Source organism: Physcomitrium patens, chromosome 14, assembly GCF_059467195.1.
Source record: "Physcomitrium patens ecotype Gransden chromosome 14, ASM5946719v1, whole genome shotgun sequence".
Taxonomy (NCBI): Eukaryota; Viridiplantae; Streptophyta; class Bryopsida; order Funariales; family Funariaceae; genus Physcomitrium; species Physcomitrium patens.
The window spans coordinates 1963479-2034795 of record NC_143423.1 but is presented as its reverse complement, the minus strand read 5'-3'; the positions used below and the strand labels follow the sequence as shown (position 1 = coordinate 2034795).

The 71317-nt window shown below is 36.9% G+C and overlaps 5 protein-coding genes and 2 long non-coding RNA genes across 17 annotated transcripts; 1 reads left to right on the top strand and 6 right to left on the bottom strand.

Annotated features, from left to right (window-relative positions):
• Positions 1-26916: 26916 nt before the first annotated feature.
• Positions 26917-28552, bottom strand: LOC112291882 (uncharacterized protein At2g27730, mitochondrial). Its single transcript, XM_024539834.3, has 3 exons — positions 28287-28552; positions 27540-27578; positions 26917-27424 (listed from the first exon to the last, which is right to left on the bottom strand). The coding sequence occupies exons 1-3, from the start codon at positions 28425-28427 to the stop codon at positions 27209-27211; spliced, it is 396 nt and encodes a 131-aa protein (XP_024395602.1). The 5' UTR covers positions 28428-28552; the 3' UTR covers positions 26917-27208.
• Positions 28553-31168: 2616 nt separating this feature from the next.
• Positions 31169-37089, bottom strand: LOC112291377 (uncharacterized). Of its 2 annotated transcripts, none has more exons than XM_024538683.3 (5): positions 36307-37089; positions 35953-36022; positions 33990-35729; positions 33188-33862; positions 31169-33081 (listed from the first exon to the last, which is right to left on the bottom strand). In XM_024538683.3, exons 1-5 carry the CDS (start codon positions 36495-36497, stop codon positions 31771-31773), a joined length of 3987 nt encoding a protein of 1328 aa, XP_024394451.1. In that variant the 5' UTR covers positions 36498-37089; the 3' UTR covers positions 31169-31770. The 2 variants fall into 2 exon arrangements, with proteins under 2 accessions (XP_024394451.1, XP_024394450.1); XM_024538682.3 differs by having other exon boundaries at positions 33176-33862; positions 36307-36924.
• Positions 37090-38525: 1436 nt separating this feature from the next.
• LOC149987791 (uncharacterized) lies at positions 38526-38942 on the bottom strand. Its single transcript, XR_016506211.1, has 2 exons — positions 38884-38942; positions 38526-38684 (listed from the first exon to the last, which is right to left on the bottom strand). It is a non-coding gene; the product is annotated as an uncharacterized LOC149987791 (long non-coding RNA).
• Position 38943: 1 nt separating this feature from the next.
• LOC112291378 (uncharacterized) lies at positions 38944-44985 on the bottom strand. Of its 10 annotated transcripts, none has more exons than XR_002972413.3 (18): positions 44154-44687; positions 43880-43960; positions 43412-43752; positions 43005-43082; positions 42530-42753; positions 42315-42407; positions 42067-42150; positions 41777-41893; positions 41537-41642; positions 41331-41402; positions 41085-41138; positions 40701-40758; positions 40437-40513; positions 40207-40294; positions 39914-39974; positions 39620-39679; positions 39439-39501; positions 38944-39225 (listed from the first exon to the last, which is right to left on the bottom strand). XR_002972413.3 is itself a non-coding variant. In XM_024538684.3 (18 exons), exons 1-18 carry the CDS (start codon positions 44470-44472, stop codon positions 39103-39105), a joined length of 2082 nt encoding a protein of 693 aa, XP_024394452.1. In that variant the 5' UTR covers positions 44473-44687; the 3' UTR covers positions 38944-39102. The 10 variants fall into 10 exon arrangements, 6 of the variants coding, with proteins under 6 accessions (XP_024394452.1, XP_024394453.1, XP_024394457.1 ...); XR_016506207.1 differs by having other exon boundaries at positions 43412-43737; XM_024538684.3 differs by having other exon boundaries at positions 40207-40277.
• Positions 44986-45352: 367 nt separating this feature from the next.
• LOC149987790 (uncharacterized) lies at positions 45353-46376 on the bottom strand. The gene is made up of 2 exons (XR_016506210.1): positions 46215-46376; positions 45353-46045 (listed from the first exon to the last, which is right to left on the bottom strand). It is a non-coding gene; the product is annotated as an uncharacterized LOC149987790 (long non-coding RNA).
• A 240-nt stretch (positions 46377-46616) lies between these two features.
• LOC112291379 (UBP1-associated protein 2C) lies at positions 46617-52497 on the bottom strand. Its single transcript, XM_024538702.2, has 7 exons — positions 52349-52497; positions 50536-50783; positions 49162-49282; positions 48225-48368; positions 47802-47998; positions 47405-47480; positions 46617-47203 (listed from the first exon to the last, which is right to left on the bottom strand). Exons 2-7 carry the CDS (start codon positions 50748-50750, stop codon positions 46802-46804), a joined length of 1155 nt encoding a protein of 384 aa, XP_024394470.1. The 5' UTR covers positions 50751-50783; positions 52349-52497; the 3' UTR covers positions 46617-46801.
• Positions 52498-52678: 181 nt separating this feature from the next.
• On the top strand, positions 52679-63551 carry LOC112291376 (DNA-directed RNA polymerase I subunit 1). The gene is made up of 24 exons (XM_024538681.2): positions 52679-52821; positions 53188-53357; positions 53545-53704; positions 53896-54210; positions 54323-54604; positions 54814-55002; positions 55290-55473; positions 55743-55936; positions 56142-56411; positions 56612-56700; positions 56876-57023; positions 57153-57371; positions 57693-57959; positions 58235-58373; positions 58620-58831; positions 59066-59268; positions 59523-59721; positions 59957-60303; positions 60563-60703; positions 60864-61207; positions 61433-61656; positions 61789-62064; positions 62245-62442; positions 62621-63551. Exons 1-24 carry the CDS (start codon positions 52795-52797, stop codon positions 62972-62974), a joined length of 5151 nt encoding a protein of 1716 aa, XP_024394449.1. The 5' UTR covers positions 52679-52794; the 3' UTR covers positions 62975-63551.
• The last annotated feature ends 7766 nt before the right edge of the window (positions 63552-71317 follow it).

Genomic DNA, 71317 nt, shown 5'->3' with positions numbered 1-71317 from the left:
CAGAGAATTGGGTTTTTTTTCTTCATAGGGTTTTGGGAAGACTGAGGCAATTGTTGCTGAAGTCAATGTTGTAATGGTGAATCGGAATTTTTAATGAAGTGGGTTTGATTATTCTTCACTGTTTTGTGAAATCAAGTTACGTCTGTCATGAAGATTTAAAAGGGTGTCTATAAGATTGAGTATGCGGAGTGAATGAAATTTATTGGGTTAATCTAACAAGACAGTCAGTGGATACAAGATCGTGGGTATAAAGTGGTATCGAAGATTAGCAGTTTGGATTGTTCGGGGTTCTCTGTAACGTCTAGAGACCTACCGGCTGGGACAAAAAGGACTTCAGCGAGTAGTCAAAGGGCATCTGTATAGATTTACGATGTATTCTTGTAGTCGTTTATATTCCAATAGTCAAAAATTGATAGACTGCTTGACTATTGGCAAATCTCCATACTACCTTCTACAGCTAGACGCCCGGCGCGTTCTCGAGCAAGAAAGCACGTAATACGACAGCGACAGCCCGTATTTCATCCAATTCCTCTAATTTCATGAATCGAGTATGTCATACCCAATGCCTCTCGTTCAGTAGTAGTATAGTTGCGTTCGGCAGCCACCAATTGTCAACTGACATATTATATGGGATGATCTAATCCCTTATCATCCTTCTAGCTTAACACTGAGCCAATAGCAGCATTGGATGCATCAACATACACATGAAATGGCTTTGTCCAACAAGGAGCCACCAATATTGGTGCAGAGACCAATTTTGACTTTAAGACCTCGAAGGCTACGGTACATTCCTTGGTCCAAAGGAGACTAGTACCATCGGACGGAAGTTTCTGCAGTAAGTTCGTTAAAAGTTGACAAATAACTGCAAACGAACTTATAAATCGTCGATAATAACTGACATGACCAACGAACCCTCGAACATTGGAGACTGTCCCCGGTCTGGGTAAGTTCATGATATGCTGCACTTTGTCAAGATCCGTAGCAATACCACGACTGAAAACAATATGGCCCAATAATTTTCCAAACGGAATACCAAATTGGCACTTCTCCAAATTCAACGATATCCCAAATTTGGCACACTGAGCCAAACATTTGCCTAAACAATGAAGATGATCTTGTTTGATACTGAATGTACAAAAGTCATCTAAAAAGATCTCTATAAACATCCGGAGATAGTCTTCAAAAGCCTGAGTCATCACGCATTGGAACGTGGCTGGGACGTTACATAACCCAAAAGGCATCACGCGATAAGCAAATGTGTCCCAATCCGTAGTAAAGGTTGTCTTGAGCTGGTCTTCTTTTGCAATTTGAACTTGATTATACCCGAAGAAACCATCGAGAAACAAATAGCATTCGTGACCGACGACGGCGTCCAATATACTGTCCGTGAATGGTAACAGAAAGTAATCTTTCTTGGTGGCTGCATTAAGTTTTCGGAAATCTTGACAAATTCAGATTTTTCCGTTCTTTTTCAACACCATCACAATTGGAGAAATCCACTCACTATTCGGTACCGAGTAAATGAAACCCACCGCAAGAAGCTTGTCCAATTCTTCCTTCACCATAAGAGAATATTTAGGATTAAGATGATGTTGCCTTTGGCGTACCGGTTTAGCGTTTTCTTCCAATATGATACGATGTTCACAGACATCAGCGGGGATACCTTGTAGATCATCATAAGTCCAAGCAAAAGCGGATTTATGATATAAGAAAAAGTCTGTCCAACAAGTCAACTCTTGTTCCTTAATACCTTCGTAGACCTTAATTAGCCGAGGTTTGGCCGTGGTTGCTAAGTTAATAGTTTGACATATAGGTTCAGCAACAATACTCTCTTTCAATTCCCGCAGTGATTTAAAGTTACTCGGTATGTCCGACATATGTAAAGTAACAAATCCCGTCTCGAGGACACTAACATGGTGCACATCGTACCGAGGTTTCCAGTCAATACTAACATAATCAGAGTTTTCCGAATCCTTCGGGTATATCAAGTACTCCCCCGGACCTCCACATTGGTACACCACCTCAGGGTGCTCTACTGCCTCCACATTGGCCTCTGTACTCGATACTTCTATGTCATCCTCGGAGCTAAGCTCTTCGTCCGACGTCAATTCAGATACTAGCAACTGAGACTCCCCGTGATAGCGTACTGGGTACATTTGTAACACCATTTTATCTACGCCCTTATCAATTGTCAAAGTACCCCGACCTCAATCGTTCTTGACCTTTGTTTGATACAACCAAGGTCATCCCAATAAAATAGAGTACGATAAAGTCGAACGTTGTAAGCGAAAGACAATGTAGTCAATTTCATATGCAATACCTACAATTATAGTTTGAACACTCCGTAAAATATCCATTGGCTTAACTCGGCTATGATCTGCCATCCGTAATACCAATGTCGTGGGGACTAATTGTTCCAGATCTAAAGCATCCATTGTATCAGCGTTCATTAAATTGATGCTGGAACCTCTATCTACCTGGACGCCACAGATCCGAATACCGTCAATCGAAACATCAATGGTTGGTGCACCTGGATCAAGGTTCAAACTAACTTTACAAACTTCCATATTACGATGCCGATGTCTTGTTAGGGATGAATTCAAGGTGAAACGACACTCTGGTGCGACTGTTAGAAGTTGCTTCATAGAAATTGAAGGCCGAATAGCATCCAAATCTTTTAAAATATCGTAGGGTTCCATATTTAGGATAATTTCCAATGCCTTCTTCTGTTTCATGGATTTGAGTTTAACTCCGTGAGGTAAATTATTCTGCTGCCCTGGACTTGGAATTGGAACAGCAGCTTGAGCTTCCTTGGGACTTCCTTTCCCAAGGAGATCTTTCAATGGGTATGATGCTTCTTGGAACTGCGGTGGGAACAGACCGGCTCGAGACGGAACTAAAAACTCCGTAATTGGGACCTCATTGGGCTTCGCAACCAAATCAGGGCTCAAGACTTTTCCAGTGTCAGGACTTGAATGGGATGGATCCATAATTGGGTGTGATTGGCCCTTCCCTTTTTACTGACTCCTAGTAAGAACGGTATGGACACATTCCACCCAATTTACTGAAGAGTCTTGAGGACCTCGATTTATCCCCTCCATTTTTCCTAGACTTTGGATCTGCTGATCTCGATTATTGAAATTGAATGGAGCATTACATTGCTGATACGTATGCCCTGACTGCTTGCAATTTCCACAAACTGGCGCATAATCATCACTGGCTCTTGGATCGGGACATTCATTGGTGTAATGACCAATCTGTCTACAACGGAAACAACATAATGGCCTTTTTGTACCTCCATCAGGCATATTGGGTGTCTCCACCACTGTATACCTACTAGGTTTGTTCCATGTAGGTTGAGAAAACGATCCTGGTTGTCCCGGTTGTACTTGGTTCAATGGCATCGATGAAACATATGGCTGATACCTATGCTGCTCCTTACCATAGTTGTGAGGATTTGATACAAACCCCTGATTATAAGTGGAATTCTGAAAATGATTGACTGCTCGATTTTATCGGTTAGATCAATTTCCATGCCATCCAAACGTATTTCTTGTTTGAACTTGATTGACATCCCATAGAGTTGGTGGAATCATGGTCGGATTACTGAATTATTATTGTCTTTGCAAATTCTAATAATTAGTGGTTAAATGCTTGCTTCTACAAAATGTACATTTATCCAACACTTGTGAAGGTGAAGGGCATTCCGTTACCAAATGACCATGGCTCTAACAATTACTGCACCATACATTAGTTCTAGTATTGGTTGGCTTTTGCCTCTTCTCCTTATCTTTGGCCATATTAACGACCATTTCTTCCATTTTCTTCTTCAAGTTCAATAACAAGGCTTCATTGGAATCTTTTGAAGCTGGTATTATTTGTTTTTCTGCCAAAGTTGACTCTTGTGTTTGATATGGAAAATATGGAGCATATGCTGTTGTGACTTGCGGTGGTAAAGCTTGTAATGGGGTAACATTAACTGGCCCCTGAGTATTGGCACTTGAATGGGCCACTGTTTTGATCATCTGTGGATAACTATCCACTGATCAGTTCAAAGCCAGATATTAATAATTACTTTGAACTAGTATCATTGTGGCACTTGTAGTTAAAAATTGATCATAATGGCATTCCTCCCAAACCTTGGCTCTATCAAGGGATGCAGATACCGTAACTGGTTGAGCTTCTTTTAAAAACATTTTTAGCTCTAATGGGTGCAAACCATTTATTAATATAGATAATACAAATGCCTTCGGCATTTGGTGGTTCGGCCACTTACTAAGTATATCAGCCACTCGGCCATAGTACGATTCCACCGCCTCTCCTAGGATCATTTTGCTGTTCATTAACCTTCCTCGAAGACGGTCTTTAAAACCAATTGGTCGAAAATGGGTCAAAAATATATTCTTCAATGCTTCCCAGTTCGAAAATTGACCAACTGGTTGACGGTTATACCATTCAAACATCGTATCCTTTAAGATTGTTGACAACCATCGTAACCAAATATCCTCGATTCTCCCATTATTGGCGACACATGCTGTCAAAAACTGTGACAAATGTTGATCTGGATCTGCTCCCGGAAAGCCCCTAAAGGTAGGTAATGGAGCCATGCTAGTTGTGCGATCACTCACAGTACCCATTTGTATTGCTATGGGAACCGCTGGACCTCCCGTTGTCATTGAATTTGACAATGTGACACTTAATCGTTTGTTAATATAGTCTGCGTCTCTTCCAAATATATTTTCTAAACTTTCTACCTTGCTCAATTTGCTATTATTATCCTTGAACAAGTTTATTGGTTGAATAGGAGGTGAGAATGACGGATTTTGAAACACACTGAATTGGCCCTTATTGACCAATAATTTATGCCACTCTATGGAACCAGTTTTGACGAAATCGGTAATTTCTGCTTTTGAAAACGTACCCAATGGAGTACCCAACTCTTCTGTGATTCCCCCACTCTTAGTTAATGATCTCAGAAGAAACCCTGGCCTATTGATCAAATTTTCCGCAAGTGCTCTTGGCAATTTCTCTAACGATATATACTTCTGAAATATTAGATGTCAATTAGCTTCTGGGTATGCTCGAATATGACGACAGGCATGCAACCATGGCTTAATCCAGCTTTGTTTATGATTCCTTTTTAACTTTCTTTGTTGCTCATTTTGCAACAAATTTCTTGCTTGCGATCTCTCTATTCTTTCTCTTGACTGCCGTATTTTTTTTACTGTTACGTTCTCATTCTTAATAACCATACTCTTTCATTATATTCTTCTACGACTGCTACTTATTTTCCATCTACTTCAATCGGCAGTTAATACCTAACACTCCATGCTATTATCAATTTCCCCGACAGCGGCGCCAAAATGTGATTGTCGTTTTACTTACTCTAACTAATCTAATCAGAGTAAACCTGTATAGGGGAATTCGAACACAGGAAAAGAATACCGCATGAGCTTACACGTTAGGGTCACACAATTAACTGTATTTTGCACTACTTAAAACACCCAGGAAACACTACAATGTTTTTCACTTCCTAATAATACTCCACCATCACTGATAACAGCAACATGTAATCCCGCACTATCCTAAATGACAGGACATAATCATACTATAATCCAAACTCTGGAGTTCTTCACCATTAACTACCTTCACATTACAATGTTTCACACAAACACAGACTCATTCTCTCTGCTGAACTACAATCAGATTTCAGCATTCAATCTTTCTTCTTCCCATTTAATAACAATCATACTTCCATTCCATAATTCACTTTCACAATATTCAGAAACTCTTAATCTTCTTATTCAAAGAAAATAACAAACAAAAGAAAAGAGGTAGCACCAAGCTTACCTCGGCTCACACTATCACAGTTTGGCCCTCGGCTCATAACTCTCACAGCGATGGCCCTCGACTTACGACTCTCACAGTCTAGCCCTTACTTCCTCTCTCCCATCCTCCTTATGCTACCACGAGATATCAACTGCTACATCTCTAATGAAAACTACTTTTCCTAACTATTCATCCATTTTACCTACTGAACTACAGTCATCTATCCCTGTTTACACTATAAACTAAGTATCTACAATTCAGCAAATAACTACTTATTCTACAGTTACCAACTAAACTGCCTAACCATATGTTTAATTCTCAAGGTTGTGAATAACCAACCAGTAACTTACCACAAAGTTTATTTACCTATTCTACATCTATATGCAACATTTCAATGATATTATAAAATATACAACCTTTCATAAATGATGTTTTCTATTACACTTGTATATTAAATATTATATATATGTTTTTTTCATTCTTAAAGAATACCTTCTAAATTTATTGTTTCTATGCCAAAGTACATAAAAGTTTTATCTTTGTATCTTCTTGTAATATTTAAAGTTCAAATATCAAATCAAACTTTATATGTATTATATTTTTAATTTATTTTTATTAAATTTTTTCTTTACTACAACTATTATACTAAAAGTCTTCTATACAAGTATAATATAATTGTACAAGGTTAATTTTTTTTTAAATATACATATATATATATATATATATATATATATATATATATATATATAAAGAAATAAACTCATTCTAGGTGCGTCTTTGATTTACCACAAAGACATTATATTGCTTGTACCATTGTTTAAATTTTTTTAATCTTTATGGTGACTTTTTTAATATACATAATTTTTTTTTATAAGTCTTCAAGAGCCTTTAATATCATACAAATTCTTCTTTAAGATTTTCACATAAAATAATAATATTAATATTTAATTATTTTAATTTTAAATTATATTATTTAATTGCTATTAATAACATATAAATAGGGATAATCTTGAATATAAGAAAGAAGATTTTATTGAATCCAATTTCTTATTTCTTATCTAATTTTTACTTAGATTCTAAATTTTGTGTTATTTTAAAAAATCAATTATAAAAATCTTAAAAAAGTAAAAATATATCTTTGAAATGTATATTTAATTTTTTTTATTTAATTTTTTTAAATGTATATATATTTGGCATGTTTATTTCTAAATCTAAAGAAATTTGTAAGTATATGGCTTCAAATTTCTTTAAGTATCTTGCACTTATACTAATAGACAATAAAAATATATTAAAATATCAGCAATATTAAGAGCTTTACTTCAATAATTCTTTTTAAATCTAATAATAAATAATATATTTTTATTTTTTAAACTAATATTAAATACCATCTTTTTAGTACTATATATAATAAATAAGTATATGATGTAATAAAATAATAAAAAAATCTTTAATTTTACTGAATTCATTATTCAAAATAATTATATTATCTACTATTGTTAAATTTTAAATATTTTATCTTTTATCTAGCTATTTATTTTTATTATTATTTTTATAATTCAATTTTTTAATCTATTAATCACTTACAAATACATATAAAGGCAAAGCCATATCTATGAAGCTTCTAGGAAGCTAGTCTATAAGATAATATCAAATTTATTTATTTTTATTTACTTCTACCTACTTATATTATTTAGGTGATTGTTAGAATAAATATGGATGTCCATCACAAACATCTCTTCATATCTAAGATTGACATTAACTTTTGCAATATACACTTTATGAATATCAATGATATAATTATTTAATATATATATATATATATATATATATATGATTTTTTTTCTTTTCTTATCTTTTAGTAATTTTTTTATGTTTATTTTTAATATTAATAAATTAAAAATATATATCTATAAATACAAATATATTTTTTAAATAAAAATTTATTTCCTAGTAGATTTTTTTTTTCTACTATTTAGCTATATAAGAATTTTTATTCTTTAAGTCTTAAAAATACAATATCCAATACTATTCACAAGAAAAAATTAAAAATTATATTGACATATTAAAGAATAACTTTTAAATTCTTTGAGGTGTATGTATCTAACTTCAAAATTAAAAGAATAATGTGGATATGGTGAGTGATTGTTGTTTTACTTACTCTAGACTAATCTAATTGGAATAAACATGTATAGGGGGATTCAAACACGAGAAAAGACTACCTGCATGAATTTTCACATTAGGATCACATAATTAATTGTTTCCTGATCAACTAAAACACCTAAGAAAGCTATAATGCCTCTGACATTCTATCAAATAAAATATTGCAATCCATAATCTATATTATGCATTCACTATCTCTTCTTCTTTCCTAACTTATGACAACAATAGGTAATATTACACTATCTTAAAAGATTATAGAAAACATTTCCTATCCAATCACTGAAATTTTCCAAAACTAACTGTCAATTGCAGTAATCTGCTTCACACAATTCCAAACTCCACAGTCTTTTTCTTGGTACACTCTCAACTCTCAAAAATTAATGCATTATAATTCTTCTAAGTATATAAATACTTCACAAACATCTTCTATTATCAACTTTCTAATCTTCCACTTATAATTTAGCGCACAATAAATTCAATTTTTATTTGACATCATGTAAATCAAATCTTTCTTTCATTCTAAAATTTCACTTCACATTATTCAAATTATATCCATTACTCTTCTTCTACAAAAAAAAACAAAGAAACAAGGCGGTAGCACCAAACTTACCCTGGCTCATGACTATCACAATTTGACCCCGTCTACTTCTTCTTCAAATTACTTATATTTTTCTTGAAATGCCAAATATTATATAATTAATAATAATTACTTTTTCTGACTATATCATCAATCATGTCTTCTAAACTATCTATTCATTAGTCCATTAGCTTTGCTTTATCCTACATACTATGTATTAAAAAACTAAAAATATCCTATCCATTATACATAGCTCTACTCTTAATTGTGCAGCATCCTCGCAAACACGAAATTCATAAAAATAAACTTCTTCAATGAAATCCATACAAAGTTTCTAATCCTTTGGTTCGTTGGATTGATCAATCCCAATATTCTCCATAGGTGGTTTGACTGATTTTGGTTCTAATGATAAGTCTTTATCCTCTTCAGATACTTCCATCAAGTCTCTCTTCAAATGGATTGATAAGTCTTCATTACATGCGCCCAATTCATGAACTTGAGCCTCCAACTGCAAAATCTTGACATCTTTTACTTCCAAATGGTATTGCTATTGTCTCATCTTTTCCTTTAATTCATCAATTGTTGAAACAAGTAGAGTAGACATTTATAATTGACCAATATTGGCTAAATTACCTTCCAATTTTATCACTATAGCTTTCAAGATTTCAATTTCTATTTGTAATTTTTTTGTTTCAATTCTATACTGGTCATCCAATGTTTGCTTTTTTTATTCCAATAATGTTATCTCTTCTTATTTCATTTCCAATTGATACTTTTCATTTTTTTTATTTCAACATTGATGTATTCCAAATGTGAATTAAATCTTGTCTTTGGCCTTCCACAATATGTAGAATGCATTTTTTTTTTTTTTTTTTTTTTTTTTTTTTCCTAAGCTTCTTATTTCTCTCCAAATTTATACTCCAATAGTAACTTGGATTTCGTATTTTTCTAGATAATTTGATCATGTTGTTTAATTTGATTGCTTTGTTCTAATATCTCTTTCTTGCTTACCTCTAATTGTTGCCTTAAATTTCCTTTTCCATCTAGTTTACTCACTGTGAGCTATAATTGAGAAATCTGAGCCAATATGATATCCTTGAGATTCACTCTTTCTAATGTTCTACTCTATAGAAATGCTTACTAGTTTATGTCTATCAAAATTGAAACTTTAGCCTCCACCTCGATCGCTAAATGAATTGGAACCTGCTCTAGTGTAATCTTTGGTATAGTCTCCTATCCCAATGAATTACTTGATTCTCCAATTTCATGCACCATGACCCTTGGACTAGGTGTTAGTACGATTAAACTTTGAATACTTTGTTGAGGCACTAGAGAGGGCATATTTCTCTCTCTTACTGGTAGTGTTTGACTCAACATATATGCAATCACAGAGTGCATATAAATGGAGCAGAGCAAAGATGCAAATTTTTTTGTCTTTTGCTTGACTTCCATCTCTACATGGATTCTATTTGTTTTAAAAGCTATCCAATTAAACACCATACCTTCAAGCATTCCTATCGCAGCAAATAGTAGTTGTTTGGATATGTACGTGGTATGTTGATTTAAGCCTAACCACTTGTTAATGAAATGCATCCACTCCGTAAGCTCTAATTTAAGTGCTTCTACCGTTTGCCAACCTTGACTCTTCTCAAATGACGACATGTCACCTTTGAAATAACTTCATGATTTGAAATCATTAAACATTTCAATACCCATTGCAAGCTCATTAACTAGGAGGTGTAATATTTTTTGTAAGATAGTCTCATTGATCCCAATAATACTCTCCTTGACAATACTCAAACCATCCTCTATATCATAATTTACTATATACTCTTCCATCAATTCCACATCAATTGGTAGGAAGTTATCTAATCCTCGCAAAAACTAATATAACTACGCATTTCTAAAATCTCTTTGCTTTTTTGGAGACCAGCAGATTTCCTACTTTATTGGTTTGATATTGATAAAAACCACTAGGGACTGCGACCTCAAATTGCTCTTAGCTCTCACATTCTGGCAGCTTTTCTCTTTGTCCATACCTCTCTTCACTCTTTTCATTGATATTGTGGAATACTTGCTTTTCACTCCTTGTTTATATTATCACTATTTTCTTGCTTATTGAAGTAAATCCTACAGTCCAATAGTTACACCTCAAACAACAATATTTGAAATGCTGAAGAAAACTTCGACTAAGTGCCTTGCTTCTAACTTTTACTTGGGGTATGGATCAAGAATCTCTAATCTTATTAATCATAATCTAACTTCTAATTTTCCTAACTAATTGGTATTAAGACCTACAACCAACCACCATCCATCTTTAATATCCATCATATATATATGAGTATAAACAACATGTCATTAATAGGTAAATCCTCTTCTTTCCAATTTCTTTTGAAATCCGTCTCAAGTTTATATATAATAAAGTCATAATCGATTTTTGTTGATACATGTGGTAAATTAGGTACCAAGAAAATCTTTCAATTGAACTAAACCATTAAAAAAACCTTCTACTATGCAATACGATCCATGCCAATGGACTTGTAATTTTTTCAAATTTTTTAAAATCGGCTATCACAAAGAAGTACTAGATCATCGGTTAGAAGTGATTTGGGAAGTAATTTGTTATCACAATAACTTTTATATTGATGTTGTATAGCTTCTATAGTCAGAATAGTCATAGTCCTAACTTCATCTAAATTTTCTAATTTTGTGAACTGATATTGGAAGGATTCTTAATCGCCAAGTTATTCATCCAATGCAATTCTCAAACTCTAAACTTCGAATTCAATTAGTAATATTGCCTCTTGATTATACATCAATTAGAATAGTGTGGAATTGGTAGTAATTTTTTACATAGTATGATAAGCCTACAAAGCTATGAATAATTGAATATTCCAATCTATTCTCGCACCAGACACTATCTTAATTAAAAATTTGCACAGAATACCATTGGTCTTTTTAGTCTATCCATTGGCCCAAAGATGATATGGGATTGTTTTTCAATTTTTGATCTGATATTTATCCGTCAAGGCTACAATTGTAGAATTAATAAAATGGGTTCTTCGATTACTAACCAATTCTTTGAGATACTCAAATCTAGTGATAATATTCTCATATAAAAATGTAGCTATTGTATTGATATTATCAGTTTTTGTTACTACCGCCTCAATCCATTTTGTTACATAATCAGTAGCTACCAAAATATATCTTTTTTGTCCATTACGTGAGGCTAGAGCGATCGGTCTTACAAGATCAATACTCCATTTTTCAAATGATGCTTATGCCAAAATTGATACCAATGACATGGCAAAAGTTCCAATAGGTTGACCAATTTGTTGACAAGGATCACAACGTCGGATATATTGGTGTGCATCCAAAAATATTGTTGGCCACCAATATCCATCCATTAAAGCTTTATGAGCAATACTATCACTAGCAAAATTTCCACCACAAATATCCAAATAGCAACCTTCCAATATGATATGCACTTCATTTTGAAAGATACATCGGCATAAAATTCCATCGCATCCTTGTTTATATAAGGCACTACCAATCATTGTATATGGTGTACTTTTTAAAATCAAACATTTCTTAAGTTTTTCACTATAAGTAAGTAGAAATATTTGAAATGTTAGGTACTAAATCAATTTACTATATTTGGATATAATCATGTTGATGGAAAATAATTCCATATTAGATAGATCATCATTGATAGGCTCATTATCCAATATATTGGATATATGGGATATGTAGCCCCCATTGGCATGTTTCTTTCATGATCTGACATTGATAGTAAAGATAAATTTTTGAAGTAGTAATATCCATCGAGCAATGCATCTACTCAATTGAGATTTATTAACTATATAATTAAGAGCATTATGATCAACATGAAACATGAAGTCATAACCAAGCAAATAATGCTGAAATTTTTTAACAAAATAAAGCATTCTCAAAGCTTCTCGTTTAGTCGTAGTATAATTTTGTTCAACTGTAATCAATTGTCGACTAGCATAATATATTGGATAATCCAAACCCTTTTCATCTTTCTGACTCAATACAGATCCAATAGCAACATTTGATGCATCAACATAAATATGAAATAGTTTTGTCCAACAAGGTGCAACCAGTACTGGTGTAGATACCAATTTTTATTTCAATTCTTCAAATACAATTGTACATTCTTTAGTATAAATTGGACTAAATCCATCCAATATAGATTTCTTTAAGAGATTAGTTAAAAGCTAACATATGACTATAAATGAATGAATAAATCATCAATAATAACTGATATGGCCGACGAAACCATGAACACTTGATATTATTTCAAGCTTTAGTAAAGCCAATATATAAGTAACTTTATCCAAATCAATAGCAATATCAATAAGTGAAATAATATATTTCAATAATTTAACAGATAGTATGCCAAATTGGCATTTCTTTGAATTCAATGAGATTCCATAATTGCCACAACAATCCAAATACTTACCAAGATATTCCAAATGATCGATCTTTGTACTAAATGTGTAAAAATCATCTGAAAATATCTCCATCAAATGTCATAAATGATCATGAAAAGCTTATGTCATTACCCTCTGAAACATGGCTAGGGCATTATATAATTCAAATGGCATAACTTTATAAGTAAAGGTCCTCCAGTCTATAGTGAAAGTAGTCTTTAATTGGTCTTTTTCTGTAATTTTAATTTGATTATAACCCAAAAATCCATCTAAAAAAGAATAAAATTCATGCTTGACTATCATATCTAGGATACTATCTATAAAAGATTAAAAAAAAAAAAAAAAAACTTTCTTGGTAGCCACTTTTAATTTATGAAAATCTTAATTGATTTGGATTTTCTCATTTTTCTTTGATACCATTACAATTGATGAAATCTAATCACTATACGAAATTGGATGAATAAAATCCACATTAAGAAATTTGTCTAATTTTTCTTTCACCATAAGGAATACATTTGTAACACAATCCTGTCTATTCCTTTTCTAATAGTCAACGTTCCATAGCCCCAATCATTCCTAGCTTTGGCTTGATATAGCCACGGTCGACTCAATAAGATTGGATAGGATAATATAGAATTCTATAATTAGAAAAAAAATATAATCAATCTTGTATATGATTTCAATGATTACAATGTTAATATTGTATAAGATACCTATTAGTTTCATCCGATTATGATCTGTCATTCTCAATATTAATGTCGTGGATAATAATTGTTTTAAGTTTAAATCCTCCATTATATCAACGTTCATTAGATTTTTACTAGAGCCACTATCCACTTGAACTCTAGAAATAAAAATACCATCGCTGGATACATCAATAGTTGGTGCTCCCGAATCAAGATTTAAATTAACTTCACGAATTTTTCTATTAAAGGACTTATGTCTTATTAATGAGGAATTCAATATAAAATGACATTTTAGAGATATTGCCAAAAGTTGCTTCATTATAATAGAGGGCTGAATTACATTCCAATCTTTTAAAATATCATAAGATTCTATATTAGTAGTGATTCTCATAGCCTTTTTTTTTTTCATGGGTTTCAACTTAATCCCTTGAGATAATATAACTTTCTTTATGAAATTTGGATGTAGAATAGCTCAATGAACTTTTTTGGAATGTTTGTCCATTAAAAGATTCTTTAATGTATAAGACGACTTTTGGAACTTCCCAAATAATAATATTGGTTTAGGTTGAATCAATATTTTGATACTAGAAATATCATTGGATTGTAAAGAGAGATTAGGTCCTATTGTTGGTAATGTTTTTAGTACAAATATTGGATTTGGAGTTTTTATAATTGGTATGAAGTGGTTCTTTGTAATTGGTGTATCTAATTATTGAATTGGATCTTTTCTTTTTTGGTGATCCTATGTAAGCATTGTGTTAACCACCTCAACACAATACACGAAGAATTCTTATTGAACACAATCTTTATCATCCGACTACTAACTTGACTGCATCTATTGATCTTGATTATTGAAATTAAATAGAGCATTGTACTATTGGTACATATGTCTAGACTACTTACAATTTCCACATACTGGAGCATATTTGTCATTGGCTCTTGGATTTGGACATTCACTAGCATAATGTCCTATTTGTCTACAATAATAACATTAAAGTGGTCTTCTTCCAACTCCATCAGGAATATTGGATGTTTCTACTGGTATATACCAGTTGGACCTATTCTAGATTAGATAGATAAATAATCCTGGCTATCCAATTGATATTGTAGAATCTGAAATTGGTTTTTGAATGCATGGATATCAGAAATATCCTTGCTGATTTTGCTCAATACATTGAGAATTGGGTCTACATTCTTAGTTATACATAAAATTTTGAAGATTAGAAAAATTCCTATTTTGTTTATTCAAACAATTCTCGCTCTAGCTAAACCTATTTCATATCTAAATTTGATTAACATCCTACAAAGTCAGTTGAATCATGATTTGATTACCAAATTGTTGTTGCTTTTGTAAATTCCAATAATTGGTGGTGGCATGCTTATCTCCACAAAATATACATTACACAATCATTTGGAGTAGTGAAGAATATTCTATTATCATATAGCCTTGTCCTTTACAAATACTGTACTAAATATTGGAGCACATATTGGTCGGTTTATGCCTCTTCTCCTTATCTTTTGCCAAATTAACACCCAATTCATCTATCTTCTTTGTCAAAGTTAACAATAAAGCCTCATTAGGATCCTTCAATATTATTTCATTAGGTAACTCTTTTGTAGATACTGATTTTTGATATAGGAGGTATAGCAAATACAAAACTGCTACTATAGGTGGTATAATCTACAATAGAATAGCATTAACTGTTTTCTATGGATTAATACTAAAATTTGCACCGTAATCAATCATTCTTGGATAATTGTCCAATGCTCCATTCTAAGGTAGCATTTGATAGCCTCCTTGAGATGGAATCATCGTAGCTCCTATAGTTAAGAATTGGTCATAATGACATTCTTTTCATACCTTGGTTCAATCAAGAGAAGAAACAACAATGGCCGATTGGGCATCTTTTATAAACATCTTTAATTCTGGTAGATATAGTCCGTTTATCAATATAAACAAAACAAACAATTCCGACATTTGGTTATTTCACCATTTACAAAAGATATCTATGACTTGTCCATAATATGACTACAATGCTTCTCTTGATATCATTCTACTATTCATTAATTTTTCTCTGAGATGTTCTTCAAATCCAATTGGTTGAAAATGGATTGAAAAAACATTTTTTAATACTTTTTAATTAGAAAAGTGACATATAATAATAATTAATAAGACATAGGTCCTTTAATAATATAAAATTATTCCACAAATAATTTTATTTGTTGAATTGGAGGTGAAAACGTCAAATTTTAAATCATGCTAAATTGGCCTTTAATGGTAAGAAATTTATACTATTCTAAAGAACTAATCTTGCTAGAATTAGCTATACCCGCTTTTGAAAAAGTATCTAATGGAGTATCCAATCCTTCTGTACCTTATTCACTTTCAATTAATGGATTCAAGAGATATGCTAGATTATTGACAAAATTTCTCGCGAGTGCTCTCAATAGTTTTTTTAACAATATATATGACTAAAATATTAATGGCCTGTCATATTTTTGGTATATTTGGATATGTCGACAGGCATGCAACCATCGTTTAATGCAACTTTATTGACGCTTCTTTTTTAGATTATGTTCTTGCTTATCTTGCAACAAATTTCTTGCTTCTGCTCTCTCTTATCTTCCTTTCAACTAGCATTTTTTCCTTAGTATAGTATTTTCATTCTTATTAACCATAATCTTTCATTACATATTAGTAAAATTATTTTCTATTTCCAATCTAAATATACATTTGACTTCATTTTCAAACCAATATTGATTTTGTAACCTCTTTATGTGACATCCACAACCACATGTTCAACAATTAATTCCTAACAATCAATACTATTGTCAATTTTTTGGCAGTAGTGCCAAAAATGTAATTATCATTTTATTTACTTTAGATTAATCTAATTGGAATAAATTTATATAGGAGGATTTGTATATGAAGAAAGTCTATCCGTATGAGTTTTCATATTAGAACCACACAATTAACTATCTCTTAATCAACTAAAATACATAAGAAAGCTACAATACCTTGCACATTCTATCAAATAAAATATTAAAATCTATAATTCTATCTTATGCATTCATTGTCTCCTCTTCTCTCTACATTTATGACAACAATGGATAATATTGTACTATCATAAAAGACTGCATAAAACATTCTATGATCCAATCACTGGAATTCTCCAAAACTAACTGTCATTTCCAATAATCTGCTTCGCACAATTTCACACTCCATAGACTTCTTCTTGGCACACTCTCAACTTTCAAAAATCAATATATTATAAGTCTTCTAACCATATCCATACTTCACAAACATCTTCCATTATCAACTTTCCAATCCTCCACTTATAATTCAGGACATAATAAATTCAATTTCTCATTTGACATTATCTAAATCAAATCTTTCTTCATTTCAAAATTTTACTTCATGTTATTCAAATTCTAGCTATTACTCTTCTTCTACAAAGAAAAAAAAGAAACAAAGAGGTAGCACCAAGCTTACACTAGCTCATGACTATCACAATCTGGCTCCATCTACTTTTTCTTCAAATTACTTATACTTTCCTTAAAATGCCAACTACTACACAATCAATGATAACTACTTTTTTTGACTACATCATCCATCCTACCTTCTAAACTATCCATTCATCAGTTTATTAGCTTTGCTTTATCCTACATAATATATATTGTAAAATAGAAAAAATCATATCCATTATATATGGTGTATTAAGTAAAGTTTGAACAAACAAAAAAACCTCATTAGTTGGTTTTTCTTCTATTTACATAAAACATATTATCAATAGTTAGAATTTAGTTGATGGATAAAATTGAAGTCTAAACAACTAAATTTTATAGAAATCAACCAAATAGGACTTGGTTTTAAAAGGTTTATATTTATTTAAATATCTACAAGTATATTAGTAGAAAAGTTTAATATTATATTCTAGTATTAAGCCATCTTGTTATTAATTAAGATAAGAAAATCTTATGAAAAATTAATTTTTTTTAATTGTAATAATATAATTTAATAAAGACTATTCAAATACAAGTTTATCACATGACCATCAAACATCACTAATAATTCCCTACATTAACCTTCAAAGCCTATGATGTTTTCTTTGAGATAGGAATTTGAATCAAATTGGCATAAATAATAAGCTTGTGGACTTATTTATATATAAAGTAGTCAAAGATATGAGGTTGCTCATATCATGTAGTAGTAATATCAAGATGGAGCATTTACTTATATCAAAAGTAGTCAAAGATGTAAGGTTGCTCAATTCATTTAACAATGATGTCAAGCTTGAGCAATTTTATATTCTAAAAGTAGTCAAAATTGTGATGTTACTCAATTCATTTAAAAATAATTTCAAGCTTAAGCACCTACTTATATCAAAGCTAATTAAAGATGTGAGGTTGCCTAATTCATTCAATAATAATATCAAGCTTCAACACTCACTTATATCAAAGTTAATTAAAGATGTGAAGTTGTCCAATTCATTCAACAATGATGTCAAGCTTGAGCACATACTTATATCAAAGGTAGTCAAAGAGGTGAGGTTCCCTAATTTATTTGGCAATAATGCAAAGCTTGAGTACCTACTTATATCAAAAATAGTCAAAAAATTTAAATTACCCAATTCATTTAACAATAATGTCAAGCTTGAGCACATACTTATATCAATAGTAATCAAAGATGTAAGGTTGTTCAATTCATTTGACAATGATGTCAAGCTTGAATATGCACTTATATCAAAGGTAGTCAAAGAAGTAGATTGCTTAATTCATTTAGCAATGATGTTAAGCTTAAAAATGCACTTACATGAAAGATAGTCAAAGATGTGAAATCACCCAATTCATTTGGCAAAGATATCAAGCTGTTGCACCAACTTATATAAAAAGTAGTCAAAGATGTGAGATTGCCTAATTCATTTGGTAATGATGTCAAGCTTAAGCATTTATATATATTAAAGGTAGTCAAAGATATAAAGTTTTTTCAATTTATTTTGTAATGACATCAAGCTTGAATATACACTTAAATCAAAGATAATCAAAGATGTGAGGTTGTTCAATTCATTTAATAATGATATTAAACTTGAACGATTCTACATATATAAGATAGTCAAAGATGTAAAATTCCTCAATTCATTTGGCAATGATGTTTAGCTTGAGTACATACTTATATCAAAAGTACTCAAAGAGGTGAGGTTGTCCAATTCATATCACAATGATGTCAAGCTTAATCAGCCAGTTAAATGAGAGGATGTGACGGACATACATATTTATCTTGATAATTATCTAGATATTAAGAATAGATAGAAGTAAGTCAAAGTAGAGAAATACAATAATATCTTATAAAAAGCTTCCTAGAAGCTTCATAGACGTTATTTTGCCTTTATAAATGTCTATAAGTGATTAATAGGTTGAAAACTTGGTCAACAAGAAGGCCACATGTCGACATGTTGACGACTTATAGTGTAAGTTAGACATATGGTGCACATCTAACAAAACTTGTATTTCAAATTAGACATGTATTTTACAAGTTAGACATGTATTAGACATCTTATAGCATGTTGCCACATATTTCTTAATTAAGTAGTATATATAGAGATAAGAGTGAAGCCTTCCTCATTCTTGTCAACTCTTTTCTTACTTTTAGTTTAGTTTTAAGAGTCTTATGTTTTCTAATCTTTGGCAATAGCCATTTTAGTTCTTCTTTGAATATATATTTTCTTCTACTTTGTCACTTTTTTTTTGATATAAAGTCTACAAGTTTATGCATCTTCTTCCAATTTGTGTCCTTGATAGATTGACAAGAGTTGCACATACAATATCAAAGCTTTGTCCATTCTTGATTAAGAGTGGATTACTCTTTTTTCTTAATAAGACGTAAGCGTATTAGAAGTTGCGGATTACCTTCTTCTAAACTGATATTATTTCTATGCTTTTTTTTCTTGATTCTTGAGTATTGTATTTTATAAAAATAGACACATTTTTTTTATTTATTGTACTAGTATGGCAAAGCTTGCTGAAATGAAGAGTGCAATGGCTCAAATGCAAAAACAAATGAGAGACTTAATGCTTATAATGCATCAACTCAATCTACGACTAGAAGGAGCAACAAGATTATCAAGCAATGAAGATATAGAAATAATTCGAGTTGCTTCAACATCTATACCAAGCCATACTACTATTCTTACAATAGAATATTGTTCAAGTTTCAAAGAACCAAAAATTAGATTGTTTGAGAAGTTTGATGGTACAAGATCTAAGTTTTGAGGATTCATCAATCAGGTATAATTAGTGATTGAACTACAACCTCAAAGTTATCTAATTCAAGGATCATAAGTCAACTTTATTGGAACACTACTTTTAGATTTTGATTTATCATGGTTTTCATCTTTTCTTGAATGACATAATTCATTATTGGATAATTTAGAAGTATTCTTAACAAAGTTTTGATCTATGTATGGAAAATATGATGCAATCCATGTTGTAACTAATAAGATTTGTATCTTATAATAAGCTAATCAATCAGTGACATTATACAGTTTATAATTTTGATAATTAGCAACAAATATCAAATAGGATGATACAGCACTCATCAGCCAATTTTTCTACGGATTACAATATGAAGTAAAGAAATTGATATTTAATTTATATGATCCTCAAACATTGAGTCAAGCAATTGACTTTGTTGTGAAATGTGATAATTGACTTTTTGAGTTTTGATTTGAGAATTCCACAGGGAAACCTCAATGTTATTGCAATTCAATGATAAAACCAACAACTTTTCAATCTAAACATTTGGAAGTAGAAGACATACAAATTGATGCAGTATATTTTAAACCTCTTATCAAATGAGAAAAGACTCGTCGTCGTTAAAAAGGACTATGTTTATATTATGGAGAAGCTAAGTACTTTGTTGAATATTGTCCAAAAAAATGATGCAGCTACAAAATAAGGAGTATTGCTATCAAAGATAAAAATATGTCAAAAAAAAATTTGTCCAGCTATAATAAGGACCATGCAGCTAGAATCTTGTATAATTCCTAATGAAGGTCCTATTCTCACCTTAAAATCTTCTCCTTATTTTATAATAGATGTGCATTTATGATCTAATAATCACAAAGCCTTTGCCTTAATAGATTCAAGAGCCTCAACTTGTTTTTTAGATGAAGGATTTATTAAAAGTCATAATATACAATTAATACAAAAAACTAAATCCCTACATGTAAAAGTCATAAACGATCGTCCGTTATCTTTTAGAGATATTATTCATAAAATAATTCATATAAATATAGTAATAAATGGTCATAATAGTCGCATAATTTTTATTATAATTACATCTCTTTCTAATCCAATCATTTTAGGTTTATCATGGCTAAAAAAATATAATGCTAAGATAGATTGGATTTCTCATAAACTAGAGTTCTCTTCAAACATCATTAAGAGTTTTTCTAATCTGGTAGAAAGCCATGAGTGTGGTATAGCCAAACCTATACTTGTAGGTGCAAAAGCTTCTTTGCATGTTGCAAAAGAAGGATCATCTTTTGTTATTTATACCACACTAATTTTAAATGATGGAAAGATTTCAAGTAAAATTCTAAGTCAATATCAAGATTTTCAAGATGTTTTTGAGAAGAAGATTGCAGATATTTTCTCGGAGCATCATCCATATGATTGCTTAATTGATCTTAAAGAATGAACTCAGCCGCCATTTGGTCCAATCTATAGTTTATCACAAAATGAGTTGGCTAAACTCAAGAAGTACATTGATGAGAACTTCGTCAAGAATTTCATATGCCATCCAAAATCTCTTGCAGGAGCTCCTATCTTATTTGTGAAAAAAAAAGATGGATCATTGGGAATGTGTATGGATTATCAAGGACTCAACAAGATTACCATCAAGAATAGATATCCTTTTCTTTTGATATCTAGACTTCTTGATCAATTAAATCAAGCTAAGATCTATACAAAAATAGATATACAAAGAATATAAAATCTAGTTTGTATTAAAGAAGGAGATAAATAGAAGACTTCATTTTGAATTGATTATGGACACTCTGAATATAATGTCATGCCTTTTGGATCCACAAATGCATTAGTTGCTTTTCAACATCTTATGAATGATGTTTTTTGTGTGTTTCTAGATGATTTTGTTGTGTGTTACTAAGACGATATTTTAATCTACTCTAAGAATGTAAAAAAATATGAAATTCATATTCGTCGTGTATTACAAAAACTTAGAAATACAAGATTGTATGCCAAGATGAAAAAGTATGTATTCTATACTACTCAAGTTGACTTCTTAGGATACATCATTTCAAACAATAGTCTAATGATGGATCCTAAAAAAGTTCATACAATCATAGACTAAAAGATTCTAAAAATAGTAAAAAATATATAATACTTTTTGAAATTTACTAATTATTATCAGATCTTCATTAAGAACTTTTTTCAAGTTGTAATGCCACTTATATGCTTAACATGTAAAGACGAGTTCGAGTCAAATAAAGAAGCAAAAGCATCATTTGAAGCTTTGAAAAAAGCTTTTACTTCTATACCAATCCTCCATTTAGTCGACTTCTCCAAAGCATTTTTTATAGAGACAGATGCATCTGACTTTGCTTTAGCTACAGTCTTGTTATAAATAGGAGTAGATGACAAACTTCACCTAGTATCTTTTTATTCAAGAAAATTTTCAACAACGAAGATTAATTATGTGATCTACAACAAGGAACTTCTTGCAACTGTGGATTCTTTTCAAGAATGGCATCATTATTTAGAAGGTGCTTCAAGTCTAGTCAATGTGTATATGGATCACAAGAACCTTGAGTATTTTATGTCAACATGTATTTTGAATCGTCGTCAAGCTTGTTGGAGCATGTCTTTGTTGAGATTCAAGTTCAATATCACTTAACAGCTAGGAAAACAACAAGGTTTGTTTGATGTCCTTTCTAGATGTTCTTATCTTACACCTAAAGAAGGAGAAGCAGCTTTTGACCAACAAAAGATAATTTTATTGAAGCTAGAACAATTTCATTTATAAGCAATGAAATCAACATTGACTGTTGATTTGATTTTTTTCAAGCAGATCCAAGTAAATATGTCCTCAGACCTTCTTCTTCATGATATTAAAAATAATTCTTCTAAGTCTCAAGATACTTCCAAGTTTGAATTTAAAGAAGACCTATTTTATTTCAAAGGATGCCTATATGTTCCAAAAAGAGAAGCACAATTACGTACTCTTGATACTTATCACAATTTTTCTATAGCATGACATTTAGAATATAATAAGACTTTGGAGCTTATATCTAAAGATTTTCGGTGGCCTCAAATATAGAAGATTGTTAAAAAATTTGTGCAGATATGTGATGTTTGTTTAAGTTCAAAAACTCCTTGTCATCGACCTTATAGCCTCTTTGAATGATTACCTATACCAGAATAACCATGGTCTTTTGTCTCTATGGATTTTATTACAAATCTTTCAATATCAAGTTCATATGATTCTATATTCGTGAGTGTAGATTGTTTCACCAAGATGACACATTTTTTACCATATACAAAATCTATCACAAGTGAAAGAACAGCTAAATTCTTCCTTGATAATATCTATTGCTATCATATATTATTAAGGGATATTATATCAGATAGAGTAATACAATTTTTATCAAGATTTTGGAGAACTCTTTTCGAAATATTGAAGGTGGATATAAAACTATCTCCAGCTTTCCCCCCTCAAACTGATGGACAAATAAAATGGATAAATCAAGTTTTACAGTAGTATTTGAGGTGTACCATCAACTATCAACAAGATGATTGGACAACTCTTTTGACATTGGCAAAGTTTGCTTACAATAATTTGAGACATTCTTATAGTCAAAAAACATCTTTCTTTGCCAATTATGGTTATCATCTATGATTTGACACTTTTGACTTTTCAAAAGTTGATAATCTTATGGCAGAAGATATAGCAAATCAATTGTCAAAGCTACATGGAATAATAAAGACACAATTAAAGGAAGCTCAAGAACGAAAAAAAGCCAATACAAATGTCCATCAAAAGAAACAACCTCAATTCCATGTGGGAGATAACATATGGTTACTTTGTCGTAATATTAAAACTATTTATCTTTATGACAAGCTGGATTATTATAGGCTTGAACCATTTTCTATTTGTGAATAGATTAATCCAATTGCTTATTAATTACATCTACCAAAGTCTATGAAAATCCATCCTATATTTCATGTGTCTTTACTTGAGCTATACAAGACAATGGATATACAAGAAAGGACACAAATGCCACAACTTCTTATAGAAAAAGACAATAATGAAGAATTTGAAGTGAAAGAAGTCTTAGATTCAAGGCAACACCGAAATAGGTTAGAATATCTAGTACATTAGCATGGATATGACATTAATGAATGCTTATGGGAGCCATACAAGAATCTAACAAAATCATCAATCAAAATTAAAGCGTTTCATCAATGACATCCATCAAAATCAAGATGAAGAGTCAAAAAAATCTTTGCTAAAAAAAAAAAATAAGCCCAATAGAGATTTCATTCTATCTTGTATCATTATTTTTTTGGATTTTTTAGTGCTTAAGAGATGGAAAACCAACAATTAGCAGATTCAACTTAAGAGCTATCATTTGCTGAGCTACTAGATGAGATATTGTGACTATTACAACCTTTAAGATGGTAAAATTAAGATAAAGATCATCAAGAACGATATGTTCTTTCTCAAATAGATGGCGAGATACAATGTGTTTGGAACCACGAATTTAGAAGGGACTCTTAGTGTTTAGTGATACTTTTGGAGGTAGTAACCATTCTTGATGGAATTACTAATGCTTTGTTTGAAGGAAGTTATAAAGGCCTCAATAATAATCAAATATTAGGATGGTCTTTTTGCCTTGGTATGGGATATTATCGATGGTTGAAGGGACTATCAACTACCTTCGAAGGAAATAAAGATTAGAGTATGTAGTAAGTACAGCTCGATGCATCTTGGACTTCATTAATATGTAATCACTGCTCCTTGTGGAACTTGTCCTTTGAAAGGAGGATAATGTCACAGACATACATATTTATCTTGATAATAAGAATAGGTAGAAGTAAGTCAAAGTAAATAAATATGATAATATCTTAGAGAAAGCTTTCTAGAAGCTTCATAGATGCTGCTTTGCCTTTATACATGTCTATAAGTGATTAGTAGGTTGAAAACTTGGCCAACAAAGAGGCCACGTGTTGACATGTTGACCACTTGTAGTACAAGTTGGACATATGGCACACACCTAGGAAACTTGCGTTACAAATTAGACATGTGTCCTATAAGTTGGATGTATATTAGAGGTCCTATAGCATGTCGACATGTATTTCTTAGTTAAGTAGTATATATAGAAGCAAGAGTGAGGCCTTCCTCACTTTTGTCAACTCCTTTCTTACTTTTAGTCTAGTTTCAAGAGTCTTATGTTTTCTAATCCTTGGCAATAGCCATTCCAGTTCTTCCTTGAATATACATACTTTCTTGTACTTTGTCACTTTCCTTTTGATATAGAGTCTACGAGTTTATGCATCTTCTTCTAGTTTGTATTGTTGACAGAGCACAAGGTAAATAAAGTTAAGGTAGTAGAATTAGTTAACAATCTTTGTGCATTAATATATCTTCTTATATATCAAATTAGCTACATAACAAAAGTCTTCTTATGTATTATAGGTCTAAATTATCTGTCTTTTTATTTGAAAAAAAACTTTGACAATATGATGTGTTTTTCTTTGGATTTTCTTTTAAATAGAATTATTCAATATTTTAACTAATTTATATTTATATATGATTTTTTTATTAAATAGTGATATTAAAAAACAATATTTTTCTATGACCATATGTCATAAAGAAGTATTTAAGATTTCTTCTCTAATTTTATTTTTTTATTTCTTTATTTTTTATAGATTGAAGCATAATAAATTCTAACTTTTGTTTACTCTAATATATTGTTGTTTTGAAAAAAAAAAAATATTGTAAAATTATAGTCATCCATTATTTACTATAATCACATAGAATTCCATCTTTATTTTTATTTTTTTAACAACAAAGATATAAGGATTAGAAATGCTTACAAAATCATTTATTTAGATGATGTATTTGAATTTATTTTTAGAAATTTTTAGATGAGCATTCCTATTTTATTATCAACTTTATTTCGTTAATTTATTAATATATATATATATATATATATATATACACATACATACATATATACATTCTTAGTTTCTTTTGCATCAAAAAATCATCAAAAAATATTATCATCAAATTTAGAGCAAATTGGAGCTTAGAAATTATTCTAAACAAAATCCTCGTTTAAAATCTTGATTTTGTAATTTATAAAAAAAAAATTGTGTTATAATAGATATAAAAGATATATATACATATATGTTACTTACCATAATAATTTTTCTTGAATTCATTAAAAAAATTTAAGTACTAAAATCGTTTTAGTATCTTCCATTGTGATGTTTACAACTTTTCCAACTTTATTAAGATTTAAAGCCATAAATTCAAAATTGTCCCTCTCACATAGAAGAGGGGTAGGATACAGTTGGTAAAATGCCTTAGCTTTCCAAAGCCTTATTCCTACATCAGACATGATAATCAGAATGTCATATTCGTACCTGCAATATGTATCATGGTCAATGGTTGATGGAGCACTGAGCAAGTTGACACTACGTCAAAATAGCAACACACAAGACACAAACTTAGGGCACGCATTTGCAGGCATCTTTGTTACAGTGTGCAGAAAAAGCATATCTAAGGCATGCTGCCACCATCAGGCTAGTTACATCAGAAGTCGCTTGGAAATGTGGATTCCACAGAACTTCAGCAGCTCAAACATTTGTAGATACAAGCCCGACAATCGTATACTACCCTTGCTAAACTGAAAATAGTGTCTAATTTTTCGTTTCTTCAGGAACTAATACTCGCTACCGGAGAGATCACTTAAGAATGCTTCAACTTCCGAGTTCCAAGATATTAACCGTCTCTCTTGCTACACTCAATGCTGGGCTCTGAATTATGTGTTACATAGGTAGGAAGCATTTATGTAGTAGTTAGAGGACGCCTCTCAAGGCCCCAATCAATAAACATCACGAAATTAAACTAAGAACCAAATGACTGATTGATACCAATCCATAATCATCATAGGTCAAAAAATATGGGAAATGTTTTTTGATTTTATAACACGCAATTATTGGGAAGCACAATGTTGACAATACTCTGCTTGTTCAAGCACTGCTTGTTCGGAATCATGTTGTATGCTAGCTCCACGTGCAGCTACAAATCTGTTCATGCTTCATTATTGCGCAGGAATGTCAGGGCCTGCTGGGTTTGGACCTCTACAGCACACCGAAGCAGATTGAATTCTTTTACAGCTCTATGGTACTCTTTTTATGTACCCAAATGCAGCATCCCAAACACGATTCCTCTTGAGACAAAAGGGTGGACCCTACTTGTCATCCTTCTTGGAGCTACTGGAAAAATACCAATACCCCAGAGCAGCCGCCCCAACAACTCCAGCGATTAGCCCATAGTTAGCACCGGCGCCACTTGTTGCGTCACTTGTTGTGCCACTGGTTGCTGTTTCATTGATTGCTTTCACGGCTTCAGGATGAGCATCTGGGTGCCCTTCGACGGCTTTCTTGGCTTCCTCTGCTGAAAATCCCTGCAGAAACCGAAGATCATGATAGATGTGCATCCGGTAAAGGGAGGAGAAACGGGAGACACGAACAAGAACTCAATGCCATTCAAGAACACGACGAATAATTCATGACAGGTACCTTTGCAGCAAGCTTCTCCAGCTTCGCCTTCTCCATTTTCTGTCAAAAAGTGGGAATTGCTTTAAAGAAGATAAAGAAAACAAAACATCTAACCGGATGTATCGAGAAATCGATACAACGGAAACAAGAACAAAACCTTGAAAATTCTAGGCCCTTAAATCCTGAAGGAATATAATATACCAATAACAAGAGACCTTAGACGAGGTCTGTTGTCCTATTCAACACAAGCAGCCTGCTTGATAATGCGGACAGAAGATTCTCTTACTTTCTGAATGCCAACTGTTTGCAACCAGTACGTTGCAGAATACATATACAAATAAAATGCTACCGACACTTAAATCAATGTAAAAAAACAAGGAATTCAACGTTACAAGACAGTTCCAATCTAGACATAAACGGTACATGCAGAATTCTTCAATCAATATCATAGATAAATCTAGCTCGTATTACAAAGCGAAATCTAGCTAATCATCGCAATCAACTTCAACCAGACACCGCATATTACAAATATCGTGACACAACAATACAGTTCCATGGTTTGTATCATTTTCGATCAGCCAGTTTGAATCTTCCGCAACATACTAGCGCCAACAAGAATCACTCTACGACAAAAACGAGTACCAATACACACATCTATGAAGACGCCAAGAACGGCGTACACTAGCCACAGTGCGCTAGAGAATATTCCTAGGAGATTACTAAAATGAAGTAAGAAACCCACACCAAACACCATCACATCGCACAGACCTTGATGTAGATATTCTCCGCTGCCTTCTCCTCTTCCTCAAACATCTTTCCGCCGCTCATACCTCGGCGCTGGGCAGATCTGGCCAACAAAGCATCACCTGTAGGGTTCACCAACCTGCGAGCCATCATCCTCATCGCCATTGTGTCTGTTTGAGCAAAAACCCACTTCGCTCAGCGCTCCAAAACCACACACAGAATGGCCCAATTCGTGTAAACCCAGATTGAAATTGTGACCTCGCGACAACGTGCACAACCGCGTAGTTAAAAAACAACGATTCCTCCGACGAGCTGGAGACGATGGAGATAAACGTGTGCAGCAAAAGGGGACGATGCGTGATAAGGAGACGCGTGTCGCAGCTGGCTCGCGCCTGACCGCTTACTGCTGTCGGAACCAGTCAGCGTGAACGGCTCGCACGCGGTGAAGGGCCCCTTAGACCGGTTATAGACGGTCGCCCATCAACGGTCAAAAACTGAGAAGGCCACGGTGCCTGGAGCTCACATTTTGGGAACATGAGTCCCTTTCGTGGAGTCCAGAGTTGGGAACGTCGAGTTCGCCACTTTCAGAATAATTGTTCCCTTTCAATAACGTTCTAAGCCATTGGGAACGTGTAATGGCCAATAAACAAATAGCCAACATTGACACTGTTGCCTTAACACATCGTCTATTTCGAAAAAAATTTAAAGTTGTTACTAATTTTTTTGATGAAAGAAAGAGTGGAATGTGTGCTAGGTGAAAACTTATACTAATTCCAATTGGATGGGTTCAAGAATTGTAGCAAGCTTGAAGAAGTTTTGTATAAAATAAACAGTGTCAATGATGGCAAAATCTCAAGAGCATTGAGGACAGCTATAGAATGCAAGCTAAAATAAAAGCCATAGAACACTATTAATTTTTTGAAAATTGTATCTAGATACATGTACATATTAAGTGTGATTTTTTTGTAGAATTGTTTTGATTTTTTTTTTAAAATTAATAATGTCTTTGTAATTATCTTATAAAAAGTATATATATATATATATACTTATAGTATATAATAATATAATCAAAATAAATTATAATAAAAAATTATGTAAAAAAAAATTGTAATCTAAAATTGAATTTCTTCTTTTGCAATTAGAAAATTTATGTATTGAGTGTTGTATATGTTCCAATCACCTTCTACTATGCAACTATATTTTTATAAATTTGCATACTTAATAATATGTTATAATCTATTTTGTTTTATTTGCTATATTGGTCATGTATATATTAATTATTTTAAAATTAATAATATATTTATTATTAAATATTATCCATAAAAATAAATAAATAATATTCAAAATAATTTAATGAAAAACTTAATAAAGAAATAAAAATTTACAAAGCACTTTTTTGGTACTATCTTCTAATTAAAATACTGTTGTTTATTTCTTATGGACATACAGTCTTTTAATTCATTTTTAATTACTATTAATTCTTTATATTTCATATCCAATTTAATCTACTATATTGCTACATTTTATAAAAAACTAACAACTTTATAATAGAACATTAGTTGTGCGCATCTATACATCTACACATTTCTTGGACTAATTGAATTAGCCAATTGTATGTTTCAATTATTCCTAGCTAATTGCTCTATAATCACTTGATATACTAGAAGGTAAACTTGTTTCTTGCCAATTAAAATATTTATACTAGTAATAAAAAAATATTTATTAAAAAAAAGAAGATCCTTGATTAATTCTTTATTTATAAATAAATTTAAATAAAATAATTTTCTTATATCTACACCAAACTAAATGTGAGATTTTGGATGCTTTAATATATATATATATATATATATATATTTAGAATACATTTCTATTGTGTTTTAAAGTTATATGAGGTTTTGAATTTTAAGGTGGTGGTTGTAACAAATTAAATCTATCTAAAAATCTACTTTAGAATGTATGTAACCAAACCACAACTCTATACCTAAGTCAACACAAATTTTCTCCAAGATTGTTCTATCAAACTTCTATATATTATGGTTGCTCAATTATAATAAATTCTACTTCAAAGTATCTTCAACAACATTACATCAGACTTATCTACCAATATTTTTAATACCAATACAATATCAAAAATCAACAATTGATATAACATCTATGTAACAAATGTAAAAAAATTATGTTGAAATTTTGAGCTACTTATATGTTAGTTTAATGGTTTGTGTTTCACAATCATATGCAATGATATCTTGGAGCATGAATATAACTTGTATGAAATTAGAGCTATCAATGTCTACTAAATTGTATATGAGATTTTGGATGTATACACAAATCAAAAAAGGAATCAATGCCAAGGACTTTAGAATACAATGCCATTGGAATTTTGAATCAAGTAAAACCAATGCCAAGGACTGACTTTAGAATACAATGCCATTGGAATTTTGAATCAAGTAAAACTAATGCCAAGGATTATAGAATGTGGTGCCATAGTAGTTCATAATCATGCAATAGTACTTTATTTCTATTTCAATTCCAGAATGTCACTTTCAGAATTTCTTCCATCAATATGCAATTTATGAACTTGCTGCTCAAAGTAGTGCAACAGAAATTTCACTTGTAAATTTTAGTAGGTTATTCATGTTCAGTTCCAGATTTTCACATTTCCGTCACTGTTGAAGTGTTTGTTTCTAAGTATGCCAATTTACTATAACTAGTTAATAGAACCATCAAATAGAGTATCTTCAATTCTTATTCCAATCACCAATGGCACTACCATGCATGCTTTCCCACGCAATATTAAAAGAAACCAAAATCCCTACAAACAAAAATTCCTCAAATCCAGCCATCCACACACGCACACACATCAACAGAAGAAAAGTCAAGAAAGAGAGAAGAGACTCAAATCATGGTTCCCTGAAATTCAAATCACGTGATCAATGGATTGTTTTGAATTGAGATATGTAAACAACTCAGTATACATTCAAGGTCTTCTCTTCAATTTGTTCTTCACAAAAATGTCGCACAGAAGTTGACGTCTTCTACACTTACCGTCGAAAGCTGCAAAAATTGCGCAATTAGAACACGGTTAACCAGGTTCAGGCCGAATTTGCGAAGGTTGCTGGAAAAACCTCGAGAACTGACGTGGTAACTCAACTTCTCACAACGGGAGGACAATCGTTGATGAACAAGCTAGGTATAACAGATACCCGAGTACTGTACATTATCACTGAGTTGAGGATAATCAACAACTCTGAACTTCATACCCTCTTCATGCTCGAGTGAATCTCAACTAAGCCTCCATTCCTTGGTTCCTAGAAATGAGAAAGCTTGGCAAAAGTGACTACTCGCAGCTCATTCCTACACAGAATGATCCGAAAATCCCATGGACTTGTTTCAAAATACTGGAATTCTTGATGTCCCAGGTGACCCACGCGCTGGAATTGAACAAGGCATCATCGAATAAAATAAAATTTTACACCAATGGTGAGAAAAAATCTAGAGGACAATCAATTTACACTCCAGAATGCCGCCGATTCCTCGTTGGCCTTGATACAGAGTCATTGCTGTAGCTCGACCCAGAATCATAATCTTTCCTGTGGTGGTGCTTTTGATGACTTCTGCGATGCGGCTTGCGGTGGTGGCCAGAGTGGTGGTCAGAGCTGTGCTTGTGGCTGCCTGAGAGGGATTGACGTGGGGGATCTTTGCTGTGATGGTGATGCGGACTGTGGTGGCTACGGCCATGGTGATCGTCTGGACTCCGGTCCCTGTGATGGCTGCTGCTGCGGTGCTCCGAGGAGACATCTCTGTGCCGGTGGTGAGATCCGTGTCCGCTGCGACCGTGAGAGCTCCCTCGGTGACTGTTAGGATCCTCGGAACCGTCTCTGTGATGGTGGCGATTACCAGAGCTCGTGTTTCGATGTCGATGGCGTGGGTTGCTACGGGTGCTGGAATGAGAAAGATCGCTAGAAACGGAGACAGTGTCGGAATCCTTGACGGAACGGCGGCCATGATGAGAGTCAGGTGGCGGAGTAGAAGCTCGATGCTGGCTACGAGACTGATGTCCAAGTCGGAGGTCGGGATTTCTGGGCTTCCTCTGCTGATGGAAAGAACTGTTATCTTTCTGAACCTCTGAAGATTCAGAAGGTGTGGACTTCTCAGCTTTCGAGGAAGAAACACTATAGGCCACGCTCTGACCCTGCAGTGGCTTATCCTTCGAATTAGCTTGATCTAAAATCCCGATGACCTTGAGAAGTCCTTCTGGAGCAGTCTGGACTTGCGGAACGGGTTCCCCCTTCGAAGATTCGGCCTTCGGCAAGACAATCACCTTACCGTCCACCTTGGCTTCCGGAATTCTGTTAGACCCTGCATTCGATCTGGGTGTTTCAGCTGGGCTGACCTTGCCTGCTTGAACTGTCGTTCTAGGGGTTTGAAGGAGCGGTTGTACTGGCGCCCTAGAGTTTTGATGGACCAATTGTCCGGCTGACGTCCTGGGGTTTTGAAGACGAGGTTGCACCGCTGGCGTTCTGGGGGTTTGAAGGAGAGGTGGCACGACTGGCATCCTGGGGGTTTGAAGCAGAGGTTGCATGGTTGGCGTCCTGGGATTTTGAGGAAGCTGGACATCTGCAGAATTCTGCACCATGTTCATGTGAGGATACAAAGGAATGGTGTCCACAGCAGCCTTCAAGTGTTTCTCCGAGACTAAGGTGTGATTGTAACCCTTTTGCAGGTCAGGTGTTTCCTTTGACGAAAATGGCTTTGACATTTTCTTCCATCCGGAGGTCCATCCACTTTTATGCTTGGAAGCTTTCGTCAACTCCTCCACCTGATCAACCCGCACGATTTCCGATCAAATTTCATGCTCTTCCTGGGCAGCAAGTCCAGAAACACTTTGCTAGGTTGAGAGAGAAGAAACGTACATCGTGCATTACCTGATGAGTCATCCCACTGTAATCGTGCGCCAGATCTAAAAATTTCCGATTCATATTCTCCATTTCCTGCTGGAGAACATCCATGAAACCAAGACGAGACTTTACAAACTCAATCTCTTGCACAGCCTGTCGCAACAACTCAATTTCGGAGAGAGCGCCGCGCAAAGTGTCTTTAACTGACAAACCCCCTGGCATGACCGAGCTCACAACACTAGGAACAGCACTAGGGGCGACACTAGGGGCCACGCTAGGAGCCACACTGTGAACGCTCTGCACGCTATGTATAGACAGACTATATGCGCTGGAAGCACTGGAGGCACTTGAGGTTGAAAGACTGGTGGTGGATGTGTCCGTGGAAGCAGTAGAGCTGGAGAGCGGATCCGAGCTGCTGGATTCAGAATAAGAGTCTCCAGCAGTGGAAGTGGAGGAGGAAGAGGAAGAGGAGGAGGAGGAGAACCTAGGAGGAATGCTATCCACGCGTTTTCCGTTGATTACGGCTGTGGCTGTGATAGCATTTCGCAATTTAACCTGCTCAGCAAAGAGAATCTGCACAACCACTCGCAGTGGGAGACGCTCGTTCGAAGCAGCATGCATGCATGCATTTAGGGACAGAGCTTGAATATCCATCACCTTGCAGAGCTTCCGACGCTCGAGGTCATTCAGGCTTGGGTGTGACTGCACACGCCAGCACAAAAATGTCAGCAATCCTATTCGAACATGTCAAACTATTAACACATGAATTCCCAAACCAATGTCGAAGGGATTTGCGACGATAGCGACATTGTATAATGTAGGTGAGTACCCTGAGAAAGGTGTCAATTGCTGAGTAGACGCAATCATCCGACACTCGAGGAAATTCAATGAACAAGTCTGCAAGTGCCACAAACTTCCCAAGAGGAATGCTAGGGTCTTTCGCTACTTCCTCCAAATAAACTTCCAAGACCTGCGAGACCTTGAGATTTGCCGACGTGGGAGGAAGCTGTGGTCTCCTGGTAGGCCCTTCCGTGGAGAAGAACTTTTTGGATTCAAACATGCTGTCAAGCTTCTCACTTTCCTCACTTTTCGTCTTCGTTGAGGTGCTTTCATCACTGGAAGATGAGGTATCGCTGATGCTCGATGTGGTGCGGGAAAGCGAGGTGCCGCTACCCGAGACGCTTGTGATCGTGATGCTCGACCCAGTCACACTGTACCCTGAAATGCTTGATCCTGAAGCACTTGTACCCGAGATACTAGAGTCTGAAAAACTCGTGCCTGAAATACTCGAACCTGAAACGCTGGAGCCTGAAACGCTGGAGCCTGAAATGCTGGAGCCTGAAACGCTTGAACCAGTAATGCTTGAGCCAGATATGCTTGAGCCTGAGCTTGAAATGCTTGTACGTGAGACGCTGCTTCTCCCGCCAACGCTGCTGGTGTCAGTGACGCTGCTGTCACTGCTACTGGATCCCGAAACGCTTCGACCGTTAGAAGAGGTGATCACACTGGACAAACTGGAAGTAACTGTACCGGACGTCACACTTGACGTAATTGAATTTCCAGCACTACTCGTGGGGCTCATGGGGGGGCTCTCGAAGGATTGCTCTTGGAGATAACACTGGACGATTTGATATACCACATCAACATCATACATAGCATCACTGGAAGCGTTGTAGGCAGGGATGAGGAGCTCGGCCACAGAGACATTCTCGAGCTGCGTGCCGATTCTCTTCACCAGATCTGCCTTGAACATAGGACCTGCGTTCACTGCGCAAGCAGTCCGTAACAGCTTGAGCAGAAATTTGCAGGAAACAGAGTCTGGTTGCGAAGGAATGAGCTTCACAATCCCTTGAAAAATTGCTCTTTTCTTCATCTGCGCTTTACTTGCAACGTCCTGACTGAACCCCGCAAATGCAGCAACGCTGCAATGCGATTGCCATTGAAGTTTCGGAGATTCCTCTTGTCCCGGTTGCTGGGCCTCCTTCAACCCCAGCCATTTCTCAGCATATTGCACTATTGCCGCGGCCACCATGGTATAGTCCATACCCTTCGCAACGACAGCATTGATCACCTTGCTGAACATGTCAATGTAGAGGGTACAAACGTCGTCGAACCACCAACCGCGAGGGGCGTCCCTGCTACCCGTAGATTTGGTATACGACCACCGAAGACCGTGTGGATCAGTACTCGCCTTCCACGCAACGGACTCACTACACCTACGCACAATCTCAAGCTCCTCTGCCCATGGCTCAAGGTCCGAGCACGAGCGCAGCACGTTAATTGAGTCTTTCCAAGAACCTAACACAACGTGATTCAAGTAGTTCTCTGTCGTCGCAACCAAGCCCCCCTCCCCTAAGACATCGTTTATCTCCAAAAAGTCCGCCGCGCAACGAAGGGAAGCCACATTGACGGAAGTAATTGGGACATTCTGGCCGTGCATAAACCTGACCACATTTTCAAATGCTTCGGCGCCTCCTGGTATGTCCTTGAGGGATACTCGATCCTTGTTGGCTCCGCGGAGCTCGAGTACCATGCGATGAAGCGTTCCGCTCGTGGTAATAAGAGGAGACTGCAGCAAGGTATCCAGAAAAACCGAAGCAACATTAGTGAACGCGATACCTAAACTGAAGTTAGAAAATATTCAAGTGACCCAATCGAGATATAAAGTAAAACAAAACACAGAAATAGAATAAGATAAACAGAGGAAGAAGAAAAAAAACAAAACAAAGAAAACAGACAAACAAACAAAAAAGAAAAAGGAAAACAGAAAACGGTAGGTGTTCTTCGTGAACCTTGGGCAGATAAAAGCTCCGATCCCCGATTTCGACATGAAGATAACTCTGCAACTCATTACCCTCAGCCCTGCCAAAGAAGAAGATACAGAATAATATGTTTAGAAGGTAGCATAAAAGAAGCGACTACATAGGAAACACTTCAATCACGTCTTCGTGCCCCACCCTCACCACATTTCAAATTCCTCGCAAGGCGCCATTCCAAATCTCCGTGGAAGTCTCACACGGAAGGTTCAAAAGTTCAGATCCTCCATCTTCACCTTACAAAATTCCAATTCATCGACGCAGCTAAGGTAAATCCAATGCACCCCTAGTTGTATGAATTCAGAAGCGCAGAAAGGAATCCGTGCATACCAAGAATTTTCATTCCCCGACCCATTGGCACTCGGTCGACTAGATAATGAGGATCGCCTTCCATCGCGCTTGCTGGACACTGCATCTAAACTGATGTCAATGTCGATGAAATTACTCGAAGCATTGCGATCCAGCCATCTACGCTCCTGCTCCTGCTCCTCCATGGCATTCGATTTCGGAATCGGCGGCATTGTACTCTCAACGCGCGTCTAAACCTCACAGAAGCTCCACACACATCCTCTACTCTCTAACTCAACCACACTCCGTCCGTCACCTCCTACCTACAATGCGGACTTCCCTGCAAAAAACTTAACCAAGAAATCCTAGACAACAAACCCCCGCACTTGTATCAACTAAACTAACGCATCAACTACTGAACCAACAAGCTACATACTATCAAAACGCTCAAGCTACTCCTTCATCCCACCGAGACTCGCACAGATTAACCAAAACTCCAACTCCGCCACCCCTCCAACTCGGTCGCTACGACAACCCGGATGCGGTTGCGGCACGAGGCTGCTGTTACTAAGCCACCCTCAAAGATCCGGTTCCAAGTACGCTGCTGTAGGATGCAAGTTGCGGTGGTGGCCACACAGCACGACATGGGCAGAGGAGGAAATGTAGGAGGAGGGGACGACAAGTAATGAAGCAATCACATCAACCACCGGCACTCTCGCAATCCTCCCATCATCCGGCATTAAGGGGAGAAGGTGGGGGGCGTCTTTGCTTATCTCCCGGTGCCGAAAACAGCGCCGCACCACCTAAAATAAAACTCCCCCTGTCATGAGCATGTTGCAAATGGGGCTCCAGCGGCGTGCGGGGTGTGCATACAGTGCAGCTGCCGAGGTTCCTAGTCCATGCACGCACCGGCGCATCTCCATCTACGTTCTCCATTCTCCATCCTCTCCTGGCAACGACGGATGTCACCGGCATGTCAGACCGGGAGGAGCTGGATCGCTCGCTTTTCTCTCCACCCCCCCCGGTTCCTTTTGGCTATGGCTCGCCCGGATGCCTCCTCTCGTCCACGTCGACTGGACGTGCGCTTTTCAAACGATCTTTCTCCGACGAAACTGGGACGGGAAAACTCCCTTTTGGCTTGCGTCTCCTTCGAGGCCGATGAATGAATATGGATGTTGATTATTATCATCCTTCAACACATTCATCTGTTTGCAGGGACTACCTTTACATCCATCCATTCACTTCTTCTGTTATTATTTTATCTTTCCCATCCTTTTATGGATTAAAAAATATGTGCGTGTATAAATATTTCATCCAATGATACTTGGGTCTCGCCCTTTCCTCTTATCTAGTGTTTTCATTGTCTTGGTTGTAACAACACTAACACACAAGTATAGGTATCATGTTAGAATCTATATATGTATGTTTCGTTTTTTCTAATTCTAAAAAAAAAAGTTTCTCACCTATCAGAATTATAACATGTGGGATCCAAGGATTTCACACAGACGCCATTTATATTGATGAACATGAAACTCTAGCAACACTATAAAGTAAGACCTAAATGCCTAAACTTGATATGGATCAGACTTTCACAAATTTTTAGTCAGTGGGTGTTGTGCAAGTGGAAGACATAAGAATAGTATGTGATGTAAACAAATGTGATCACTTGAAATGCATAAGTTACGGAACAGTTGGGTATGAAAACCATCATTGGTGATGTGAATTCTTTTGTCTTTTTGCATACACATCAAAATTGGAAAAAAATAAATTACTCAACCTCATGAAACTAAGGAATCAATGTTTTTATTTTTATTTTTATGAGAATTGTAATAAAATTTGTGGAATTCTTTTAAATAAATAAGTTCTGAATTTGCATCATGTTTGAGCATTTACGCCTCAAAGAAGAAGTTTATGAATTTAATTAATATAAGAATAAATAAATTCCAACTTAAAGATCCCAAATATTTCAAGATTTGTAAAGCAAAATGTAATAGAATTCTGGTATCTTTTTGTGCCTATTGAATTCACATGTTTTTGGTTTATTGAAATCTTTCCAAAAACATCAGACTAACAATAAAACAAGTACAATTGGTTTGTTTTACTTCAGAAAGAACTACTAACTAAATTTATTCGGTTGTTAATTTTTTAGAAAAAAAGTGATGTACTAGAAAAAAAATTATATTTAATGAAGTTGTAATTCAGCGAAGAAACATGGACAAAAAAATGGACAAAAGGGGAAAAAAACACAGTAAACAACCACATTTTGAGATCTTGGGCACTGAAGAATTAAAAACCCTCAAAACAACATTGAAGATAGATATGGATACCATTTCTCAAGAATTTTGAACCAAAAATAAGCTGCCACGTGTTCCCAAGTCAAGGTTTCCCACGAAGAAGGTTTGTTGATTTGTATAAATCCGCTGCCATCCAGTGCGTTGACCATCACAGTTACATTTTTGTACAGTAAACACATATTTGTAAAGTGTACTGAGGACAAATATCTTCAGGATTATGGTCGGCAAATGCATATTCAGTAAATAGTGCAATCTTATAACAAAATTGCAGAGAATGTATATATATATTGCAGTAGACAGACCATTTATGGCGTCAAGAACATACACTCTCAATGACAAGATTGCCATTTGCAATCGCATTTATTGCAGCGGTTGAACCCTGATGTAACTCGAAGAAAGAAGTTGTGAGAATAGCATTAAAAAAACGTACACATTTAAAGGTATAACGCTTACAGCGAATGACTGATCACACAGACTGTTAATCTTTGAAAAGGTATTCGGAACAGGTATGAAGCGAAATAGAACTTGATACATTGCACAAACCTCATCGCCGGTCACCTTGAAGCTCATGTGGCATGAAGTCTTCTGTCGTTCGATAACTCTTGTTCGGCGAATAATAGCATAAGTTAGTCACATGGCTAGTGTACAAGCAGGCAAACCTCTCCACCTGCAAAGGACAACACAACTGGAGTGACTATGAAGAATCTGAAACCATCAGACAAGTTTCTTCGCTGTCAAAGCTGGAGCCTACTCTCTGGGGAATCACACGTCGTAAAACTTCAGGGAGTGTCTGTAATGGATATCTGTAATAGGCATCCTCAAAAATCAAAGGAGGGAAATAAATACATGAGAAGGAAAAACCAAGAGATTTTCTACCAACCTGGTGCGAAAACCGAGAATTTTGATAGCCTGTCTTCATTAGTTGTCCCCAAGTCTTGTGAAACTGTCATCAAGAGCAGCATCGTGACTAACTTGCCTCATTTGGAAGGTATAGAGATGGCAGTTACCTTGATCTGGAAAACTGAAGCAAAAGACATTCAATCACTTGACAGGATGCGTACCAAGTGATGACATTCTCGTTGGCCCTGACGATGTTGTTCGCGCACGATAGCATTCTCTTTCTTCAAACCACATCCACACAGCTTTTTCATTAATGTCACTACCATCAGGTACCATATAAATTCTTTTGACATGCATAAATTGGATCCTAAACCAGTAATAACACAACATGTCGTGTATCTCCAGTTGTGAAATGATTACGCTCTGGTTGCCACAAGCTAATCTAGGCAACGGTAGTAACAGCTACTAATTTAGGCAACGGTAGTTTCAACTAACAAAATCTTACGAGCACTTACTCGTAAGTGTGCCACTTCCTGCTCTAGTCTTTGTTGGTCCTCGTCTGTGTGGTTTTCATGTCTGCAAATTTCCACAGTGCCTGCCTAAAATCAGAAATAAATCATCTAGTGCAAGGTCGAATGTACAAGATGACAAAGTGTGATAAAAATGCAATGGACCTCATTGGATGGACACGAAAAAATAATGAATTTCCAAATAAAATATGGGCAATTAGACAAACTGTGCAGGAGCTAGAAAATCCCGCTACAAGACAAATGAAATATACTCTGCAGAACCGCTGTTAAGAAAATACCTGAGACACCATTCCAGACGCAGCAAACTATCTTCCAGGTCATCTCGTTGTGTGCGCAACTCGGATATTTCCTGAAGTCAGAATAGTCCTGGCATTTACTCGTGCTAATTACACGTTGGTACAAGTAACTCTTACTATAACCTGCCTGCGCAAACCACTTTGAACCCTAATGATAGCACACCGAAAACCTCAATCTGTAAGAAGTTCATGTTACATTGTTCGAAACTCACCTTCCGGATGGTCATAGTTTGATGAAGTACATCCAGCTCAGCTGCTAACTCAGGCACTACAAGCATTGTCCTCCACCCTGTAAATATATTTGCTAAGGAGTTAAAGTTCTTGATATCTAATCCAGTAAAACCAGAAAACTCTGGAGTAAGAAGGGATTTCTGTGCTTCGAGCTTCAAAATTTACAAGGCAAATCCCAATTCCACAACCTCCTCTAAAATCACCAGTCACATGGTCGTTTCAAGAATAAAATAAAATAAAATCACCTAATTCTTTTTTGCTTCGTAAGATATCTCCATAAATATGATCGCCTACATATAAAACCTGCACCAACGATTCCAATGTCAAACCAACGATTGTACATTACCAGCCTGTGACAAGCACAGACTCTTCGGTATCTGGAGGTATAACAACTGAACAGTTCAAGTTCGTTCATATAAGAACTCCTGACTTGGAAGCATGTTGCACCAACGCCATCCACAGAGTAAGGGAAGTTATCCCAATCAGCAGGAACTGAAAGTTATCCTTAAGGACATGGAAACAAAAATTCGAGCGAGGCCAGTATGGATTACAAGACTCAAAAGAGGATCGAAAGATTTAATCATCTAATAGTCATTGTTTAGTTTTCATGCACACAAAATGAAAAGTACCTGTGAACTAGCCTCGATAGATAGTAAATTATGTAGATGAGCGACAGAACCACCCTAGAAGTTTCACAAAACAATATGTCAGTAAAAGAGAACTTACATAGAATGATGCGGTATCTAAAAATATTACAATCAAATGCGCCAGCTATGATCCAAGGACATCCACAGGAACCAGCCTTAATTACAGACTCATTGCATTTCTCAAAAACAATTCAACCAAAAAAGCTTTAGAGTGATCTAACAATTTGCCTGGAACACTCGATGTGCCTTTTTCACAGTTGCATTTGGCAACACAACACCTTCAAGACCAACTCCACCAATCTGGTAAAACAAAGACAAGAGTTCGATTACATTGCGGTCAGGATAAATAAGGAACCTTTACACCGCAGCCAAATCGACAAAGATACAATTGCTTAGAAAAATAGATTGCAACACTACGTGTAGAAAGTAATCACCTGCGCCATAGGTACGCCTGAGTCGGTATTCTGTAGCATGCCTGTGCTTATGTCTACCTCAAATAAAGGAGTTCTATTCCCATCCATGAAAAAAGTAGGTTTTGCACTGTGTTCACAACAAACTGTTCAGAAAACATGCTGACGCAGCCAAGTATACATGAGACGAGATTAGCCATATACACTGTGCTGTAGCAACTTTCACTTCAATTCTGAATGAGTACACAGAAGACCTAAACTGACCTTCCAGTAACAACAACATCAAAGTAGGAGAGCCATTCGTCATCTCGAGGAACGCCACCTTCAGTACCACATTTTCCACACAGAAAATTCATGACTACATGCGTGTAATCCCACAAGCTGCACATAAACATTCAGTATGATCTGTCAAAGTTCCGGCAAACCAAAAAAAACGATTTTCTTCTTTAATATTAGTATTACAAAGATTGTGCTCTAACAAAACCCAACGCTCAATAAAAATAAATGTTATAAATAGCCACCATTTTAGTGCCTCATTTACAGTTGAAACTCACCTGTTTGTAACAAGAAATAATTTGCGTCCAGATTGTTTGAGCATTTTCAGCATTGGAATTATCAAGGGATCCTCGTTTATGTACCTGAAAGTAAAGTGCTGTTTCGTAAGAGTGGAGTTCTACATGATTATATCAGAAGTATATTGCCTTGAAACAGTACATAAAATGAAGTATATTTCCAAGAAAGGAAATAGAAAATGATAGTTTGCAAGATAATTGAATTCATCCTCAAGGAAATGGATTCTTACTTGCTGGGATCATTTGCAACAGCTTGTTTTAGAGTACCATCTCGATGACAAAGGTCTACAGCTGACCTCACGTCCTTATAGAGCTGTGAATAACTGCCACAAAATCATCGAAGAATTATTAAAACCATGCATTCACGATGGAGCCCCAAGCTGGCAAGTGGCCACATTTGAATCCTTCGAGACTAAATACAAAAGAATAAGTTCAACATACGTACTCATAGGCGCCAGAAGGCATTTTATCTGGGAAAGCGTCTTTGAAGTCAACAAGCTGCATGAACAAGTACGCCTCAGCTAGTGAGAAAAGTGTGTCGATTAATGCATAGTCTGGCTCATCATACGATTCACGTGACAAAGTGTTGCCGTACATTGCTTGCCGATCATCTCGAGACAACTCGCGAAATCCGTGATAAGCCACTTTTACATACTTGTGGCGGTCCATCTGCCAGTGAGTGATAATGCAGATAGATAAGTTCCACATCAGCCGGATATCATAGTACATATTCAACATACATGTAAAATAGTTTAATCCTCGTTATTCGGAGCAACCAATAACCACAAACTGACTTGATAGTGTCCGGTTATAGTCTTCAATACCGTAATGAGGGATGTGCTTGACACATGCAATTTGAGAGGTAGAACTTGAATGAGCATCTATGAATTTCCACCGCATATAGAAGTGACGAGTCCCACCTTCAGTATGCAGCCACGCCTTTTGTCCAGCACAAGGCCCCTCACCATAAACCTCCAGTCAAATTTCCATTGCAGAAGCTGTATAGCAAAAAAGAAATCAGGAAATTATTGTTGCAATCGACAGAGTCGATTTGTTTAAACTGCCCAGCTAAATGGTGCAGTAAATGAGAAGTGATGCCAGCTATCGTATCAAAACCAATTATCTCCTCTCGATTTCAGTAGCCAGGAGCTCCTTCTAACAGCTACATGAATGAAGGAGAATTAATACTAGCACAGAAATTTCACCAATTTCAGAAAACAATTTAACTGTGATTGGAGATGAGGAGGAACGAGGCGACCTAGGATGGCATACTCTAAGGAGACAATTCAACACCAGAAGTCGGTAAGACAGAAATAAAGGAACTCACTTCTGATGGATAATTCAAGTTGTGCACCAATTTTTGAATTGTGCCCACATACGCCAAACTTTCAAAGGTTTCTGGTTTGTATTGTGCAAGAGTATAGTCCATGTCAAAGCCGATGGCGTCGATGCTCTTCATGTTGAGTGACCGATTGCAGAAAATTTGCTTACGCGCGTCAATAGGCCTAGCCCACCATCGGCCGCTCCACAAAAGCTCCCCATCTACTGCAGCAACTCCCTCATAGCTACGATCAGCACCATTCGTAGAATACGGCTCCACGCGAGATGCATACAGTGACCATTTGGACCGGCTCTTGAGATTTCTGAATTTCCCTGCAAACCAATTCCCTGAAACACATTAACAAAACAAGAAAAAATAAAAATAAAATAAAATAACGAAATAATTTTATTGAGATACAGACTGAAATGTAAAAGATTACGATTAGCAGATCTTCTTGAAAGTTCGAGCTTTAACCTTGAGAGGTAGATGATGTGAGACTCTTGACCAAGTTTGAAGATGAAAAAAACATTACCGCCCTGCTTGAATGTCCGAGGTCTAGGGTGGCAACCCCGTGGCAGCATGTGACTTTAGAGTAACGAGAATGCGAGCCTCTCACATACACCTCCAAGTAATAGCAATATTACCAAAACTCATATTAAACATGCCATGCTTGAAACGAACGAAACAAAAACCTGAAGAATCCAATTGGAATTTGTAGAATGCAGTCAATTATGAAACAAATTCCTACCAGAAAAATTCTCAGCGTCTCCAACAGACCTAGAAACAGACGCAGAGCGTGTCTCCCTCCTAGAATGTACAGCAACACCGTAATCCCATGGGTTCGCAGCGGGAACCATCCCCCAGGACTGACTCTCCCAAGCGCACCCAAACATTGACGCCTGCTTAAGCCCACTCCATGCCCGCCGTCGAGGCACCCGAAAAGGGGGAGCACCAAGAGAAGAAGACCATGTTGAGCACGACCCGTGTGCGAATCCCAGCAGAAGCGAATTCTGCAGCTGGTGACCTGCCGATGCAGATGATGCACTAGAAAACCGCAAGAAATTCATTCTACTCGACTCTTCCCTCACGCGACCCAACTTCGAAATCACGTATAAAGTCTCCCAAACTTCATTTCTCAACTCAGCTAATCCTACACCAAGACACCATACGACAAGAACTCACGCCCATTCTCTCAAGAATGAAGAAGCATTCCTCCGATATCGAAATCCACGTGATTCCCACCGCATGCAACCACCAAAACTCTCATCGGCCCTGCATATGAGACTGCAGCTGATACTAGAACTCGGGACAGGTATCGAACTAAAAATAATGTTTCCGTGAACCATATTCTGACAAGGATGGCTTGAAATTTCCGGGCAGCAGTGGAGAGGGCATGCGCTTACCCATTGACGCGGCAATCGAGCGGCGTCGATGCAAAAAAGAGGTGGAATCGCTCCGCAGCGCAGCCCAGGACTCAGCTTCCTTCGCTGTCTTAGGCCTAGCTGCCGAGAATATGGGGCCGCTTTCTTCGCTGGTGCTCCCGTGTATCATCCATTATATGTTCATCCATATCCTCTTATCATTCATCCATCCATGGTATGGACCTCGCTTGCACTGGTTTCCGTCGTTCTTCGACGACAACGTTCGTGCTATCCCTCGTCGGTGTTTTCGTCCGTGGTCGTTGACGACGTATAAAGTCATCCGTGAAAAGACATCGGCACGGATAAGAGAACAAGTTCGTTCCAATCACGCGCACTTCCAAGGATTCTCTATTCGATTCGGGCTAGATTGAAGTTCTCAATAGTTCGAATGATATTTCCAAAACTTACAGTAAGGTCATAAAGAAGAAACGTAAGCATGATTGTGATGTAGTTCTGTCTTACATGAGAAAATGGGAAAAAAAAAATATATATATATATATATATATAGAGAGAGAGAGAGAGAGAGAGAGAGAAATTGAATTTGAAAGATATCAAAGTGGAGGATTCAGAATACGATTTTTTTTCTAAAACTAGTATGACAACTCAGACTTACCATTAGTAAGTTTTTCGTATACAACTTAATATACTTTAACAACCATACAAATATTTGTTCATTCTCTCTTTCTTTTTTGACCACTCGTCTTGTTTCTCTAGTTTTTATACTGTCTTTAGCTCGTTTTGTATATAGTTATGTCTTTGAATTTTTAACCACATTTTTGCTTGAACTCAAGCAGCAACTTAATCTTTAGAAGGCTAGTGCAAATAGTAGAGCGAATGTAGAATCTTCATCTACACTCCCTCTATATGTAGAATCCCTCAGCCTTCCCTGGAGTAAAATTGATCTAGTCAGCAGGATATGTTGCATGGATGTCCACAGTGCTTGACCCACATAAAGCTTTGAAAGCCATGTGTTCAGTTTTGATCTTGAATCACACACCCTTCATCTCGAGGCATAAAGCTATGGCTTCATAAAGAAGAATGTCCAGCTTAGAAGGTAGATTTTTCCTCCATCTCTCAGCTTTTCCTGATGCCGACTGTCCCTGTCGAGGCTCAACATCTGACGTGGCAAGCTGAACCAGGTTTGGTTCAGTGATGGAAGGTGGGGCCGAGTACTAATTGCCTGACCTTAGTGAACCTTTGTCCCTCTGAAGAATTGGGTCTAAAGAGAAGCAAGAACTTTGATTCATTCGAGTGTGTTGCTTCAGCGGAAAAGAGCTGTAGTTCTGTAACTGCCCGCTAAATGAATGTGGTGATTTCCTAGTATTTAAAGAGCATGTGAAATAAGACCGAAAGAAGGACAGAGTTGACAAATTTATGTCGTTCGGTACCTTAATGCCGAAACACCTGAAACAGGTCTTTGTCCGTGGCATCAAACGAGCTTCGAAAGGTGTTGTTGGGACAGGTCAGTGGCGGTGAGTCAGTTGCTTCCAGGTTGGATTCCTCCACCTGTGATTTCTCCATTACCGACGATGCGACAGTAGTAGAATCGCCTGGTGACAAGGGTTGAGTTGAGACAGCTGAAAAACACGTGCCCTATCCTCCAAAGAATATGACGCATTTCGGCTTACAATTACAAAGATGTTGAAACATCTGAATGGAACTGACAATCAGTATTCTTTTAAACAATGAAACCAGAAGTTAAAAAGAAATTTGTTGCTTCCCAGGTGACTAAAACTGGAAATGACATGTCCCATCATATATAGCAAGCAAAAAGGTTCAGAAGACGGCGGTAAAAAATTCAAAAATGTAGGTGTCTAGCAATTATATGCAATACCTGAACAACAATTTGAACTCATAAGCATCCTCACTTAGCAAAACTAATTATGATGTGGTACATCTTACTAGCGTATACTTATCTGCTGAAATCAACTCTACTAACATTACGTACAAACTGTCAAAGATAGGAACACACTTGTCAGTTCGTGCTTGAATAGTACGAGGGAAGGGAACCAGCTTGAATAGAGCCCACAGTCGGTAAACCAGTGTGGGCAGGCTGATTTCCAAAGGTTGCATACTGTCCATACTGTGACGGATTGTAAGGCTGCGGTGATGTTGAAAGACCTCCATACTGTGGGTTTGTAACAAGACCCCCGTATGTGGCTTGAGTACCGTACGCTAGAGAATTATAGCCTGAAAAACTCAGCGTCTGAGGAGCGGAAGTAGCCAGCTGAGGTCGGGAATAGTTTGAGATACTTGGGTTGATGGATGTATATCCCGGTTGCACTGGAGGCAGAGATTGCAGTTGCGAGGTGGTTGCTTGCGGTTGAGTCCTCTCTCTTTGACCCTCTGCTGCTAGTTTTACAGTAACATGCCGTCCCTGCACAGCCAAAATAATTTCATCCCGAAATCAGACTGCAGCTTGTACAATTTTGCTTGAAATATAGCTACTTCAAATCCCCAAGTTCGTCATTTGAAACACAATTGTATAATCGACTTGGGTGAAAAACACTGAGCTGATGATAATATACAATAATGGCTATCACAAGTGTAGAGTTGTTTATAGTTTGTTGTCGCTCACTTCAATAATTTTGTTGCTATCCTCCATTGCTCTCTTAGCTCCATCAATTGTCTTGAATGTCACAAATGCAAACCCTCTACATTCAAATAATAAACAACACAAAAACCGTGTTACGAAAGTGAGCATATAAGAGTCAAAATCCACTCCCAGACGTTTTCAGAAACTTACCCTAGTGTTGTCAATGCATACATTGCATTGCAAACACAAACTGTTAAAAGTATTGAAGGACTTCGTCATACACACATAGAAACGGCCACATCTCATACAAAACGAGACATCTTCCTGTCATAACTATGGCCGGGCAACTTACTGGCTTATCTGATACTGATCACTAAGAAAAGATTCAATACCAATTCAAACTCGAAGTAAACATGATAGTTACAGGACAGGAAAAGACCTGGATTTATTTGTGTTTTTGTCGTATGCAATAGCACCTTCCTCTATCTCTCCGTGCTGTGAGAAAATATTAAGAAGGGTATCACTAGTTGTGTCATACGAGAGACCTCCAATATAGAGCTTCCTTTGTGCCTGGTCTGAAGAAGATGTTCCACTAGTACCACCAGCAGACGCTAGATTGCATACTGTGATTCGGCCCTGTGTAAATGAGAAGATAATAAGTGCTCAAGCAGCGACAAGCTCTTCTAATGTTGTGAATAACTTTCCGGAAATTATCATTGCACGTGCCTGTAACTCCCTGAACTTCGTTATTGATACATCTCTCCAAATTGATAGCTTGAAAGATCAAGATGTCCAAAGCCATTAAGAGACAAAAGAAACCCAAATTTGTCATAGATTGCATACGTAGCCTGGAAAGACTTACATCAATGTTCTTGCTAGGTTCCTTCAACGCACGCTGCGCTGAATCCATGTGTTTGAAAGTTACGAACCCAAAACCTCGTGATTTCCCAGTTCCTTTATCTGTGATGACACAGGCTTCCTCGACCTCACCATACTGTTCAAATGCCTGTTTACAAACGAATCAAGATTAGCACAAAATACTTTTTGTGAAGAATGATGAATCTCTCTCATCACTCATTTTACATAAAGATCACTCACACCCTTACTTGCAGCAAGTTAAGAGTGTCTTAGATCGCGGTAATCATCAGACACTCAACCTGTAACTTCTGCCCTATCATTCATTGGATCATCCAATGTCCGGGTATATCATACGGACAGATTTCACTAAAATTCCATTGATGGTTATTTCACATTGGGGTTTCTCCACATGCACTGGTTTCTTGATACTGCAACAGAAGTAGCCCACATGATGGAAATAGAAAAGACAGGAAGAAAGTTTTCCTCACACCATCGTAACCAGCTGCAGAGGGGAATGCAGAACCTCATATGAGTGCAACCAAGATACAATAAACTAGTAAAACGAGGGATCGACATGATCCCACAGCACGCTTCAGAATGATACATAAACATAGCCCAACAGGAATAAAAGTCCTAATGCGGTAATTTGTCCCCACTCCGGTTCAAACGTAGCATGCTCAAGAGATATGTGCACACTATGAGAAGAAACTCATGAAAACCATACAGACAGCCAAATATTGGCGCTCGGGAAACAGCCGGGTACAGAATGAAGTATATTCGTCGATGGAACAACCAAATTGAGGTCTAGCCACGAAGGCATGCATTTTGTGCAAGCCTATTTTTGCACTTATTACCTTGCTTGTGAAGAAATGTCCCGAGCTCTCAAAATTCCAGCAAATTCATCAAATAAAGAAATACCAACAAGCATCTTGAACACTCACTTCCCGCAGAGCCACTGAAGAGGTCTCCCAAGCCAGGCCACGCACAAACAGCTTCCGGTGAACAGGGTCCTTACTAGCACTGTCTCTAATATCATCTGCCACTGCAGGAAACAGAGACCCTCTGCATGCAACAACCATTCCAGCCAAACATGCAGTCCCAGGCATCCCAGTCATTTAAAAGCTTTCAGTCCAGAATAATAATTACAGAATCAAAAGCCTCTTAGTCCTCCAAACTGATAATTCAGGCCCAAAAAAACAAGCTAAAATTAAAAATTAAAAACTGCAGTTCCAACTTTCACAAACCAAGTCGATACTGTAAATGCACCGTCCGTCCGATCTATCAACGAATAAATGAAAAAGCACAAAGTTGAGTTCCACAGAAGCTCAAAGCAACTCATTGTAGCTGCTTCAGAACTTCATTTGCACATCGATACCGTACTCACTACCCCAATTTCCAAATGATCACTGTAACAGAAAGTAAAACAATTTGATGCTCAACTGCCAAAGAACGTTCCGCTCAGTAATGAAGAATTCAAAGTCTTATTTATACAAATTCATATGAACATCTATATGAGGCTTACCATGACGTTTGAATTGCAGCTCACAGATTAGGGTAAAATTCAGGAGATCGAAAAATTTAAAATGTGATCACTGATGAGTAAGAGAGTTTTCTTTCTCACGAAGGTGAAACAGGGCAGTCGATGTTCCTTTTATATTTAGTTGAGTCATCATCTGAAAGGGGGTCAGAAGTATATCACACATGTAAACACTCCGTTACAGGCCAAGTATCGGAAGAGAGGTTTCAGCTTCATTAATGAAGAGTCTACCACTCGCTATTTTAAAATCTGGACAGCTCGTCATGACGGCATTGAAACACAACCTGAACCCAACATTTCAATTACAAAAGAAACACTCACTGAGCTGTTTGTTCTCAACAAGTGCAAAGGTGCCACTTCGATGATGGTCTCTAAAGCCATGATCCATGAGATTACGAAACATGTAATTTTCGTGAAGTTGCAATAGTATAATACATGTCGCAAGTGATGCCAAAAGTGATCATAGATACCTGAGGAAACCTTAACATTGTGAAATGAATGATCTAGCACAGCCCTCAGTCCAGCTCTAGGTTCAGCCGTCAATTGCACAGCACTCAGTCAATCACATTTCCAGTTTACAGAACATGAACCCTGGTTTGGTAATATTATTCAAACCGTGATACACTCCTGGAAAGCTGCAGGACTTGCAAAAAAGGAACGACAGCCCTTAGGCAGACTATAAGAAACGTCGTCGGCACTATTTTCAGCAAGACAAGCATGCATGAATCTTCATTGCAGTGTTCATACGTAATGTCAATGAGAGATGAGAGGTACTTACGCGTCTATCAGCAGGGCAACAAGCTGGTCCTTACTGAGCGGCTCCAACAATTTCTTAAGCTCTTCCCTTGATAGCTTCACAGTAGGTGCTCTATTACCACCTTCTATGACCTTCCTTTTTTTTTTGTCCCCGAATCCCGAGTATTCACTACCTTCATAATCTGGATAGTCCGTCTTCACAGGGTAGTCCATCGCGACATTGAGAGCGTAATCCATGTCACTATTCCCTGCCTCGACTGCTATATGTACCTGTATAGGAATACAAAAGTAAAGATGAAAATCTCGCGGTTGGCAACTAGCCTCTCATATCTTAATGTTTTTGACGTACTCGACCTGCTTTCAGTCTTCATCCAGACCCTCTACAACGTCCCACATCCACCTAGCAATCAGAATACTGGGGATAAGAATATTTTTGAAAAAGTCCTACAACGTGGTAAAGTTACTTACCTATACAGATTGTCCTGATTGTCTACACAACCTAACACACAAGCCCTACCAGGATTGCTTTACGTCCTGAAAACCTAAGCATACTACTCATACCTAATTCACGAAAGCTGATTGAGGGAAACCTAGTTCCTTCTCTGATTCCGTTCCTAAAGGGTGGAGCAATGTCTGCAGACAAAAAATCATGTCCAACTAAACACGTAAATAAGCGAAGCAACGTCCATGGTCAGAACTGCAACTAAATGTCACGAACACTAACAGGATTCATCAGCAGACTTAAAACTCCACCAAACAACACAAATTACATCTTAGAACGTGCACTGACCTTTGAGTACTACTCTTTTGAGAGTTATATGGTGTCCTTGTTCTCGAATAGCACGTACCTGAATCAACATATTTAATAATATTACAAACTAATTCAAACATTATTCTTCCCCAAAACGATACTCGGTGACTGCATTAATCGATTTTCGATTCCCTCGGGCTCACAGAGATCACTAACCCGAAGAGGCAAGTTCTGAGAAATACGAGCAGGATAACTTCGGAATGTAATATTTTCAGAACTATAGTACAAAGTAAAGCCAATGCTATGTAGTCATTCCAACTCGCAAGGTTTAGAAATAGCTACTAATTGTAATACAAATGGGATAATTATTCCAGTTTCACGATGTTATATAACTGCAACTTTACAGAAAATTGCATCCAGACAACATTTTATCTGTCCAATCAGCATAACCTTTTAGCACTTATAATAACATTTTCAGAATTGAACCCAACTGTACAGCGAACCTGAGGTTGAATCAATTTCATTGTCATAACAAATCTTAATGACACTAACTCCTGAAATCAATGATCTCAGCGTGTAATGCTGCCACACACCACCTACCATCGATCGAAAGAACAATCCACCTTCTCCAAAGAAAACCACCTTACTTGACCTCTTTCCTGCTGATTAAGAATCAAATCGCTACCTAACACTCTCTCGGTCTCAATTACTAACCTCCCAAGTTTTTCAAGTCGCCCACGCTGAGCTTAGAGGTGCCCTAAAACATTCAAAGAATACTACCACGCACTCGGTGTGCAAATAATGGAAACTTTACAACCCGCTAATGCATAAATCTCAAAGCCCAGCATCATTTCCACCGTACCTAGCGGACAGACATACACATATCCCCTTTTCCTGCGACTTCCAAGCTCCTCGATGGTGCAAACCAACGGCTCTCTTCCAAATTCCTAAAGGAATGGCCCGAACTCAGCCCTCTAACAGCACAACGAAATTTTAAACAAAACCTGGAGACAATGCACTCAGACACCACGCAATGGCGACGGTTCTTCACACCGCACTCCACATGGAAGAAGCACCGATTCACCTCGCGCAAGAATACCGGCTTCGTTTCTCGGCCCCACGAAATTCCTTCACGAGCAAAATCTCTTGAACAACCGAACCGCAACTCTTGGTCGATTAGGAAACTTGCGACGTTTCGACTCGTGCCAAGGAAGCGATGGCAATCGGCGACTCGTCAGGACTTGAGCCGCATCAGCCTCCCAGATCCCCAAACGAGATATCCTAATTAGAGGACGACGTCCACATCCCTAAGCACGTCTTAACCTTTTTTTAAAAACCTCACATGGGGGTGAATCTAAACGGATGACATTTCCCGAGTCATCGTAGATGGGTTATTTGCAAGGGTTTTCGTTCATTCATTTCACACCTTAAGCCCTAACCCTAGTTCCTTAAACCCTGCGTTGTGTATGTCCCTGCTTCTCGCCTTCGGACAATGATCGCGTGTCCCATAAGCGGGTTGCGGTTGCAGCCATGAGTCGTTTGCAAGGCCGTCCCGAGGTGAGCTTGAGCATCTCAGTTATTGGATAATAATCACGTGGGACATGGTGGCTTGGGAAACGGAGATTTGGATGAGAAATTTGGGCTTGACAGGATGTTGGGGAAGATGCTCCAGTGTGGTTTTGTTATTGGTGCCGTGTGAGCTGTGTATTGTTTGTTGTAGTCATGGCAAAGACAATTTTCTCAGTGTCTTGAAAAAAAAAAAAAAATGTAAAGTGGGAAAAGATTAAGTGAGAGCGTGGAATTCTGGCGGTGGTGTCTCCCTGTTTCCTTCTGCGTGGTTAAGGTGATTTTGAGGCCAGCTTCAGTTAACTGGTAAACTTGAGCTGGAATTGACGAGCTTCTGCGTCCAACGATGTGTGGCAGGTCATCACCAATTATGTGGAGGCGGTGGGATTCTCATTTTACACTGACGCTGAAAAACATGCTATTAGTGTGAAGCAGATCAGCAGTCCCGTGCTGTTCGACAATTTGAAAAACCCTGTTGTAGGGGGACTTTACGACCCTGCGCTTGGCCCGTTGAATCAAACCTCAACGTACTTTCCTCACCGCACGACATTCTTGTGCTAAGCCTCATTTAAGGCATACACTCTGCGTTGTATTGTGATCATGGCTTTGATCACATTCTTGTTACACGATGCTTATTAACACATGCAGTTGAAGATCTCATACTTTGGCTTTGTGTTCGGATACTTACGGTGCCCTTGTTTCTTTGTGATTCAGATGTACGACCTGTCGTCAACCACAATTGCACTGCACAGGCCACTTCGGGCACATAGACCTCATACTGCCTGTTTACAATCCCTTAGTGTTCAAAGAACTCGTGAAGATCCTCAAATGGATCTGCCCTTTCTGTCATCATTTCAAAATGCACGAGCAGCGCGTAAATTCTGAACTCAATTCTAGAATCTCCTCTATGTCCATCGTGAACACTAAGCCCCAGGCTCCCGTTTTCATAATCAGTGTCTTACTGTTGAAATCTAAGTTCGATGTGTTACTGGCTAATTTGATTTGGTTGTTTCAAGTGGTTTCAGTCTTTTTGGAATTATTGTAACTCGTGAAATCTTGTCGCAGGTGGCATTATTTGCCACAAAACTAGAGTTGATCGCCGAAGGCCGAATGATTGACGCTGCCAGATTACAACTTCCAAAATCAGATGATGAGGAAGGTGTTGGTATGAATCTTTCTGATGAGGATGTTGAAACAATTGCCAACGATATACTTACAACTAAGAGTGGAAACCCCAGAACGCAATGGACTTCCACCCAACTCGCAGCTGCTCGGACTGTTATTTCTCGCTTCAAAGATGACATGCCCAAAACCAAGTGTGAGAATTGCTTGGCACACGTCCCGGTTATCAAGCAATCTGGAGTGGGAAAAATATTTCAGGTGATATTCAATAGTAAGGTGTAATGTGACTGAAGCACTCGCTTTTCAAGGTCCCAGGTTTATAATGTTGATTCTGACGTTGCGGGAACTTATCATGACGTATTTAATGTAGGAACCACTGAGCAGCAGTCATCGCTCCAACAACATCATGCGAGGAATAAGAAATACCGTGACTCTGCGTAGTCTTAGAAAAAAATCAAACTCAGATGATGAAATGGAGGATGTCGAGGAGTCTATTAATGCTATGGACATGGAGCTGGACACAGATGCAATGGAGTCTATGGGATCAGCCAAGAAAGGTAAGGGATGTAAAGTCTTAAATCCGAAGTCGAGTGGTTTCAAAGCGGAAGATCACGAGAGCTGGAGCAAGAAGAGGTTTCTAACCACGTCTGAGGTAAAGCCTACATCCTTTTTGAATATAAATGCTCTAATTGCTTGTAATCTCTCGGTGCACTTCCAGTTGGCATTTAATCTAGTGACAAAAATATGTTGCGTTATTCGTGCCTTAATGGATTTGACACACTGGTCTGTCAACGTAGGTTGTGCTCGCGGTGCTGCCTTTATTCTACTTTTGATGTCCGATTGCGGTTCTCTACTTTGCAGGTCAGAGAACACATCACCTTAACATGGCAAACTGAAAAGAGGATCTGCGCCCTTGTTTGGGGTTTGGGTGAGATTGGTGGCCGTATGGGTCTGGATAAAAGTGCGAAGTCGGATGCCTCTATGTTCTTCTTACAAACGCTTTTGGTCACACCAAACAAGTTCCGGCCACCAAATATAATGAACGGTGATGTAAGCATTTTCTATCCTTACGTCTGAGTAACGTATTGTCTTGATTGTTAGGCTGCAAATGTGAAGCTTCCCCACTTTCTGGTCCAGTGCACTATACATTCCGACGAAGGTCAAAACACACTCCACAATCCGTATCATGTGTAGTGTCTGCGACTTCTTCTGCATCAACAGAAACTTTCTTTTCTGTATCTAATAGGGTGTTAGTGTTTTGCAACGTATTTCTTGATCTACCATGGTCCGAATGCTCTAATTAGTTTATCCTCATTGTTTGATTTCTGATTTCGTAGGTTCTGGAACATCCACAAAACATATTCTATGGTCGTATCATTCGAGCCAATATTGCAGTAACAGAAGCTTCAAGGGGCAAGAAAGGCGAGGATGGTTCCAAATTGAAAGTTGACGTTGGTCAAGCTACTAGGCTATGGTTGGCCTTGCAGAATGATGTCTGTGCCCTTCTTGATAGTACCACAGGTACTTGGGACGCAATGCGCATAGTCTATTGAATCTGTGTATGTTTGTGGCTGATGGTTTGGCTTGAGGTTCTTGTTAATCATCCAATTGTTGTCACTGTGTTGGGGTTCCTTCTCGGGGTGAAACTATGTTATTTAGTTGATAGTTTATTTTGCTCTCTAGTTTCTCAGTTTTTCATGTGATGATCGGAGCTAGTGTTTTTGAAGTACTAGAGTTTGCCAGAAATGTTATTAGTCTAAAGTTTGTTCTTTTTTCGTGAATACCACTAGCAACTGGGCTGGGGAAAGATCAACAAGGTGGCGTTAGGCAACTTCTTGAGAAAAAAGAAGGGCTATTCCGCATGAACATGATGGGTAAACGTGTGAATTATGCGTGCCGGTCTGTAATTTCACCGGACCCTTACATCGCTGTGAATGAAATTGGCATTCCGCCATATTTTGCGACTCGCTTAACGTACCCAGAGGTACGTCTCATCCCCTTGTTTAAAATCTTCTGTTTTGCAAAATAGTAAAGTAAGCGTAATTATGCTATTCAGGGTCGGTAAATTTGTATATGCAGTGAGGAATTCCAACCTCAATCTTAACGTATGTGCTTTTGGTGCATATTTCATCCACACTATTAGTTTATAAACGATTGCAGCTACTTACGGAGCGTGTTCTTATGTACAGAGAGTGACGCCGTGGAATGTGCATCAAATGAGGGAGGCAGTTGAGAATGGTCCTCAGGTGCATCCTGGTGCAACTCATGTCGAAGATGAGGAGGGACGAATTATTGGGTTGGATAAACTTCCTAAACACAAGAGGACAGCATTGGCCAAAACCCTTCTTTCAACTCCTGGAATGGCAGTCAGGGGTACGAACGTTGATGGAGGCAGGTCAGTTGGAAAGACAGTGTATAGACATCTGCGGGATGGAGACGTGTTGCTTGTGAATCGTCAGGTGGGTTCAACCTTCTGACACGAACTACATACTGGTTAGATCAATTCTTAATTTTGGATTAAATTCTTTCACATCGTGAAAGAGATTTGAACAAGGTAGCACATGTCTTCTTGCATGATTCTGAAATAATTTCTATTGTGTACTGTCCTTTTCAACATTCATTATTTGATAATTATAACAATTTTCCTTTTCTTGCATAGCCCACACTGCACAAACCAGGAGTAATGGCCCACAAAGCACGAGTGCTCAAAGGAGAGAAGACTTTGCGTTTGCACTATGCCAACTGCAGGTTAGCCTAGTTGATATTCAGCACGCCTGGAATTATGTACGATTAGTGCACCAGACTGAATGTATGATTTTTTTCCCCTATGTCATGCAACATTTATTTATGCCCATCCTGCTCACCTACATTCTGTCTTGTAGGATTGCATTTAATTCAGAACTCTGGTAATGTTGGCTTGCAGTACATATAATGCAGATTTTGATGGTGATGAAATGAATGTCCATTTTCCACAAGAGGAACTAGGACGTGCAGAGGCTTATGAAATTGTGAACGCGGATCAACAGTATGTCGTCCCGACTAGTGGTGACCCTATTCGTGGACTTATTCAGGTAAATAACTATACGTACTCGCTTTTAAGATGGGGTTAGTCTTGATTATGAACAAGCAAATTCGTGCCTAATGCATCTTTTCAGTGGTCATAAATCTGAGAAATTTCCTGCTAATGTTTTTGTTATCAGGACCATATTGTCAGTGCGACCTTACTTACAAAGCGAGACACATTTTTGAGCAAAGAGGATTATCACCAGTTAGTGTACTCGGCATGTGTTTCGATGAATGCTGCTAACTTCAAGCGGAAGAACAAGAATGTTGCCCTGAGTTTAATTGATCGAGACCTTCCAATTATCCCTCTTCCTCCCGCTGTTATGAAACCTTATCCCTTATGGACTGGAAAGCAAGTAAGATCCTCACAGATATCGTTCTTTCTTGCATAGCTAGATGTTATCTGACTTCCACCCGCCTTGTGACGATATTGGGGAACAAATTAATCTTGATAAGTCATGATGGAGTTAACGAGAAATTACCACAGAACATAGAGTGAAATGTTATTTTGCTTAATTTTGCTTTTCACCTCTTGCTCATTTGAAATCCCTTGATCCTTTTGACGTGATGTTTTTTCTAAACAAACTGGAATAGTTGAGGGTTGCATCTTGTCCTCAGAATGGTAACTTTCGTAACATACAGTGAAAATGCTCATTAAGCAATCGACAATGTTGCAGGTGTTGACAACTGTTTTCAACCACATAACTCATGGGTTTCCATCTTTCACTTTGAAAGCACCGATCAAAGTTTCTGGAGATTACTGGGGCAAGACAAGCGGTGAGCTTGAACTAATTGTGAGAGACAATGAGCTTGTTTGTGGTGTTATCGACAAGGCTCAGTTTGGAAAATTCGGAATCGTTCACACTTTCCAGGAGCTTTATGGACCTGAGATGGCTGGCCGTCTATTATCTGTTTTCAGCCGACTCTTCACTGCCTACCTTCAGGTTCGCATCAAGGCTGTTAGTTCCTTGAAACGGCCCCAAGCTTTCGCCTGTGTTTTCTATTTTTTTGTTTTTTTTTTAATTCATCTCAAATGCTTTTGAGGTTTTGTAGCGTCCTTTAACATCTTTCTTTTGGCATTCGTACATTGAGTTCAGTATAATTTAACGCCAAAGTAGAAATAGAAATCAGATAGCTTCCTTTAGCATATTTGCTTCCTGTTATTCATCAGTATACAGAAATAATCCTATTATCTGTATTGTCGTTTGTTTGGTAACAGATGCATGGGTTTACTTGTGGATTCGGGGACCTTCTTTTAGTTCCTAAATCTGAGAAGTCGAGACGGAATAAGCTTAAAGAAACTGACGATCTTGGCAACAAAATCAATGCACGCTTTGTTGGCGTAGATGAAGAAGGAGGTAACTTATCCATCCATGTTCAAATTACATGTTCTAATAAGCATTTCTTTGATGCGGAAGAATTAGAGCCGCTTGTGACTACGGAGCAAGAATAACCTGCCCAGTAGCTGCTGCTGTGTCGCATGTTTTCATGTCAATCTTCTTCAGTGCGATGTTACTTAGTTCTTCTTCAACTGGTACACCAGTTGATTCTGTCTTGGCTTTAGCTGGAGCACATTCCGTTTCTAATTTTTCTTAATTAATCAGAGCTTAACATGGAGGAGATCAGAGATGAAGTGGAGAAGAGAATTCAAAGTAAAGGAGATGCTGCAAGCGCACGGCTTGACATGCTTATGACTAGTGCTCTTAACCGCATCACTTCTGATATTAATAATACAATATTCCCCAAAGGACTGATGAAGCCTTTTCCCGCTAACTGCCTGTCTCTTATGACCATCACTGGTGCTAAGGGAGGACTGGTGAGGCCCTCAACATGCTTCTCTTTGTCACTTCACTTTCTGATGGTAATCACGTTTGTTTAATCTTCTTTTTATCGTGGTCTTTGGATACTTATTTTAAACACAGGTCTTTCGTAGGTCGTGATTGTATTTAATTTTAACAGTCTCTGCTTTATACTACTTTCGCTTGTTTTAGCTTGAATTCCACATCGTTTCTGATAATTAAGTAATGTATCGTTATGATCTGGATTGCAGGTGAACTTTACACAAATCTCGTCATTGCTTGGGCAGCAGGAGCTTGAGGGTAAGCGAGTGCCTCGTATGAGTTCTGGCAAGACGTTGCCTTGTTTTCCTCCATGGGACCCAAGTGCGCGTGCAGGAGGCTTTATTGGAGATCGTTTCTTGACTGGACTTCGTCCTCAAGAGTATTATTTCCATTGTATGGCAGGCCGAGATGGGTATTGAGCAATACTTTCCACCTGCATTTTGCTTTGGGATTATATTTTTTTTTATTTTAAATTTAGCCTGTTTCACATTGCCCATGTGTACCTGATAATTTGAAATCCTCATTGTTGAAAAAGCACAAGCAAAAATTAACGTCTTCAGATAGGGTTGTTTGGGATGCCCGAGGCTCACTAAGATTGATTGGGCTTAATTTCCAGATGTAATTATTTATCGAGTTTTGTATTCATTCTTGTGGGCTGTTATGCAGATTGGTTGATACGGCTGTCAAAACTTCTCGAAGTGGTTACTTACAGAGATGTCTCATGAAAAATTTAGAGTCATTGAAAGTACATTATGATTACACTGTACGTGACTCTGATGGTTCAATAGTGCAGTTTCGGTACGGAGAAGATGGCATCGATGTCACGAAGACGAGCCATCTGTTAAAATTCGAGCTTTTGGCGACTGTAAGCTTCATGCCACCACTTTGGGTTGTTTGAAGTTCATTCGGAAATCTAATATATCCAAGCAACGAATAGAGGCCGGGAAGTGGTGTGCAATTGTAGGCACTGCTCTAGTTTGTGTAGTTATGCTATCTCATGTATGCCCACGCAACGGTATTAAAACGTTTGATAGTAATAATACGCTGAAATATTTCCTGCATTTCCTTTTGAATTTGATAAATGGATGTGTCTATTGCAGAATCAAGATCTTGTCTCATTGCGACTCGGTAAAGATCCGAACGAACGGCCTAAACGAAATAAAAAGGACAAAGTCGTAGAAAACAAAGCTGACTTTGAAGGAATGAATAACCAAGCTGAAACATTGGAAGCTGTCTCTATGGCTTTTGAAGCGAAAGTGGATGGTTTTATTGCCAATGCCACAATATCGAAGGCAGAAAGGAAGCGATTGCACCTTAGAAGTCGCAAAGATAGGGAAAATTTTAGGTATTTGATGTCACTGAAGTATGCGTCCAGTCTTGCACAACCTGGTGAACCTGTTGGATGCCTTGCTGCACAGTCAGTGGGTGAACCTTCTACTCAGATGACGTATGTAACTTTCTCTCATCCATTTCTCTTCATTTTGGACTCCGTCAGGTTACTTAGATTGAATCTTTCATGCTTACAGAGATGTTTTTTGATAGCTGCAAGTTACTTCTAATGCGGTGCTCGTTTAATGATTATTTGCTCTTGATGTTTGAACTTGGCGACCTCGAACCTGTTTTCTTGTAGTTATTCTGGGTTTCTAGTCAATTTCATGGGTGACGTATAACTTAAGCTAAATGCCTGACTTTTGACTAATTCTCAGGTTAAACACATTTCATTTTGCTGGACGAGGAGAAATGAATGTGACACTTGGTATACCTCGATTGCGAGAAATCTTAATGACTGCATCAGCTGATATTTCTACACCCATCATGACCTGCCCATTGTTGATCGGGAAAACCAGGTGAATAATCAGTTGAATACAGATATTTATCAAGTATGCCTATTGTTTTTCTTGTATTATTTTTTGGTCCAAAAGTCTTCCAGGTGTTGAAAAGTGCTGAAAGAAGTTAATGGAGTTGTTACTGTTTTTCATGTTGGTGGATGGGTTTGATGATTTTCAGGGAGGATGCCGAAAGACTCGCGATGAAGTTGAGGAAGCTGCGTTTGATAGATTTACTAGAAAATGTGGAAGTTGGTGAAGTTCCTTTTGCTGTTCAAAACGGCCAACCCTCTAAGATTTTCAAGATCCGATTGAAAGTCTATCCTCCTCACCGGTACCCGCCGCACTTGGATTTGGAGTCTGATGAGATTGAGGATGTTATTCGAGACCAGTTCATACCAAGGCTAGTGAAAGAGATGAAGAAATACTTTCAGTCCAGATCCGGGACGAGGAAGGAAAATATTATTCATGTTGTTCAACCATCCCAGTTAGGAGAAGGATCTGGAGCAGAAGCTTTTGATAACGGTATATAGTTCCTGAGCTTGTTTCTTAATCTCAAAATTTGCTTCATATTTATTATAATTTGATTTGCTACCTTGGTCGTTTATGATAGAAGAATATATGTTATCCACAAGTGAACTTTTCAGCTCTTGTTTGGTTACCTCAATAGCTTCCTTTCTTCGAAACTTATTTTTCATAGTCTTCAAGGTACATGTGGGTCGCGTATTAAAATTTTACATTCTGTTTCAGGTCCTGATGATGGAGAGGAACCGAAGGGGAGGAAGAAAGGAAAGGATGTCGAAGCAGGAGAAATGCAGGAAGATGAAGATGAGGAAGAGGGTGGTGAGGAAGAAGGTGCAGATGCTGAGAAGCGGAGAGGCCAGGACAACGATGAGAGAGGATATGATGATGATGTGGATGATGATGAGATGGAGATCGCTGAGAAAACCAAGGAAAAGGATTTGAAAGAACAGGTTCGACCTTCATGTAGCTTCTGGAATTCACTTAGTTTCGTTTGCTTTTTCTAAATGTTTGCATTAAGTAAGATTTTTGGTTTGCCACTTTCAAGAGAGGGCGTTTAACACTCGATAAGACACTTGGTGCAGGCTGTTCTTGGAGACGAAGACGATGAACAGGAAGTCGTGGAGAATATGGATAGAGATAATTTATACGACGACGAAGCTGATAGGGGTGATACCGACGTGGTGCCTCGAACACCAGATGTGAAGAAGAGAGATTCTGCTTCAAAGATAAGATCCACTTCCAAGAGCCAGGGGCCGCAGAAGGAGGTCGATGGGGCAGATTCTTTGACTATTAATGGGAATGTGTTCGAGATGAAGTTTACAGTGAAACTGTCCACTCCTCATATTATACTGGCTGAGGTAATTTTTTGTCTGTTTGTATTATTCAGCTACAACATTGGGATTTAATGTTTCTTGTTCCTAATGAAATGCTTGGGTGATGGAATCTGCGTCGTGGTTACGTAAACGAACATATGAACGAAGGGATGTAGACAGAGTATCAGAAAATGAAGTGTTCCAACTGGTGGTGTGTTTTTGTAGGTTGTGGAGAAGGTGGCATCCCAGGTTTCTGTGCGAGCTGTGGCTGGCATCGAGAAATGTGCTGTGATCGATTACAAGGGAGATTCCTCTAATCCTGCATTGCAGACAGACGGCGTCAATTTTGAGGGGATATGGACACTCTCTGATGATCTAGATCTCAACCGGCTGACCACCAATAATGTGGCCTCTATGCTCAAGGTGACCACTTTCGTAATCACTTACTGTGATTATTCGGTAGCAACCAAAATTGTTGATGCATGATAACACCAATTTTAGCGATTTCCTGATGTTTTCTACGTCGTGGTTCATTCATTTAGCGATATCTAAAATCATCACAGTTTATTCTAAATCATCGTGACTTTACTGGTATCTGCAGGTCTATGGAGTAGAGGCGTGTCGAGCTACGATCCTCTCTGAAGTACAGGCTGTTTTTGGATCATATGGAATTTCTGTAAACCCTAGGCACTTGGCATTGATTGCTGATTTCATGACGTTCCAAGGCGGATATCGGGCTTGCAATAGGTTGGGTATTAACTCAAGCCCGTCGCCGTTCCTTAAAATGAGCTTCGAAACAGCCACTGTGTTTCTTATGGACGCAACCCTGCAGAAGCATTCAGATTACTTGGAGTCACCCTCTGCAAGGATTGTTATGGGGAGAATTGTTGAGATGGGTACTGGTTCCTTCGACCTTCTGCAGAATATTGATGGTATGATTGCACCACAAGCTTAAGGCGAGCGAGATCAACCTGTTCTGGACTCGTCACATTTCCTTGCCTTCGGTGCCTGTCTCGCAGTGCGGACTCTATCGTGTTCGGATGCGACACTGCTAGTTGTACAAGGCGTGGGCAGTTCATGAGAACCAGTTGGTATAGAAGTCCCTTTGTTACTTCTGTTCTCATGAAGCTGAGAAAAGAGCGTTTGCAATCCATGCAACATATGTGCAACCGGCTGACCAGTAAAAGCGGATACAGGTCTCTTCCTTCGTCGAGATTAGGTGATACTCCTATTTGAGAAGATTATATTCAAAGTTCAGCTGCCATGTCAAAGACCTTAACTGCTGGTCTTCTGATTTTATGATGAGAGAGAGAGTTTCTGAAAATTTCACGATCGAGCCGGAGTGCCAACCGTGGAACGCTGTAGAGTGGTTTAGATTGTAGAATTGTAGCTTAAAGAAAGCGTTAGGCATGATAAAGTCGAACTGCAGTTTTTGCGACTTCGAAGGATCCAATGCTGATTCAGAAGTCGTAGTTCATGTGTATTTCTGTCTTCCGTCTACACATCATTATAAAGGTGTTAACATTGGATAATTTACAGGACCAGTTTGAGTCTTAAACCTTCGAAGTCACTCTAGTCGCAGTTTTGGTGGGTCTCGTTGGATTGATTTGAAGGGTTTTGTTTTGTAATCACATTCTCTACAGAAGAGTTGAGATGGTTGATTCTTTTCAGAGGACGGATGGAAACAGCGGTTGTTACTACTGGTTAATGTAAATTTTGTTGCAAATTATAATCAATCGAGAGCTTTCTCATTCACAAAAAGGTCTAAAAGTACATAGTGTTTTACTCCAGCCGCATTAGCGTGGTAATTAAATTTTATCCTAATCCTAATTTCAATTAAGGGTGACTTGGAGCAATGAGCATGACATGGATAAATGATGATTCACAAGGATGAGATGGCATTGGGGCTGATGTAGACGACGTTACATAGTTGAAGTGACATGGAGCAAACGAGGGGGCTCAGCGGTGTAGTGCCATTGTGTGAAGCAAAAGGGAAACTCGCATTCATTTGAAGTTGGCACAAAGCGAGTTTTCATGTCTTGATTGATGCTAGTTGGGGTTCGCCAACACCTCCACTCCAACTTGCATCAATAATTAATTCTATTAATGGTGCGTTTTAGTTTTGTCCCCCATGAGGCTTTCGAGCAGGTCAAGTATATGGTTGGAGACTTGCCGCTGATGAAATGTTGGTCATCTTTTGTTTTTGTTGAGAATGTTTAGAAAAACACAAGAGTAGTAGTTAGTAATACACACACAAGAGTAGTAGTAAGTCATACACATAAGAGGGTTTCTAAGGATAGAGAGCTTTACACATAAAAATCTATTGATCTGGTTGTGTCTTGTATACAAGAAGAGAAAGGGGAGAGGATAAACAATTCTTCTCGACTAGACTCTAAATATTGTAGCTATGGTATTTACTGTAGTCTACGGTAAATACTATGGAGAGCGTCAGGTACATTTAATGCTCTCAACGCTCCTCCTTGCTCATCATAATATTTACATAATATAAAATTTGTATAGAATTATGATCTATACTTTTCTATGATCTTATAAGATCAACAATTGTTGCCTCATTAAAACCTTATCTAGGAAAATCTTATTGTATTTAAGGACAAAACCATAGATGACGGAAAAAGAGTACAACATCATTTTTTTTAATTATTTAAAGAGCTCATTAACTTTCTTATTCAAGAAAAGCAAGTCACCGCATACCAATGCCATAAGTAAGTCGACGATGGTTGCACAATGGGAGAGCTTTGGTGAAGAGATCAGCAAGGTTATTTGTAGATTCAATTTTCTTAATTATAAGTGCTTAATCAATAATCAATTCATAGGTATAACTAAAATACTTAGGATCAATATGCTTTGCCATGTAGCCTTTAATGAAACCAACTTGCATCTGTGCAATACAAGCAGTATTATCTTTATGTAAGATAGTTGAAGAATCATCATATGAAAATCCAAAGGTTGTTTGAATGAATTTATCAATTGATCGCAACCAAATACATTCTCAAGATGCTTCATGTAAGACAATAATTTTTGCATGGTTGGATGAAGTTGCAGTTATTGTTTGTTTCACTGATTTCTATGATATTGCATCTCCATGTCTTAAAAATACATATCGTATTTGAAATTAAGCTGTTGCAGTATCAGATTTATATCTTCCATCACAATATCTAACCAATTTTGGATCTGCAGATTGTGTGTAGTATAATCCCAAGTCTTTAGTACTTTTTAAATAACGTAATAAATGTTTGATGCCATTCCAATGTTGTAGTATTGGACGTGCACTATGTCTTGCAAGAACACTAAATACAAATGTGATATTTGATCTTGTAGATATAGCTAAATATAAAAGTGCTCCAACCGCTGCGAGGTATGGATATTGATCTCCTAATATTTCTTCCTCCTCCTCACATGGATGGTATGGATTATGACCATCATGACCACGTCCAACCATTGGTGTGGACAATGGATAAGCATCAATCATATTAAATCTTTGCAAGATTCGTCAATTATACGTTAGTTGGCAGAAAAAAATGCTACCATCTGTTAGATGAATAATCTAAAGACCAATGCAGAAAGTTATTTTTCCTACCATTTTCATCTCAAATTCACGAATAAGAAGGTTAGTAGCTGTAACACATACAAATGTAGTACCCACTAGTTTAAGTTCATCAACATATAGAGTAATGATCACAAAACTAGTTTTATCTCATTTCATAAACAAATAAGGGATTAGTGGATCACTTACAAACTTATTTGTAATTAAATAATCTCAAAGACGTTGATACCACATGTGTCCGGATTGTCTTAAACCATACAAGGCCTTACATAATTTAATACTATGATATTGTCCTAAAGTGGGTCTATTTGAAGTTCATATTTCTAAACCAGGTGGAACTTTCATATAAATATTTGCATCAAGAGAACCATATAGATATGCAATTACTACATCCATCAGATGCATCTTAAGGGTAGCATGAACTATCATTCCAATAATATATCGAAATGTAATTGAATCCATGATTGGAGAATATGTGGATTCATAATCAATGCCAAATCTATGAGTAAATCCTTGAGCAACAAGACGAGCTTTATAGTGGATTATTTGACCTTGAGCATCTTGCTTGTGTATTAATACCATCTTATATCCTATAGGGCGAGATGTAAAAGTGTCTACAATTGGACCAAAGACTTTTCTCTTATGCAAAGAGGCATATTCCTCCTCAATAGCAGTTTTTTATTTTGACCAATCAAAGCAACGCATTGCGTCTTCAATGGTTTGAGATTCAAGATCGTCTTCCTCACAAGAAAGAGCTTCTATAATCATATATGCAAATGATTCATCTACCATAATAGATGGTCTGTCACAAATATCACCTGTAGTACAATACAGAATAGATAATTCTTTACTCAACTTATTCTTATTTCTTCCAATTCCAAGATTGTTTTTCATAAGAATTGAAGGTACATTATGCATGGATATATCATCATAAATTATTAGTCCCGCAAGATGAGTGGCAATTTCTTGAAAAATAATACTAAGATCAGTCAATATTATACCTTTCTTCTTATATGGTTGCTTATGTGGTCTACGAGTTCTTTTAGTTGTTGTTATAACTTGAGGTATTGTAGTCAATGGCACTGCAATCTGAGTAGGTGCATTTTGAGCCTCATTAATAGGAACTCTTGTAATTCTAGGTGCATCATTGAAGCCATGAGGTGTTTCATCTGTGATCCGTTTTAGATACAAAATCTTAGCAACTTTAGTTTCTGCCAAAGATGTCCTAAGATTGGGATTCATTCTAAATGTTTCTGGTGCTTCAAATACAAGTACTTTATTTCTTTGTTGATTAGATACTCCTCTTTGAAGAGATGGAAATACATTTTCTTCAAAATGGCAATTTTGCAAACGTGCACGTAATAATGTGCAAGTTGATCGATCAACAATACAAATAATACTTGGTGAATCAAAACCAACATATATGCCTTCTTGTCGATGAGCTCCAATGGTACGCCATTGAGGTTTTGGTAGCTTTATAAATGACTCTGCAAGTCCATTTTGAGCATATTCATATAGAACACAATATATCAACTCAATTTTTGTTGCAATACAATAGTTTTCAAAAGAATTTGATGCGAATTCTTTTGCATTATCCATACGCAATATTTTTATAGGATAATTAAGAAAATATGCTTGAAAATGAATAAGTATAGATATAAGATTGATAAACACCATATTTCTAGTTGATAATAATGAAACATGTGATTGTTTACTTAATGCATCAACAAGGACCAAAAAATAACAAAATGGTCCAGATATTGGATTAATAGGACCACAAATATCACCATGCAATCTTTCAAGAATTGGTGGTAATTCTTGTGGGAGTTTCTAAATTAAAGGCCGAGTAATTATTTTACCTTGTATGCATGCACGATGTAATTCCATAGAGTCTACATCTGTAGGCTTTAAATTATGTCCAATTATACATGGAATGATCTTTCTAAATAATGTAGATCCTAGATATCCCAATTTTCCATGCTAGAGAGAAATATGATTCTCTGTGATAGATGATGCAAAGTTAAATATAATTGGAGGCCGAATTAGAATTCAATATAAACCATTTTTTGTAGCAAAAGTTTTTTCAACAACTTTATAGTTCTTTGCAAGAATCAAAACCTCTTTTCTATTTAAAATGGCGATCGAGAGGTGATAACCATTAATACGCACATCTCGGTGTCTAATCAGACTCCGAGGTACTGAGGGGTACAAACATTACATGTTTATATTTAATGATGGAACGTGCAAGTAATTTTACCATTGTTGTGCCCTCTTGGAAATAAAATGCATTTGCTCCAACCATGGTCATCATATTTTTAGTTTGCCAAGTTGAAGATTTTTTAATAAAAAATCGTCTATCTTGCAAGATAGTATGTGTTGTTGTAGAATCAATGAGCGTATCATTTGATTCATCATTAGAGGTTTTATCATTCATATAAGCGTCTAAGTCATTAACACCAATTGAATCCATTGATGTATCCATGGTATGAACATTTTACTATTGAAATCATTTAAATTTGGAAAATCCAAGACATGTAAATATTTCTAATTATGATGTGTATGTGGAAGGAAAATGGTCTATTGATGATCAAACCTGGATTTAAGATTCTTTCAAAGTTTTACAAGATCTTCCATTTCTAAATATTGATGTTGTAATACAAGTAAAAGATAACAACGAAGGAGAAAAAGTGCTTTCTAACAAATAGTAGGAGGAATAGAAATACTTATTATAGGAGATTCTTCAAACATAATGGCATCCGAGAATTGTTTTGTAAATAAATTTATTTTTTCTATTTTTTTTGATAATAGATAATTATTTCCATGCACAGTCAATGATAGAAATAAAAGAGCTTGAAAATATTGGAATGCTTTAATAATAGTTAGAACCATAGTAGAAACAATTGAAGATGTTATAGCACTCATTATAAATAAATCTGTAAAGAAAATACAAGATCAAGAAGAAAAGTTGAGTAAAATGTACCTTAAAATATAAAGTCAAATAAAATGATAATATTTTTATTTTTTAAACAAGATTATTTTGAACAAGATTGTGGATTAAGGCAACAAAACAACAGTAGGACGGTGGCACCAGGCAACTGAGGTGACAGGTGACTGCAGTATGGTGACAAGGTGGCAACGACGGTAGGGCGACAGCGGTGGGCAGTAGAGTGGCAGTGGCGGCAAGGCGGTAAGGCGGCAGCGGCAGCAGCAACAGGGTGGACGGCAGCGACAAGGTTGGCGGCAGTGGCAGATGGTAGTGGTAGCAGCAAGATCGACGGCAGTATGATAGCTGCTCAACGGCTATTCGATAGCAGGCACGAGGCATAGCAGAGAGCAAGCTGGGCTGGAGCTAGGCTGGATCAAGTATTCTAAGCAAGTATTCTAAACAAGCAAGACAGAGAGTTGAATAAGTGGTCTAAGCAAGCATCTAATGTATGAGGGGCCAACAAGAAGAGCATTAAGATCATGAGGCAAACATTGAGCAAGAGTAGCAACAGATTTTAAGAGTGAAGACTAGAAAAAAAAAAATATGAGAGTATGTAGAAGAGAGTCATGCTGATAACGTGTTGAGAATTTTTAGAAAAACATAAGAGTAGTAGTTAGTAATACACACACAAAAGAGTAGTAGTAAGTCATACAGACAAGAGGGTTTCTAAGGAGAGAGAGCTTTATACATAAAAATCTATTGATCTGGTTGTGTCTCGTATATAAGAAGAGAAAGGGGAGAGGATAAATAGTTCTTCTATACTAGACTCTAAATATTGTAGCTATGGTATTTACTGTAGTCTACAATAAATATTATAGACAGCGTCGGCTACATTTAATACTCTCAACAGTTTTGTTTTTTGTATTGTTTCTTTCTGTTCTGCCATTTATATCATCTTGTTATTGTGCAAGCCATCAATTTAATTTCTACTTATTACTTTGTTCAAATATAAGTCGTCTTAGTTGCAATTTGGTATGAATTGCTATTCCTTCAACAAATCTACGCTTCAGTATTCAGTTCGTTGTTGTCCTGATTATTAGTGTTCATATCATGGAGCGAGGGTGATAAGGAAAATGGAATTCTCTATGGTCACAATTGTACCTTTGTTTTCATCACATTCGACTTGTATATTGAGAGATGGAATTTTGTTAGTTCAGAACTTTTATGCACTTTTTTAAGGTCATAGTATAGGTGCCTTTGAGTCTTGGTCAAAATGTAAAAAGCTCGTGCAGGGATATAAAGGTGAAAAATTCAAAAAATTCAAGACATACATAGAGGCAGAGGCATATATCCGTCTAACACAAAACTAAGTGGTATTTTAGTCATACTTAATTGTAGAATAGATATTAATTCATTTTTAAAAGGTATTGGTAAAATATATTAATAGTCCATATAATAGGAAATTCAGGAGGACGGATGAGTGATTTAGTTCTTAAAAGCGGTTAATTACAGAATTACGGTTAGAATCTGGAAAACCAAGGGAAAGTATATAGGAGTTGTAGAAGTTAATTAAGGTGCCATCGCTATGATAGTTGTGAGCAGGGGTGCTACCTCTTTTTTTTTGTTTGTTATTTTCTTTGAATAAGAAGATTGAGAGTTTCTGAATATTGTGAAGTGAATTATGGAATGGAAATGTGATTGGTATTATTTGAGAAGAAGAAAGATTGAATGCTGAAATCTGATTGTAGTTCAGCAGAGAAAATGAGTCTGTGTTGGTGTGAAACACCGTAATGTGAATGGCAGTTCTGTGTGAAGAATTCCAGTGATTGGAATGAGGATAATTGTGTACCAAAAGCTGTGAGGGCGCAGTATTATAGTTGGAGATTATGAAGGTGAATATATTAGTGGAAATAGCAGTTATTGGTATCACTGAATTGTTGTAAGGAAGGGACCGATAAGATGAAGGAGGAGATTATAGTTTCCTTAAGTGTTCAGATATTAGAAATAGAGATGATACATTCAGGAGGTAATTGATTGTGTGACCCTAATGTGAACGCTTAAGTAACTAGTCATTCTCCATGTTTGAATCTCCCTATACGGGTTTATTCCTATTAGATTAATTTGGAATAAGTAAAACAAACAATCACATTTTGGCACCATTGCCAGGGAGTGATAATAGCTTTGAGTGTTAGGAATTAATTACCAAACGTGTGAGAAAATTGGCAATGAAAGACGATTTTAGTAGTGTTTGAAGCAAGATTATGGTTAATAACAACGAGAGCATTGCATCGAGGAAAATAAATCAGTTGAGAGAAAGATAAGAAAGAACGCAAGGAAGGAACTTGCTTAGAGAGGAGCAAGAACGTAATCTTAAAAGGAAGCATCGACAAAATTGGATTAAACCATGGTTGCAAGCTTGTCGACGCATCCAAACATATCAAGAACCAAACAGATTGTTAATTCTACAGTCGTATAATCCGTTAGAAAAACTGCCAAGAACACTCGTGAGAAATTTTGTTAACATTCCAGTGGAAATCTTGAGACCATTAACTGAAAGAAAAGGAGGTGTAGAAGAATTTGGTACTCTATTGGGTATTTTTTCAATAGGGGGTACCACTGAAACAAGCAATAGTGGCTCTTCAGATTGGCACAAATTGGTCGCCAATAAAAATAACTATATTGTATTTCAAAATCCAACGTTTTCACCTACAATTCAACCAATAAAACTATTTGTAGAAAATAACAGTAAATCGAGGAGTACTGAGAGCTCAAAAATTAGAATAAGAAAAAACAGAGATTATTTTAAA

Bases quoted from the DNA above. Each gene is read 5' to 3' on its own strand.
- LOC112291378 (XM_024538684.3), bottom strand. From the start codon at position 44,472: ATGAATTTCTTGCGGTTTTCTAGTGCATCATCTGCATCGGCAGGTCAC. The intron at 40,514-40,700 runs GTGATTTTATTT...ATATATTTACAG, and splicing joins ACGAAGCAAAAAAGAATTAG to GGTGGAGGACAATGCTTGTA. The intron at 39,502-39,619 runs GTACGCATCCTG...TCTTGATGACAG, and splicing joins AACGAGAATGTCATCACTTG to TTTCACAAGACTTGGGGACA.
- LOC112291882 (XM_024539834.3), bottom strand. From the start codon at position 28,427: ATGGCGATGAGGATGATGGCTCGCAGGTTGGTGAACCCTACAGGTGAT. The intron at 27,579-28,286 runs GTCTGTGCGATG...ACTTTTTGACAG, and splicing joins CGGAGAATATCTACATCAAG to AAAATGGAGAAGGCGAAGCT. The intron at 27,425-27,539 runs GTACCTGTCATG...CGGTTTCTGCAG, and splicing joins TGGAGAAGCTTGCTGCAAAG to GGATTTTCAGCAGAGGAAGC.
- LOC112291376 (XM_024538681.2), top strand. From the start codon at position 52,795: ATGAGTCGTTTGCAAGGCCGTCCCGAG. The intron at 54,605-54,813 runs GTAAAGCCTACA...TCTACTTTGCAG, and splicing joins GGTTTCTAACCACGTCTGAG to GTCAGAGAACACATCACCTT. The intron at 57,960-58,234 runs GTTCGCATCAAG...GTTTGGTAACAG, and splicing joins TCTTCACTGCCTACCTTCAG to ATGCATGGGTTTACTTGTGG.
- LOC112291377 (XM_024538682.3), bottom strand. From the start codon at position 36,497: ATGCCGCCGATTCCGAAATCGAATGCCATGGAGGAGCAGGAGCAGGAG. The intron at 35,730-35,952 runs GTTCACGAAGAA...ACCTTGCTGCAG, and splicing joins GGAGCTTTTATCTGCCCAAG to TCTCCTCTTATTACCACGAG. The intron at 33,082-33,175 runs GTACGTTTCTTC...CGGGTTGATCAG, and splicing joins CTCATCAGGTAATGCACGAT to GTGGAGGAGTTGACGAAAGC.
- LOC112291379 (XM_024538702.2), bottom strand. From the start codon at position 50,750: ATGGATTACGCTCTCAATGTCGCGATGGACTACCCTGTGAAGACGGAC. The intron at 47,999-48,224 runs GTAAGTCTTTCC...TCATTTACACAG, and splicing joins AACCTAGCAAGAACATTGAT to GGCCGAATCACAGTATGCAA. The intron at 47,204-47,404 runs GTGAGCGACAAC...TTGGCTGTGCAG, and splicing joins ATAGCAACAAAATTATTGAA to GGACGGCATGTTACTGTAAA.